General features: G+C 34.2%; 6 protein-coding genes across 12 annotated transcripts; 4 read left to right on the plus strand and 2 right to left on the minus strand.

Annotated features, from left to right (window-relative positions):
• Positions 1-2,131: 2,131 nt before the first annotated feature.
• LOC133306911 (uncharacterized mitochondrial protein AtMg00810-like) lies at positions 2,132-2,884 on the minus strand. The gene has a single exon (XM_061507307.1). It carries the CDS (start codon positions 2,882-2,884, stop codon positions 2,132-2,134), a length of 753 nt encoding a protein of 250 aa, XP_061363291.1.
• A 10,789-nt stretch (positions 2,885-13,673) lies between these two features.
• LOC133306920 (E3 ubiquitin-protein ligase RFI2-like) lies at positions 13,674-23,490 on the plus strand. The gene is made up of 6 exons (XM_061507316.1): positions 13,674-14,096; positions 17,997-18,166; positions 18,977-19,035; positions 21,671-21,696; positions 21,826-22,213; positions 22,498-23,490. The coding sequence occupies exons 1-6, from the start codon at positions 13,895-13,897 to the stop codon at positions 22,952-22,954; spliced, it is 1,302 nt and encodes a 433-aa protein (XP_061363300.1). The 5' UTR covers positions 13,674-13,894; the 3' UTR covers positions 22,955-23,490.
• A 1,801-nt stretch (positions 23,491-25,291) lies between these two features.
• LOC133306931 (serine/arginine-rich splicing factor SR30-like) lies at positions 25,292-37,064 on the minus strand. 5 transcript variants are annotated; one of them, XM_061507341.1, is made up of 16 exons: positions 36,992-37,064; positions 36,277-36,371; positions 35,579-35,644; positions 35,404-35,478; positions 35,195-35,303; positions 35,008-35,054; positions 34,814-34,871; positions 34,042-34,091; positions 33,828-33,884; positions 33,572-33,745; positions 33,492-33,520; positions 32,816-32,828; positions 26,504-26,590; positions 25,938-25,971; positions 25,654-25,722; positions 25,292-25,557 (listed from the first exon to the last, which is right to left on the minus strand). In XM_061507341.1, the coding sequence occupies exons 2-15, from the start codon at positions 36,361-36,363 to the stop codon at positions 25,694-25,696; spliced, it is 915 nt and encodes a 304-aa protein (XP_061363325.1). In that variant the 5' UTR covers positions 36,364-36,371; positions 36,992-37,064; the 3' UTR covers positions 25,292-25,557; positions 25,654-25,693. The 5 variants fall into 5 exon arrangements, 4 of the variants coding, with proteins under 4 accessions (XP_061363325.1, XP_061363324.1, XP_061363323.1 ...); XM_061507340.1 differs by lacking the exons at positions 26,504-26,590; positions 32,816-32,828 and having other exon boundaries at positions 25,294-25,557; positions 33,473-33,520; positions 33,603-33,745; XM_061507339.1 differs by lacking the exons at positions 26,504-26,590; positions 32,816-32,828 and having other exon boundaries at positions 25,295-25,544; positions 33,473-33,520; positions 33,603-33,745.
• Positions 37,065-38,939: 1,875 nt separating this feature from the next.
• LOC133306933 (uncharacterized) lies at positions 38,940-40,879 on the plus strand. The gene is made up of 3 exons (XM_061507343.1): positions 38,940-39,306; positions 39,505-39,595; positions 40,589-40,879. Exons 1-3 carry the CDS (start codon positions 39,237-39,239, stop codon positions 40,689-40,691), a joined length of 264 nt encoding a protein of 87 aa, XP_061363327.1. The 5' UTR covers positions 38,940-39,236; the 3' UTR covers positions 40,692-40,879.
• A 1,573-nt stretch (positions 40,880-42,452) lies between these two features.
• LOC133306932 (large ribosomal subunit protein eL22z) lies at positions 42,453-44,266 on the plus strand. Its single transcript, XM_061507342.1, has 3 exons — positions 42,453-42,572; positions 42,744-43,002; positions 43,966-44,266. Exons 2-3 carry the CDS (start codon positions 42,773-42,775, stop codon positions 44,108-44,110), a joined length of 375 nt encoding a protein of 124 aa, XP_061363326.1. The 5' UTR covers positions 42,453-42,572; positions 42,744-42,772; the 3' UTR covers positions 44,111-44,266.
• Positions 44,267-59,676: 15,410 nt separating this feature from the next.
• Positions 59,677-61,760, plus strand: LOC133306918 (dormancy-associated protein homolog 3-like). Of its 3 annotated transcripts, none has more exons than XM_061507314.1 (3): positions 59,677-59,918; positions 60,306-60,469; positions 61,276-61,760. In XM_061507314.1, exons 1-3 carry the CDS (start codon positions 59,804-59,806, stop codon positions 61,384-61,386), a joined length of 390 nt encoding a protein of 129 aa, XP_061363298.1. In that variant the 5' UTR covers positions 59,677-59,803; the 3' UTR covers positions 61,387-61,760. The 3 variants fall into 3 exon arrangements, with proteins under 3 accessions (XP_061363298.1, XP_061363297.1, XP_061363299.1); XM_061507313.1 differs by having other exon boundaries at positions 59,702-59,918; positions 60,300-60,469; XM_061507315.1 differs by having other exon boundaries at positions 59,712-59,918; positions 60,300-60,464.
• Positions 61,761-71,635: the final 9,875 nt, after the last annotated feature.

Raw genomic sequence — 71,635 nt, forward strand, 5'->3', positions numbered from 1 at the left:
GATAAGAGAAATAAACAAATAAATAAATAAATAACTGATAAAATGTTATTTTTAATGGGTTAAGTATTTATTAGTTTAAAGGACACAAACTTATGTTATTTTAAGTGAAACTATTGTGCTTTTGTGACTTTTCACCTTCTCTCTCATCCACAAAATTAGGAGGAGAGATAAAGTGAGATTAGAGAGAAGATAAAAAGCCACTAAAACTTAATAATTTTATTTGAAATGACACAAGTTTATCCTTTAAAATGATAAATATTTTCCCTTTTTTAATTCATAAATTATTTCATAAAAAATTATTTGTACAATGTAGCAATTTTATATCCTAAGGGCATGTTCGGTACATAGTATAGGATAAGGCCTGATAGTATAAGACATGATTGTATAAGACCTGATTAAATTTTAATATTATCTAGCGTTTGACATGATATTGTATAAGACAATATCATCCAATGTTTAGTAATACACTGTATAATACTAGATAGGTTAAAAATAAATATTTTTGTCAAAAATACCTTTTAATAATGAATTTACATAATTCTTCCAAATATATCAGATGATATTATTTTTTATAGAAATATGTTGATCAGTGTGTCCAAAAAATATATTAATTTTTATAAAAATAAAAATCTCCAATATTTTAAAAATTATACATTGAAAATTATTTTTTATTTTAATATACTAATATTAAAATAATATATTAATTCTTGAGAATTGCAATGATTAATACATCAACCCCTTATCAGGCCTAATCCTACCCTCCTAGGCCTGATTAGAGGTGTTCGCGATCTGGATTGGATCAGTTTTGAAAGCAAAAATCATCCAATCCAATCACTTCGGTTTGATTATGTAATTATTCATTCGGTTTGAATTTTTTTCCAAATCCGATCCGATCCGATCCAATCCAATTTTTTTCGGTTTGGATTGGATCGGTTTTTTAAATCCTAAAATTTGTTTCATAATTATTGTGCAAATAACATCTTTTGTATATATTGGCTTTGTAATTTTTTTTTTTTTGGAAATACAAAAACATCAATAAACGATAATATAGTTTTTTTTTGCAATGAAATATAAAGCTCTACACAAATGAAATTTTGTTGATGAGATATGACTAGATTTTTTCTTGGGTTTAGTTGATGGGTTAATGGGTCTTGGGTTTAAAAAATTTTGGGCTATGATTGAGGAAAGGTCCAAGTACGTAGAGGGAAATTAATATATTGGATCGATTTGGATTAGATCGGTTTTCATCAACCAAACCGAAAACCAATCCAATTCAATTAAAATTTGCGGGTTTTTTTTTCGGTTTTTTGGTTTTCGGTTTATTCGGTTATCGGTTTTTCGATTCGGTTACCGCGGTTTGAATCGGTTTGGATCGGTTGATGAACACCCTCAGGCCTGATTACGTTATACATCATATTGATGTATAAAAAAATTCTGCTGTACAAGCTTATACTATACGATAGTCACACTAAACAACTAAAAATATCGTAACGTATAGTATAAGCTTATATTGTCATACCTTATACATTACACCAAATATAGGCCCTAATTAGCAATAACCTATATATGCTAAGTTTATGTGGTTATTCCTGTCAGAATTCAATATAGAAGAGAATAATTTTTTCTTCATTGATTTCTTCCTCATGAATGAGGGAACTTATATACAAAGATGACCAACAAACTTCCTAACAAATTTACAGAATATTCTACCGTAAGATATGGACCAGCCAAACAGTATTATATACATAACAAACAAAATAAACATTTAAACTTGAACTAATTCTGTTTTATCAGCACTAACAGTAATTCAAACATCAGAAGCTTCCTTTCAACACTCCCCCTCAAGTTGGTGCATGAATATCAACCATGCCCAACTTGCTAATTATCTCCTCAAAGACTTTTCCGGAAACAGCTTTGGTTAACACATCCGCGAGCTGATCTTTGGATTTAACAAAAGGCAGTTGTATTATCTGTTGATCCAACTTCTCTTTAATAAAATGTCTATCTACTTCCACATGTTTGGTCCTATCATGTTGCACAGGATTATGAGCTATTTCAATAGCTGCCTTGTTATCACAAAAAAGTTTCATTGGCTCATCGCAGTGAATTCCAATATCTTGAAGGACATTTCTTATCCATAGTAGTTCACAAATTCCATGAGACATTCCTCTGAACTCTGCCTCAGCACTAGACCTTGCCATACATTTTGTTTTTTACTTCTCCAAGTAACTAGGTTGTCTCCCACAAAAGTAAAGTATCCAGAGGTTGACTGCCTTGTAGTTTTGTCTCTGGCCCAATCAGAAGCGGTGTATCCCTTGATTGATAAGTTTTGGTTTCTTGTAAATAGTAGTCCTTTCCCAGGAGCTCCCTTCAGATATCTAAGTATCCTATACACTGCATTCATATGCTCATCACTTGGAGAATGCATAAATCTATTCACAACACTCACTGCATATGAGATGTCAGGTCTAGTGTGTGCTAGATAAATTAATTTTCCAACAAGTCTTTGATACTTCCCAATATCAGCCTGTAATTGGTTAGGATAAACTGCAAGGGTATGATTCATTTCTATTGGAGTATCTACTGGTTTACAGGCTAGCATTCCAGTTTCATTCAACAAATCAAGTACATATTTTTTCTGAGATAAGCATATACCTTGATCAGATCTAGCTACTTCAATTCCTAGAAAATACTTAAGTTGACCCAAATTCTTCATTTCAAATTCAGTTGATAACTGAGCTTCTAATGCTTGCATTTCATCTGTGTCATCACCAGTCAATATCATATCATCAACATACACTATAAGCACTGTTACCTTGCTGTTTTTCTGCTTGACAAACAGAGTGTGATCAAAGTTACTCTGTTTGTATCCAAACTTCTTCATAGCAACAGAGAATCGACCAAACCAGACCCTTGGGGACTGTTTTAGTCCATACAAGGCTTTCTTCAACTTACATACTGCATTTTTTCTGAGGAACCGAGATCCACACCTGTGGGAATGTCCATATAAACTTCTTCTTCCAAATCTCCGTTTAGGAAGGCATTCTTCACGTCAAATTGCTTCAATGGCCAACTCTTTTGGGCTGCTATGGATATCAAGATTCGGATAGTATTCAGTTTGGCTACGGGTGCAAATGTTTCTTGATAATCAATCCCAAACTTCTGTGTGTACCCCTTTGCTACCAACCTTGCTTTGTACTGATCCAAGCTCCCATCCGGTTTGAGTTTTAGAGTGAATACCCATTTGCATCCTACACTTCGTTTTCCACTGCATCCTGCACATTTGTAGGAATACCAATACTGGATAATTGATTAGTGGCTACTTCATATGATTCAGATAACCTTTTTGTTGACACATAATTTCCAATTGGGTACTTAACAGAGGTATATAGGTTAGGTTCATATAATTTTTTTGGAATTCCCTTTGTAACTCTTTCTGATCTTCTTACCATAGGGATATGTTGAGTGGGAATAGAGGAGTCAATTATAGAGGAGTTAGGATCAGATAGTACCTCATTTTCCATGCGGTTTGTAGAGTTCAGGACATCCCGAGAAGATGGCTCAGTTGTGGGAGTTAAAATTGGATGATCTTGTATGTCATTTTGAGAATCATTTTCTGTTTCTTGGAGAGAGAGCCCGAGAGCAGAGGTATGAGTCTGATGATCATTTGCTGTTTCCTGGAGAGGGGACCCGAGGGCAGAGGCATGGTTTTGTAGCTTTGTTGAAATTTCAAAAGAAGCTTCTCCTCCATAATCAATCTCCCTCAGAGGAGAAGTTGCTAAAGCTCCCCCTGAGTATAATGGTTCTGATTCCCGGAAAGAGACATCTAAAGTAACATGCATTTTTTTAAGGTAAGGATCATAGCATCTATAGCCTTTTTGAACTTCGGAATAACCTACAAAGATACATTTTTTTGCACATGGATCTAGTTTATTTAGAAGGGCCTTAGGAACATGAACATAGGCTACACAACCAAAGACACGAGGTTCAAGGTTTGGGCAGTGGGAAATTGAAAAATATGAGTGGAGTTTTTGTTGTGGAGTGAGGAAATTGAGGGCACGAGAGAGGGTACGGTTAATTAAGTAAGTGGCAGAGACTACTGCTTCACCCCAATAATGTTTAGGGACATCCATCACAAATAAAGAAGCCCGAACAACCTCTAGGAGATGTCTATTTTTGCGCTCAGCAAGGCCATTTTGTTGGGGTGTGTATGGGCAGGACGTTTGGTGTTTGATGCCATGATTTGTGAGGTATTCAGTGAAATAAGAGTTGAGGTATTCAGTTTTGTTATCTGTTTGAAGAGTTCGGATAGAGGTCTGAAATTGGGTATGAACCATATTACAAAAATTTTTGAACGCAGAAAAAGAACCATTTTTATGAGATAAAAGAGCAATCCATGTCATACATGTGCATTCATCAATAAATGTAATATAATAGAATTTTTTTGAGAGATAAGGGATTTTTGCAGGTCCCAAACATATGAGTGAACCACTTCAAAAGGAATGGAATTTTTATTTAGGCTTGGAAAATATGGAACTTTATGGCTCTTAGCCAATTCACATGTATTACATTGAAATTGAGACACTTTATTTAAAGAAAACAAATGGGGAAATAACTTAAACAGGTAACTAAATGAAGGGTGTCCTAGTCTACAGTGCCACAGCCAGATTTGAGAAGAGGCCTTGGAGTCAGGAAGAGTTAAACAGGTCCGAGAAGTAGGAAAAAAAATGTTGCAGTCGAGTTCCAAATAGTACAGATCACCTATTTTAATTCCATAACCAAGCGTCTTCTGCTGGAGGAGGTCCTGAAAAATACCGTATGATGGAAAAAATGTAACACAGCAGGTGGTATCAGAAGTTAAACGACTCACAGACAGAAGATTATATTCCAGAGAAGGGACACATAAGACAAAGGATAAAGTCAATTCAGGGGTTAAGGAAATAGAACCTTGACCAGAAATAATAGAAGTACCTCCATTGGCAGTAGATATAAATGGTTTTGAGCATGATTAGAAATTAGATAACAAAGAGGGGTCTCGTACCATATGGTCAGAGGCACCAGTATCAATAATTCATATAGTATTCATAGAATGTGCAGTAAGGGCGAGATGCTTACCTAAGATGCTGCTGTGGACCACGTTTGCCTGAGGTGTTGGAGAGTCAGCATAAGTGAGAGTGATATTAGCTTTGGGTGCAATTTTCCTCCGGGGACGTTTAGCAAAGTCCCACTAATCTGGATACCCGATTATCTCATAACAGCGTTGCTTGGAGTGGCCAGAATCCTCACAATGAGAACACACAAAAGTAGAGGGTTTGGGTGGGGGAGCATTATCCCGACGGGGCCTAGGCTGAGTAGAGGAACCATGGCCGAGTGGATGAGCGAGAAAAACTGATGCATCAGAAGAAGTCTTGTGCGAATTCATAGTATGTCGTTGCTGATAATCACGCCTGACAAAAGCATACGAGGTCTCGAGGTTAGGTTTCGGGTCCTTTCGAGGAATCTCACTGCGTACCTGGTCGAACTCGTTGTCAAACCCAGCAAGGAAAATATGAACCCTCAACCGTGAGAGAGCCGAGTGGTGGTGGATGACTTCAGTCACCGAATCAGAGGAGGAGGTCCGGTGATCGATTTCTTGAAAAATCGCTTGGAGTTCGTTGTAGTAGACCGCAAGAGGACGGCCAAACTGCTTTGTGTTGAACGAACATTGGTTCAGGTCGAAGAGGCAGGATTCATCTGAACCGTCATAGAAGGTTTTTGAAGCTGCATCCCAAATTTCGCAGGCGGTCTCCAAGCGGATGAATCTTTGCATGAGGCTAGGAGACATGGAGTCAATCAACCAGCTTTTGACCCGTTTGTTGTCGGTGATCCAAGAATCAAGAATGGGATCACCAGGTTTCGGTTTAGGAGTGGCACCGGTGAGGAAACCGGACTTGCTACGAGCTCCAATTCGCATATCCATGAGTTCGCATATACCATGTCAGAATTCAATACAGAAGAGAATAATTTTTTCTTCATTGATTTCTTCCTCATTAATGAGGGAATTTATATACAAAGATGACCAACAAACTTCCTAACAAATTTACAGAATATTCTACCGTAAGATATGGACCAGCCAAACAGTATTATATACATAACAAATAAAATAAACATTTAAACTTGAACTAATTCTGTTTTATCAGCACTAACATTAATTCAAACATCATAAGCTTCCTTTCAACAATTCCTCTTATAAACAAATAACATGACATTTACTTGCAACATTTTCTCATTTTACTTTCTATCCTCTTTCATGGGATAAACTGTAAAAGGTGAAATGCTACATATTAATTAATTAATTAATTCAACCAAGATCTCAATTGGACTAATATAATTCAAAATAAATTCAATTATGCATGCAGATATACAATTAGTGTCTCTAAAAAAACAATGAGAAAACGGGAGTCAGTCACATACAAGATGTACATTAATTCAGCCTGCCTTTATTGATTTTGTTTTTGTCCCTGTATTTAAGGTACACATGTACTCCCTGCTTAAAAAGTAAAAAACAATTACATCTCATATTACCCGTATGGCTTAAAATCCTAAAATATATAACTATATTTATTAACTCTTCTTGAAAAAATAAAAAAAGAACTGCAACACGCATGGTTGACCTTCATTACATCAACATCGTTTGAAGATATTTCTTTGAATGTATTGGGAGGGATGTGGACACAACTCAATGGCCACTCTCGTGAATCTTGATGCTTATATTATAGGAACACCGATCAAAATATTATTTTTTATTAAAAAAATTATCTAAATGTCACGCGAACAATGTTATTTTTCAATCTATCATGAAGGCAAGTTTACTATCCAGTGTAACGAACTCGGTTTGCTGACATGTCACATTTCTAGTGGATAACAAGTACCAAGTTAAAAAAAATAAAAAATTGTAGTTCGCTACATTGGGTAGCGAACTTGGTTAAAATCAAGTTCGCTACCCCGTGTAGCGAACTTGATTTCCACTAGAAACGTAACACGTCAGCAAATTGAGTTCGCTACACCGGGTAGCGAACTTGCCCCGTGACAGATTAGAAAATAATACTGTTCGCGTGATATTTAGATAAAAAACTTGGTAAACAATGACATTTTGGTCATTGTTCCTATATTATACACATTTTACAGGTAACATTGTCTTTAAAAACTAATCTCATTAGTCGTTATAGTCCCAATTGGTTGCTCTTAACTCATGATATAACTCTCTATTTTTATTTTTTTTTGTAACGCATTTAATTCTTTTTTTTTAATCGGGAAATATCAATTAGAATATGACCTCATACCTAATCTTTATTTGGTCGTATACTATTCGCGTCAATAAGATTATTAAGATGCAAAATTAATTTAAAAAATATATGAATTTAATTTTAACATGCTTTGATTTAAATTTTATCAAATATGAATGTAAAAATTTAACTGAAAATTTACTAGATGATTATTATTATATAACATAGTCGAATTACACAGAAAATAGATTGAACAGATGGAGTCAGATTAATAAGAAGAATCCCAATTCTCAAAAAGTGATAACCATATTATGATATTAATTAAGAAATTCAACAACTTTATAATAGGGGTCTTTAATGCCGCCAATGCAAAACAATTAAAATTAAATGCACTTAAAAAGAGAAAAAAAGGTCTAAATATAATCGATTATAGTTCAATCCATATTAAATAATCTAAAATAAGTAAACAAATAAAATTAAATTAGCCCTAATAAGTAAAGAAAATTTTTACAAATGAAAACTTGATAACCATTTAAGCTCAAAACACATATTATATATTAGCAGGAGATAATATTGTCTCCTAAAACTCCAAAACAATGTCATCATGGGGTTTGAGAAAATAATTGCAGGGTATTTTAATAAAGGATAAAGGATTTCTCCAGTCACCGGAGATAAAGTTATCTTCAGTGAGCCCAAAACGACGTCGTTTTGCGACGAAAATCAAGATGTTTTTGTAATTATAATATATTGTAGGGTTATATTAGTCTTTGTTATTATAATTTTTTAATCTTATAACCCAAAACGACGTCGTTTTGAGCTCACTGGAGATAACTTTATCTCCGGTCACTGAAAAAATACTTTTCCCTTTAATAAAATACATTATATAATAGAGAAGTAAAAATATTAAAATATCTTGCATTTTATTTTTCTAAATCCCTAAACGATATCGTTTTGAGGTTGCTAAAAATAATTTTATCTCTTGTGATAAGATAAATATTCCCCCCTAAATCTTAACCTTCAAAATAATCTAAAATTGTTATTTTTTAATTTTTCCCACCAAATAATAATAAATTTTGTTCTTCAGTCAAATTGATTTTGTTTGAAATTTCCTAATTTCTAATATGTCATGCTTGTTGGATTATAGATTTGACAGTGAGACCAAATTTATTGAATCAGTACATTAATTGCTCCCTTTGGTTGCTTGACCTCATAATTAAAATATTTTTAACTGGAAAGAGATCCCTTAGTATAATAATACTCTTATTTGCATCTGGTCATCCCTTAGTACAATTATAAATAATTTTGAGCTATGAAGAAGTGTGAAAATAAGGGGAGAGTATTGGATAGAGATTTTACAAAAGTTTAATGGAATAATTTTCGAAAAAAAAATCTATTGGTATTCAATTATGATTTTAAAGGATTGAACAACAGTCACGTGATATTCGATTAAGGGGGTGTATTGGATTAGAATTTTAAAAGATTTTTTTGAGATAAAAATCTTATAGATTTTAAAAGACTATTCAGAATTGGAGAGACTTTAGGTGGTGTTTGGTTGGGTGGATTTTGAAATAAATCCATGCAAATGAAGTTGGCTTTCCTCAAAGCATGCGTTTGGTTGAGAGTGAATTGGGTGAATACCTAGGCAAGATCAATGCCTACCATTCTCATTTTTGTGCCATTTTCCTATGCTTCTGCACTATTCAGAATCCATTGTAGAAGGTGGTTTTTTAAAGAAACCTGGCTAAATCACGTAGAGCCACAATATATGAGACCACAATACCCTCCGATCTTATCTTGATTGTGCGGTCACAGAGTATTTGAGTACATACAAACTGATTCAGCTAAGCTTCGTTGGGTGTGTTGAAGACCACTTTTCCACTCTGTGACCGGAAGAAGTGACTTTGCATGGTGGGGGAGAACTGAGTGTTGGTTTGTGTGGTTGAAGGTGTTAGCCTAAAAAAGCTGTTTAACGCTCACAAATAACTCTGGACCTGGGCTTCTATTTATTTATGTTGACCCCTTTTTCTGCATGGTTGATGAACGGGTGATGATTTCTGGATTATTGGGAGGGGTAGTAGCCATGGCGGTGGGGAATTTAGGTGTCGAAGAATTGGGGAAAAAAAAGGAATAGAGATAAGAAAATTTGGTGAGAGAAGAAACAGGGTTATTTTCGTAAATGTTACTTTTTTTCCCATCTATATTTTATCTACATCCAAACATAGACTTTATAAAAGTTACCTAATTTTCCTATCTAAATTTTTTCCAACCAAACAACTTTTTTTACATTTTCCTACTAAACTCACTTTCCAACCATTTTCCTATCAATTACATTTCCCTAGTATTCAAAAAATTTACCCTCAACCAAACGCCCCCTTATAGACTTTTTTAAAAGACTTTTTTTACAATCAAGATTTCATAAGATTGAATTTTAAAGGATTTTAATAGAATTTATAAGATTTGAAAGGACAATATGGATTTATAAGATTTTAAAAAATCATATGAATTTTTAACAAACATTCAAAATTACAAGAATCAATAAGAAAAGTTAACAAAGAAATGCAATGATATTAATATAAAAAAAAAAATGTAATATTATTTTCTCAATTAGTAAAATTCATGATAAATTTCCGTTTGTAATTTTTTGCAATTGATCTTGTAAATCTTGGGGTTTTTGTTCTACGTAATGAGAGTTTTCTAACCATATAACATAAGTATGTTTTAATTGAGTATTCTAAGAAAATTTTGAATCTGAATTTTCTGGGTTTTATTACATGAAAATTTAGAAAATTTCTCAAATTGTTTTCAATCAATACATTGAAATCTTAAATTGTTTTGAGGGTTTTGAAAAATAAATTTTTAGAGATCTATTAACACAAAAATTGTTTGAAATCATTTCCTATAGCGAAAGAATTTCGTTCGTGAATGTATTATTATGAAACATAGTGTTCATATTATGAAAGTTTCAATCTTTCTTTAAATCGATTTTGTTTCATTGATGTAAAATGAAAATTAGTTTGAGGGTTTTTGTTCCCATGTTGTTTTCCCACTATTTATGTTGTTTTTAATATAAAAATCACACATTTCCGTATCAAGAAAAATCATGACCAATAGCTTAAAAAATCATTTTTAAACTTTAAAAAATTCTCAAAAATAGCTTCAGAATTTGCTATTTTTTAGATGAATTTGTTGGGATGTTGTTTATGGGTTATTTTGTGATAAAAATCGCTCAAAAATCTATTGTTTTTGAGCTTTGACGGAACTCGATTTCTAGCGGGTCGACCCACCAAAGGAAAAAGAAGACACAAATCTCAAGAAATCCTAACGGGTAAGATTGTGAGAGAGACATCCTATTTATATTTCTTACTAAAAAGTCTCACGAAATTCACACAAATAGAAAATCCATCAAAATCGGAAATTTTTGAATACCACAAGTCTACGAGATTATTTTTCCTTTGTTTAAAATCCTGATTGAATACCAACGGATTTGGACGGACTCTAAAATAATCTTTTAAAATCTTAATCAAATATAACATGATTTTTTTTCAATACTTTAAAATCTTAATTGAATACCAATGAATTTTTTTGTTCAAAAATAATCCATTAAAATTCTTTGAAATCTCAATCCAATACACCTAAAAGATTATTTTAAAGTCCGTCCAAATCCGATAGTATTCAAGCAGGATTGTAAACAAAGGAAAAACAATCTTCGGTTATTAAAAAATCTGATAATTTTAGTGAATTTTCTATTGGTATGGATTTTGTGAGATTTTTTAGTGAGAAGTATAAATAGAATGTCTCTCTCACAATCTCACCCTAATCCCTATAATTTTTTGATATTTCTCTATTGCAATGTCTTTTTCTTCCTTTGGTGGTTGACTCACTTGAAATCAGGTTCTGCCATAGGAGTTTCATCAAAACTAAAAAATTGTATATTTTTTAGCAATTTTCATCATATAAATAAACAGAAACAACAACTCAATAAGATTATAATATAATCCATCTCAAAAGCAACATATTTTTTAGGGATTTTTGAAAGTTTTAAAAATGATTTTTCAAGCTATGGGTCGCGTATATGTGATTTTTGTATTAAAAATAACATAAAACAATGAAAAAATAAAAGGGGAACAAAAACCCCAAAACCAATTTTCGTTTTACATCAATGAAACAAAATTGATTTAAAGAAAGATTAAAATTTCCATAATATGAACATTATGTTTCGTAACAATATATTCATGAACGAAATTCCTTCGCTATAAGAAACAATTTCAAACAATTTTCATGTCAAAATTGAAAATAATTCTAATTTTTTTCTAAACTTTCATGTAACAAAAACCAAAAATTTATATTCAAAATTTTCTTAAAATACTCAATGAAATTATGCATATGATATATGGTTAGAAATTTCTCATCACACAAAAAAAAAAACTCAAGGTTTCCAATATCAATTGCAAAAAATTCCAAATAGAATTTTATCATAAACTTTAGGTTGTATATACAAATTTTGAATTATTTTAATAAAACAAATTGTAGGTCTTATAATCATATATCATAGCTTTGATATCAAATGAAGAAGATAATTTTCAACCCATTAGTCAAACCCGAGAGCAGGAGCGAGAAGATACTAATGCGTGGAAGACTAATATAGATATGTGGAGAGTTGTTGCTTGTAGGACATAAAGTTACATGAAATTATTGATTGAGAAAATTATATTAGATTTTACTTTTTTTATTAATATCATTGCATTTCCTTGTTAATTTTTTTATTGACTTTTATAATTTTGAATGTATGTTAAAAATTTATACGATTTTTTAAAATCTTATAAATCCATATTGTCTTTCTAAATCTTATAAATTCTATTAAAATCATTTAAATTTAAATCTTATAAAATCTTTAATGTAAAAAAAGTCTTTTTTTTAAATCACTATAATTCTAGACAATATTTTAAAATCTATAAGATTTGTTATCTCAAAATAATATTTTAGAATCCTAATCCGATATACCCACTAAAATTACTATGCCTCGATCACAAATTTCACACAAGTCACGTCATATTATGATATAAGGAATTATTGTTATTATTTTATAAAAATAAGGTAAAGGTATTTTTTCTAATTTCAAAATTAAAAAAGGGATAAATTTTAACGAGAATTTATAATGACGTAATGAATTATTCATGTGTAGAAAAAATTAAATTTTAATATAAATGATGTAATTATGAGTAAAAATATTAATAATAAATCTTATATAAATTTAAAAAGAATAATTATTGAACATTTAAGTGTGAATATGATCAATGTATAAAAAAAAAGGTGTGAATATGGTCAAATCATGTAAGCTAAGAATCCACTGAATGAGAATAAGTGAAAAGAATACTCATTATCTTACCGTTTTTATTATAGTTACAAGTTCATTGATGGAACATTTAAACCTTATCTTTTGCTTTAAGCTCGCTGATAATTTAATAATAAGATTAAAGTAACATTTGTAAAAATAATTAAATATAGAAGAAGAATATTGTAACAATCAATTAGTGTTACTACCAATCAATTTCACCGTTAGATCGAGCATGTTGATACAACGATTATATTTATTTCCATTTTTGTATGGTTATGATTCCTTATATTTAATACTTTATATTTATTTTTACCTTTGTATGACTATGATTTTTCGCATTTAATGCTTTCACATTAAATATGGAGAATCATAACCATACAAAAATGAAAATAAATATAACCGTTAGATCAACATAATCGATTTAACAGTGAAATTGTAACATTGATAGTAATCCTAGTTGGTTGTTACAATATCTTACCCATTAAATATATTAATATATATATATATATTTTTTAAATTTCTCCACATTTTATTCATTAATCGATTAATTTTGTTAAGTTGAGTAGAACAATAATAGCAACAAACACTTTCCTCTCCATCAAATTTTAAATATAATTGCACACTTATTTTAATCTATTAGGTCAAACTTAATCGACCAAATTTATTATTAATTAATTAATAATTTTAATCCAATAAATTATAACCGTTGATGGACGGAAATCAACGGTTAAGATCTAAAAGGATATAAATTTATATCCTTTAAAATGATAGATATTTTTCTATCTTCTTTTTAAATACAAACATGCCATTTTTTTTATTTTTTTTTTTAAATCTGTGGTTGGATGAGCGACAAAAGAAGACCAGATCAAAACCTGATTGCAAGATATTTAAATAAATAAATTAGAGTTAATAAGGAAAGGAAAAAGAATTACTAGGTCAAACCAACCTGAAACACAGCCAATGAATCGTAGCCGTCGGTATCATGAGTCAGAAGAAGAATCCAACGATACCTAATTGATCAAACAGAAACCAAAAATCGAAACGCAAATCCTAGGCAATGTGTTTGTTGGTAACTCTTTCTCTCTCTCTCTCCTTCCTTCAAAACACTTTAGATCTCGGATTACATTTTCGTCTCCGTAGCTTTCTCTTCTCATCCGTGTCCTAACTGAGAGACACACACACACACACATACACACACACACACATAGAGAAACACGAATTGAATTAACAACCTTGTTCGTTCCTTCTTTATTTCTTTCTTTCATTTTTTTTTTTCGATTTTAGGGTTTTTGAAATGGGTCTTGGTAACGAGGAGGAGGAGGATAATATTAATAATAAGAATAATAATAATAATAATAAGGTGGTGGTGGATGACGGAGATGGTGGAGGAGGCAATTCGTGCGGTCCGGTGTCTTGCTCAATATGCCTCGATGTCGTTACCGATAATGGAGGTAGATCCTGGGCTAAGCTTCAATGTGGCCATCAATTTCATCTCGGTAAGTGAAATTTCTCATCTTTGAATGCATTTAAATAATGGAATAAATGTCATGGAATCTCAACGCCCGAATCAATTTCATATAGAATAATTGAGATCTGAATTTTATTTTACCGTCGATGCAGAAATAAGAATATCAACTATGCATGACTCTTATTGTCGATGATGTGTTCGTTGGCGTTGACGTTATATAACCGATGCAGAAATTAAAAAGTATTTAGGTTATAGGATTTCCTTTTTTTCTTTTTACTTTCATGGAGTGCATTGACTGATTGTGATCAAGCCAAAAGGGGCGGTTATTGTGAAAGTCTCGTCACGACAAAATTCTTTTGTAAACTATCGAATTCAAACGGATATTTGTAATTTTGATTCGTTTACATGTGTCGTTTGATAAAGGGGGTGAACCAGAGCAGTGATAAAATTGTTCTTTTATGACCGAAAGGTCATGGGTTCGAATTCAGGAAGCAGCCTCTTTGCAATTATGCAAAAGTAAAGTTGCCTACAAGGATTACCTCCACCCCACACTCGCTAGTCGTGTTTAATGGGGAGTGGTTTAAATGGGGCGAACCGAAACAGTGGTAAAGCTGTTCTTTCATTACCGAAAGATCATGGGTTCAAATCAAGGAAACAGCCTCTTTGCAATTATGCAAAGGCAAGGTTGCATACAAAGATTACCTCCACCCCACACTCGCTAGTCAGGTTTTACTAGGAGTGTTTTTTTTTTTTTTACATGTGTCGTTTGATGCTATGTGGGCTTCCATGTTAAGGTGAAGTTAGCTTTTACGATGGAATTGTGGACATCTATATCACTTTTTCAAGATTTGCAGCAGGTGTGAAATCATCTTTATGTACGCAGAAGTTGGAAGCTGTCTGGCTCTATTTGAATTGCTCAAAGACTCAAATTTTGACCTTTTGACTAACTTGTAGAAAAATTGGTCGAATTTCTGATTAGCATATGTAGTTGCCTCATGTTTAGCTGTATGTACTGACTTCTGTTATTTGGTATTGTTAACAACAAGGAATTCCTGAGTATTCTGTGAGGAACTCAGGAAGTACGTTAGGAAGGTCAAGAATGTCATGGATAAAAGATAAGATGGTATAACTATGAGAAGTATAATAAATTTTAAGTTGAACAGCCGATAGAGTGATGTACATGACATGAACTTCCCCCCACAAGAAGTTAGAACTAAGATTCTTGATTCTGTAACTTCTGTTTTGCAAATATAAAATCAAACATATATAGAGAGCCAGTGGATGGATTTTTCTGGTTTTATAATGTGTACTTATAAACTTTGGAAGACAGCTTTCAGACGCTATGTGAAAAAGCAGTTTGAGTATTATATGACCGTCAAACTTGTGTAGAAGTTCAATTTAATTGGGGCATTACTAGGAAGAAACTCCCTATGTGTATATGAAACGAGTCTTTCTATGATAATATTTAAATGATATTGGGCTAGTTATGTAAACAATATTACTGAATTAAACCGTTTTATATTAGATCTAAGAATAAAATGCTTTTTGGCAGATGAGTATTTTCAGTTGGTCATTATATAGAAAAACTTATTTAGAAGAGCGTGATGTTCTAGCTGAATATTAGCAGCGGTAATTACAATGTTGAATGTACGCATTTGTTGGTGGTTGTGTTTTGTGAGTTTAATGGGTCAAGGAAGCTGTTAGATTTTAAAAGCTATATTAAAATAATTAGAAATAGAATCTATTTGTTGTGATTGTTGGTACAGTATCTGGACTGAAGGAGATGCTTACTGTTTAAATTTTTTCTTAGAAGTTAAAACAAAAATTCAAGAGATGGCATTGTCAATTTAGTTCACACTGCATAAGACAGGTAAAAGGCTCTACGTGGTTATGTTTAAAAAAACCAATCGTGTGATAATTTGAATGAAAATAATTTCATAATATGTAAAGTCAGATAAAGTGCTACTTCTTGCAATTTATTTATTATTTATTTTAAATATTTTGATAAATTAGTCCTTTAATTTTTCTTTCTCTCTTAATTTAAGTGTGGTAAGGTTCCATACTGCCATTTAGTGATGCTTGTCAAACAATTAATTGTCCAATAAGCTTTATTTATTAGGCCCAAGAATAGGTTCAATCTCCATCATCCATAAGAAGAAGGCCCTTTGGGTTTGGAGGGTGGAAAAAGCACAAGCTGATTACTACCTTGTGACTTTCACACCCTACCTGGAATAACTTCTTTTATGCATATCCTACTTATAACCAAAATGATTTATACTTATAAAAAAACTCAACATTGACTTGTTTATGTCATAGTAGTTAATTGCGCCGCAATAGCGCCGCGAGCCGCACCGTATGGGTGTTGCGGTGCCTCGCCGCAAGAAACCGCTCCGCGCTGCACCGGAACGCAATAGCGGCCATTGCGATTGCATTTGCGGCCATATTGTTGTCATAAGGCAAACTGTTAATTTTGTCCTAAATTTAAATGTGTAACAGAAAAAATTTAAGGGTTTTTTAGTCTATCCATGTCTCTCTTTGTCACTTCTGCTATCTCTGCCTTTAAAAAATGTTTCTTTTTGTCATTATTTCTATCATATAGCTATTCCGCTATTTCCGCAACCCGCTATAACGCTATAGCGTTTTTCGGGGTTGGCCGCGACATGCCGCAATCCGCATTTGATAACTATGGTTTATGTTAACTGTTTGATGTTGCGTTTTATACTTTTATGGTTACTTTGAGTTAAACTTTGGACGATTACGGAGTTGATTAAGTTATATTATCATTGTGAGCTTAGTTTTTCACATACAAGCAGTGGTTTTATTTGCATATATATTCTTGTTACTTCGAATTATATTGAATATATCAAATATATTTAATATCACATGTGCTGCACTATGCACTATTCGCTGTAGTACTAAGAGCCTTTGTTAGTATAAGTGTACTATTCGCTATTAATAACTGTGTGTATAAGTTTTTTGCATATATTTATGTGACAAGATAACTCGGCACTGTCATTTATTTCTAGGGATGTAGCAAGTAATACTCAACTCCCTGTTGAAGATCATAGGTTTCTTAAAGGAAGTAAAGAAATTTTTTTATGGGAAGTTAGGTCAATATGTATGGTATAGGATTCAATGTGGTGGAATTTCATATCCCTGTTTGGAATGTTATAAACCATAAACATGGAAGAGCTCATTTTAAAGGCCAGAGAGTGGATTTTAAACAGTAACTTTAGGTTGAGCCTTGGAAAGGTTGCTCCTTTGTGAGCGGAAGATCATGATAGGAAACAAGCTCTTTGCAAAAAATGCAAGGGAAAGGCCACGTAAAATTAACCCTCACCCCTGCCTTTGCAAAGTTGGGGAGCCTTTGTGCACTGGGGTTTGCGCTTTTGCCTTTAAGGGGCAAAGGGAGCATTACGGTGTGTCCCTTGAATCCCATGATTCTCGTTAAACTTGCAAAAGTTAACTCTTTTGGAAGACCATAATTAATGGCACTCTGAACTTGGTCGTAGACTTATTCTTTGGCTTAATTAAATGTCTTCAATATATTTATTCTCCTTTTTTTAGTATTATTAAAGGCAATCTAGAAAACATTGATAGTTCTCAACAAATGATAAAAGAAATTGATGAGCTTGACAATTAACTTTGGTACATCGAGGCTTGTCATTAAAATTGAGCCTATATGACCCTTACTCAAATCTCCTTGCCCAACCAACTATCCTGTTCCGGTGTGGACATGAGGCAACCAAAATTGGAAAATTCCGGGCCCTTTTTAGTTTTAAAATATATAACACTTATTATCGTCATGTTTTATGGCAATACTTCTAGCTTTCATGGTTTTACTAGAATCAATTTCTAACATGCTGATAGTTCCATCCTCACGGCATCATATTCTTATGCTTATTATTACTTTCCTTATGTCATTCAGATTGCATTGGTTCAGCATTCAATATAAAAGGAGTAATGCAATGCCCTAATTGTCGGAAGATTGAGAAAGGTCAGTGGCTTTATGCTAATGGTTCTCGGTCATATCCAGAATTTAACATGGATGACTGGACGCATGATGAGGACCTTTATGATCTTGGCTACTCTGAAATGGTAATAGTCCTGTTAACTATATTTATGCTTTGTTTGTATTCTATTTTATGCTTGCAGAAGAACACAGCCTTACACGAATACCTCTTTTAATGATTAGGTACTTATATGTTGATATATAAAAGAAATTGAAAACTTGATCTTTGCATGGCTAGGTTTTTTCCTGAATGTTTTTTTGGGAGGGTGGTTAGCTTCTTGCCTTTGTCCATCAGTATTTCGACATCATAAACATTAACATCAAGGTCAACATCATCTTTATCTTTAACTAGTTGGGATCAACCGTCGATGAAACCATATAAAGGCAAGAACAGATTAAGAAAATAAATAAATAAAACAGAAAAATTCTACCTTTCTACAATTCTTCCTCAATTCTATTCCTCTACACTGTAAAATTGTATGAAAATTATGCATGATGTGCAAAAGAAAAGTTACCATCTAGATTTAAGAAAGACTGGAAGTTGCATACACTTAGCTACTCAAAATAATATTTCGCACTGATGTTTGACCTGGATTGAATTTTAACCCCTCTACCTTATGCCTTCATTCCTATACCTTTTTGCCAATCTGCAAGTCAAAGTCTACCAAGTGTACCAGTAATATCTTTTAGTCCATTGTTTCTCTCCGTTGCCATTTATTATACATAAATTACAAAGCTAGATGAAACCCTTTTTTCTATATGCATAAGTAGTTGGACTTTCAAGATTGGCATTACCTCTTTTGATTGGAATTATTTCTTGTTCTCTTTCACTATGTGGATAGATAATAATTTGATTACCTTTTTGACTATTTTTTTTTCCTAAATGGATTCTGCAGTCCTTTGGAGTTCACTGGTGCCCTTTTGGCAACCTGACACGGCTTCCATCATCTTTCGAGTAAGCTTTGTTAACATAGCACAATGTGCATATAAACTGATCAATTTTTAAATTCATAGACTTATACTTGTCACTTGTCATATTCTTTTGTTGTTTGAAGTGTCTAGGCTCTTGTTTGTGTCCATTACGAGAAAACTTGCATAGGGATTTTTGGGAAGGCCGGTTTACTTTCAGTGGTATTGGTACTGCCTGTTTAACTGCATTTAACTTTTATTAAGTAAATTTGGTTTCACATTTACATATTTTATAAGCGGTTGTTGCAATGAGAAGTAATAAACTGAAATCACGTGTTTAATGTAAATATGGAACCTAATTAGGTTAATTGAAGTCAAATGTGGTTAAAGTTACTGATGGTATTAATACATCTAAGTCCAGGTTATATTTTAGAACGAGCCATTTAGTAAATAAAAGGAAAATGTTAGAAAGCCTAGTGGAAATCTTGAGAAGAGCATTAAAAATTTAAGATTTTGAAGGCAGTAGCATCAGTATAATTTTATATGTTGATTTCTTAGTTGCTCCATTAAGTATTTGTTTCAATAAGACCTCTTTATTTCTAATTATTTAAATCAGAATTTGACTTCTGGTGTAGTAGTTATACTGGACTTGGGATTCATAATGAACATAATGGGCCTGTGCAGTTTTGGTAGGAACTACTAAATTTTCAGTGAAAGCTGCTTTTGAGTTTAACTTGAACTATTTGAAGATTGAACTAAAGATAGAGTCCCATCCTACATGGCAATTCCAACAACAATGAAATTTATAATAAGAGGAAAATCCGCCAACTTTTGAAATCATGAGGGTCCAAGTCCCTCTATCCCCAAAATGCCCGTTCCACTCTCTAATTATGGAATATGAGTGGAGTTTTTCTTTTTCTTATCACAATCACAAGTCTTGGAATGTGTGAAATATGTTTGGAACTACTTTCTATATACTTCCCCCCTCCCGCCCCCCCGCCCCCACCAAAAAAAAAGGAATAAGGAAACGAGGCTGTTGTGTGTGCTTTGGGAAGTAGCTCCTCTAAAGTGAGGAAGTAAGGGTGTATCCACCCAGTGGTTTAAGATCACATTGCATTTTAAATTTAAATCAAGGATGGATATACTCTTAATTGCTCACTTTAGAGAAGCCTTGTCCTGTGCTTTGTTACCACCCTAATCTCTTGGACTGATGCACTTTGAAGCACCCTTCCCCTGGCACCTTTCTTTTTCTTCTTTGGTAATGTAATTGACTAAGTTAGTACGAGTACTCTTTGCCACCCCCAAGAGAATGCCCAGCAGAAGTATCACTTCGTTCTTTCAAGTTGGGCTTGTATGTCTTGCATCCTTGTCAATGTTTCAGTTCGTTTCTTGTTATTGCACTTGAAGGCAATATGAAGTGGGGTCACAGGTTGTTACATGATACTTCTGATTTGTTGAACCATAAAAAAACTTTTCCTAGCTTTAAGAATGTGTATAATTGGGCATGTTAAAATGGGGTGAACCCTTTAGGTTGGCTTGGCTTGCCATGCTAAATGGGAAAATAGAATAGTGCTATATATGTACAAAGAATTAATTCAACTCAAAAGCTTAAGCTGTTAGATGAGGTTATATTAATGGTTTTATATATCTCTAACAGCCCCCTCACACGAGAGCCTACTGGGTTTGAAGAGTGGATAATACACAGGCACACTTACCTATGCTAAGAAATTCCACAAGACTTAATTGATTATTAATTAAATGAGGGACGTAGAGGATCGAACCCGTAACACCGAGACTCTGATACCATGTAAAGAACCAATTCAACTCAAAAGCTTAAGTTATTAGTGAGGTTACATTAATCGTTTTTATATTTCTCTAACACGCCTCCTCACACGAAAGCTCACTGGGCTTGAAGGGTGGACAATACACAGACCCACCTACCTGTGCTAATAAACTTCATAAGACTTAATTAATTATTAATTAAATGGATGGCGGTGAGGATTGAACCTGTGACCTCGAGGCTTTGATATCATGCAAAGAACTAATTCAACCTAAAAGTTTAAGCTATTAGGTGAGGCTACATTTATGGTTTTTTACTTCTCTAACATGATACCATGTAAAGAATAATTTCAACCCAAAAGTTTAAGCTGTTGGGTGAAGGTTTTTTTAATGGTTTATACTTTTCTCTAACACCTTCCCTCACACGAGAGCCCATTGGGCTTGAAGGATGGATAATGCACAGACCCACCTATCTGATGCTAAGAAACTCCACAAGAAATAATTAATTATTAATTAAATTGGGGGAGGGGGAGGATCGAACCCGTGACACGGAGGCTCTGATACCATATAAAGAATCAATTCAACCCAAAAACTTAAGGTATTAGGTGAGGTTACATTAATGGTTTTTATATTTCTCTAGCAAGTGTTAGAGATATATAAAACCATTAATGTAACCTCATTTACCAGCTTAAGCTTTTGGGTTGTATTGGCGCTTTGCAATATTGTACTATGTATAATGCTGGCCAAATTGACCAAGCCTGCTCAACATGCAGGTTGAGGATGTTGGGATTAATTGACAGTGGAGTTTTATAAACCTATAAGTTGTTACACACACTCACACACACACTAAAAGGAAATGGCAGGATTTTTATCCAACTCATTTATGTTCCTGATTTTTCCAGGGAAGGAGAATTTTCACCAACTGCATGTAAGATCCTTTTTCCTGCTAGTCAGCCTCTCTCTCTCTCTCTCTCTCTCTCATTTTATCTATTTATTTTTTAAAGTTGACGCTTGCATTTCACTGAACATATTAATGTACTGGAATGATGAGTTGCAGATCATGACATACTGGGACAACAAGCTACTATATTTGCTGAACATACAGCCGTATCATCTGCTAGTCATCCTTGCCCATATATTGCTTACTTTGGACCAATACATCCATCCTCCTCGAATTCAGGTGGAACTGTTTCAGAACCTTCTAACTTCAATCACTGGAATGGCTCATCTGTGCCTAGTGACATGCCAACCTCCTACGCATTTCCTGCTGTGGATCTTCATTATCACGGTTGGGAACACCATTCTCCTCCTTTCTCTACAGCAAGTAGTCGTCTAGTTGCTGCTGATCAGACCTCAGTATCACCTGGTAGCCAAAGGCCAGCCAGGGGTGGTTCGGATGTACCAAGATCAGGATCTTTTATGCATCCCTTCCTTGTTGGTCACAGGTACCTCTTTATAGTCGATGTGCCTTAATAAAATGCTTAAGTGAGGTCATTACTTGCTCAAATGAAATTTGATGTGAGCCAAACCTTAATACATATACTCATATTTAGTCTTAAGGGGTGAAATACTAAATGAATCTTAGTTATATATAACTAATAGATATAAACGATGGATTACAGAATCTTCCCTTGCTCATGGAAATATGCTTCAGTCATAAATTTCATATTAAATGCATATGTATTTTTTTTTATCTGGGTACAATGTTCAATGTGTTTAATTTCTGCAGTTCTACTGCTAGAGCGGGGAGCTCAGTTGCTTCCTCAATGATCCCTCCTTATCCTGGTAGCAATGCTCGGGCCCGTGATAGAGTCCAGGCTCTTCAGGCATACTATCAACCGCAGCAACCTCCTAATTCAACTACAATGCGGACACCTATTGCTTCTGGAACCCGAAGATCCAGCAGTCACAGTGGATCAGCTCAATTAGCACCTGTGGCCACATCACCAGACCAAACTGGTGGCTTTTTTGTTATCCCATCAAGTTCATCGGGACGCAATTTTCAAGAAGAAAACCATCTATCAAGTCGATTCCATGCTTGGGAAAGAGACCATTTGAGCCATGTTGATAGAGATTCAGGTTGGAGGGCATACCACCAGGCCACCAGCAGGTCAGACCCAGGTAACAGGTCCAGCAGCTTTCGTTCAAGGCAAGGATCAGATAGGATGCCTTCACAAAATCGGTAATACACTTATGTCCCGTTCACTGTGAAGCAAACTACCATTACTATGGAAAATCAGAACTTATGTATGCTTTGAGAAATGTTACATATTCCTTTGGGGCTTTGGCCTTTGGGTCTGCCATGTTATGGCAGACTATATACTCTGGCTGGCCTAGGAATTGATTTTTCTGGCAGCCACGTGGCAGTGTGATGGACATTTTCTTCCTCTATTTTCTTTTCCTTCGAGGGCATAAAATAACATGTTATCTAGTTGGGGAAATCCGGTTTTTGGAAGAAATACTTTGGGCGTTGTCATTTCAAGTGATAAATCAAGTGGATGGGCGGCTGTGGTTGGATTTGTTAGTGGGTCAACGATTTATGTTTGATAAGGACCATGATGCAAATGCTCTGTATTGAGAGTATACGAGTAATTTTACCTCTATCCTATGGCAAGAGTGATTTTTATACTGTTGTGCAAGAATTGAACCAGGGTATGGAACTCGCATGAGAACTGCCATACCTAGGAATAAATGTGGTTCATTGATATGGTTTTAAAAATAATCGTTTGTCAAGTGTTACGTATCCAATCACTAACAGCGGTTAACGTGAAAGTTGTTTTTTTATTTTACATTTCTTATCGTTTCTATCAAAGATAGTTATGGGCAAGTAGCCCGTATTAAAAAATCGTATGATAAACTTCTGTTACTTCTACAGTTGGTTTTTTTTTTTGTTTTTTTTTTGTTTTCAGTACAAGTGGGGGGCTGAAAGCCCAGAAAAATTTTACAATTGTTTTAGTAAAGTGAGTATCATGACATAATTTTTATTTTTATTCTTTTTTAGAAAAAACTTCAAATGATTTTTTAACCTTAGATTTCTAACTTCTGACAAAAAGTTGAAATATTATTTTTTATTTGTGTTAGGCTGTCCACATAAAAAGAAGAAGAAAGAAGTAAAAGAAAAAAGGTTCAAGACAAGCCAATTTCTTCTCTTGAAATTCAATTTTGCCTCGACCATCATAACTACTGTGGCCGATCACTTCTACCGTCGTCAGACTCAACCGCCACCATTACCTCGTCACTTACTGCCATCATCAACTCGCACCAAAAATAATTGATGGAGAACTTGCTTTTGAATGATTAGGGTGGATTTACTTATGGAAAAAGTGTTTGTCATTCTAAATGACAGAAAGTTATGTCATTTTAAGAGAGATACAGACACAGAAAATTTAAATTTTAAATTAAAAAAAATCACACTCTCTCTTTCATAATTTCCGTTTTTCTGCGTCTATCTTTCTCCTAAAATAACATAATTTATGTCATTTAAAATGACAAACACCAAACCTTTTACTTATATATTTAATTTTTAGTAAATTTTTACAAAAAAAAGTATTTTTGATTTTAATATCTGAATAACATTTTTATTTAAGAATACTTTTCTGCAAGTCAATGCATTGAGAAATAATTCAGTCTGTTTGATTGCGTTCTAAATTTTTGTTCTTAAAACTGTTTTATAAAATAATTATGAAAACAAATATTTTCTATTTTTTTGTTTTGAAAATTAAATTTAAAATTTAAAATACAAAACAAAAACAACTCGAACATATTTAATAAGTTTGATTCTAAGAACAAAAATAAAATAAAATTAAAACTCTTCTTATCAAAAGCATGTTTTTGTTTTTGTTTTTTTCTTCTGAAAATCAAAAAACTATTTTTAAGAATAGTATTCAAACAGGGCCAATTATCTTCCCTTTGCTCTCCTGCTTAACTTTCCGTAACAAAAACTAAATTTGGACCATACTGCTTTGACGTAGCACACCGCAATACAATCGTAGACAGTATACAGAATTTTTTATTTGTTTTAACATAGAAGTAGGCTCTGATAGTCTGATTAGTCTCAAAATAACACAAGCGGATCCGATGTTGCCAACAAATAACTCAAAATAACATAGAAGTAGGCTCTTTAAAAGCTCTAGACTTAAAAGGGATACATATGCTTATTGGAATTAGGTTTTAGTGTTGCCAACAAATATATTCAGTGAAATGTTTTTGATGTACGAACAATTTTTACAAAACACTCGAGCAATATATATATATATATATATATATATATATATATATATATATATATATATTTTAAAAAAACAAACTTCTAACATTTTTTAAAAAAAAAGTAAACAAACACTTGATTTCTGTAAAGAACTTGCTTGAAACGCATACACTTTAGACCCACAACAAAATTCTGAGTAAAAATCGAGCATTAACACCACCAGTAGACAACAATAACTTGCCAATCCAATATCACATGATTAAAGTACTCAAAGCCCAGGCCAGGTTAGAATGCATCATAGCCCAGCAACAGAATTTGATAACACATCATTTCAGTTCTTGTTCCAATCATCCACTTTTTATTTAAATGCACAAAAGGTTTAGGTTTATTTCACGGCTTCACATATCAAATTTAAAATTCAAATACAAAACTAGTTGGAGCTACAGAGCCACACACATTGGGTCTTAGATGTCGTAATGTTCAAGTTATCAAATTAAAAATGCAGCACGGAAAATGCATGCTCAGTAATGATCTCTAGAGTCAACAATTCCGCTGCGTTCAGATCTCACCTGTCAATCAGATCTATCATCACAACATCAAGGAAACTAAAAAAAATAGAAAGAGGAAATTTATTATCAAGTACATGAATGATTAGGAGTTCAAGGACAACTAACATACCTAAGCCAGACGAGATTGAGACAGGCTCCTCGGACTCTGGCTAGGACTGCAACTCCGTCGAGGTCGAGGCTGCAAGGCACACAAAACAATGGCATAAAATCAAATTACAGAATGAGTTCATGTTGACATAATCTGTCCTTCACGCTTCTACTTGGTTATTGCTTGGAAGACATGATACCTCAAGATCATGCAAATGTTAACAAATACTTAATACAACTGCATCTTTCTCTCCAATCCTCTCCTTTCTAAATAACCCTAAGCAATGGAAGTTAGATAAGACTTACAGATGAATATGGAGATCTGGATCTTGACCGGGACCTGCAAAAAAATTTAATGAACAAAACTCAATTCAATATTCAGAATGACCAAAAAGCCTAATATTCCACATCAAAGTTACAATAACCAAGAGGAAGAAATTAATCTACCACAAATCTTGAGCAGCATCCAACTGGGAAAGCAATTGAACCCAGTATCACATGTCTATAGTCTCAACAAGTGCTAATTTTTTTTTTATTGTCAGCAGTGCATGATACCTTGAACCGATTACAGGGAAGATATAGCCAACCCAATATAGAATAAGAGAAATCCTAATGAGAAGGATAAGATTGACCCAGAACTTAGAGCACAGGTTATGTGGTAGTTTTTGAATTGTAATACTGCTGATTTGCAATTGTTAGTACCAATAACATTTTAGTTCAGGGTGATCCAGCTTTTAGATTGCAACTCATCCATATACTGTCATCCAGTCTACAATAATCACAGACCATGTCTTTAATCAATATATCATTACCGTCACCATTAGTCACAGCATTAAGGTGTCCACAGGTGCTCATCAACAAAACAGTATTACCTCAGACCACAAAGTTGCAGGCGTTTGAGCACCACATGCCATCAAGATCCTAACATGCAGTTCCCAGGTCGCCGCAAAAGGCCACATCTAAAAAACAAGAGAGTCAACCCTAATGAACATTGTATAATTAGTGGCCAAGCCGACGATCCACTTTACCAATGCCCCCCCTCCACCTTTCCTCGTATGAAGCATTATGCTGATAAGTCTATGGTACAACATTAGACTTTATGAGAAGAACAAAGTGGATGGCATAAAATAAAAAGTTCACTTTCAGACAATTAATTGGAATTATAAGGAAATGAGATGTCCCCTCCAACTTGCATAAAAAAGAGTCGTGCATTAAATTTGAGACACAACTAGGAATATCATAATATTCTAGAAAAGCAAAACAAAAAAGCACAATCCATAATGCAATTCAATAAGGATCTAGACAATCTTATTTAAATGTAGAATAAAGGGATGATATTATTTCCATATAAGAATAGAGATGTTCAGAAGAATTTTCATTCCTATCTAGAAATAACAGTCGAAAACTCAACTAGCGGAAATCAACTGAATCAGGAGAAATGTGAAAGGAATAGAGCAATTGAATTGAAATCACCTATATACAGGTGTGAGAGCGAAGAAAAACTTTCAGAAACGCAGAGACATTGTTGAAGCTCAAAGGAGAGAAAAAAAAAATCTAAAAATGAAATCAGCTAACTGTTATCAAATTTTCTAAGTTCTAGTCCAACTTTGATACCAGTTGATAGAACTGGACCAGACTTTACAAAATTTATGGAGAAAACAAAGGTAAAATTTATTTGATAAGTAAAAAAAAAAGTGAATACAGGGACTGACATCCATGTTTTCAAGAGCCTGGTCTCTCCCCAAAACTCAATTTTAGTCTCTCCGTGCCTCCCTCTCTACCCTCTCCTTCCTTTTAACCTACTGCAAACCTAGAGGACTATTCTCCCAAATCTTGAAATAACATCCCCTAACTTGAAAGAAAAGGGTATTTGAAATAGTATTGAATTGTGTAAATAATCTGTACAAAGAGATCTCTATTTATAGAGAATGAAAACCCTAATACTTGACCTAATGGGCTTGGCCCAATACAACAAATACTAATAATAATAAAATAACACATATTTACAACACTCCCCCTCAAGCTGAGGAATAGATATTTATCATTCTCAGCTTGCTAGTAAGTTCTTGAAATCTGTCTGAAGGAAGTCCCTTTGTCAATAGATCAGCTAATTGACGCCCAGTGGGAATGTATGGAGTGGTAATCAACCCGCTATCAAGTTTCTCTTTGATGAAATGGCGGTCGACCTCTATGTTTAGTCCGATCATGTTGAACCGGATTATGAGCTATACAAATAGCGGACTTATTGTCACATAGCAGCTTCATAGGTCCCTCGCATTTTATTTTGAGATCATCAAGTATAATTTTCAGCCACAGTAACTCACAAATGCCTTGAGCCATAGCTCGAAATTCAGCTTCTGCACTTGATCTGGCGACCACATCTTGTTTCTTACTTCTCCATGTCACCAAGTTACCGCAAAGAAACATGCAGTAACCAGTGGTAGAACGACGGTCAGTCATGGATCCAGCATAATCAGCATCAGTGTAAACTTCTAAAGAGAGATTGCCATCACGTCGGAATAACAATCCTTTACCAGGAGTAGCTTTAAGATACTGCAGAATTCTCTCTACTACCTGCATGTGTTTCTCCTTTGGATCGTGCATAAACTGACTGACAACACTAACAGCATAAGCTAGATCTGGTCTAGTATGAGCCAGATATATCAATTTCCCAACTAGCCGTTGATATTGTCCTTTATCAACTGGAGGACTCTCTTCTTCATAGCCTATCTTGTGATTCTGCTCAATAGGAGTATTAGAGGGTTTACACCCGAGCTTTCCTGCTTCTTTGAGAAGATCAAGAACATATTTCCTCTGGCTAATAAAAATTCCTTTCCTTGAATGAGCTACTTCTATCCCTAGGAAATATCTCAGTTTCCCAAGGTCTTTGACTTCAAACTCAGAGGCAAGCCGTGTTTGCAGAATCTGTTTTTCTACAAAATCATCACTTATGATAATAATATCATCAACATATACAAGGAGCACAGTAAGCTTCCCATTATGGGAGTGCTTGAAGAAAAGAGTGTGATCTCCTTGACTCTGTCTGTATCCTAAGGTCATCATAACCTTAGTAAACCTTCCAAACCAGGCACGAGGTGACTGCTTCAATCCATACAAGGCCTTTTTTAATCTACAAACTTTATTTTCTCCCTTCACAAAATCAAAACCAGGCGGGATTTCCATGTAGACTTCTTCTTCTAACTCACCATTGAGGAAAGCATTTTTCACATCAAATTGATTTATATCCCAATTGTAATGGGCAGCAAGGGATAACAAGACTCTCACCGTATTCATCTTTGCAACTGGAACAAATGTCTCTTCATAATCAATGCCATAGGTTTGAGTGTAACCTTTGGCAACTAATCGAGCCTTGTATCTCTCAAGAGTTCCATCAGAATTATATTTAAGGGCATAAACCCATCTGCACCCTACTGCTTTCTTTCCATTAGGTCTATCAATAACCTTCCATGTTTTATTTTTTTTCAACGCATTCATTTCCTCTTGCATGGCTTGAGCCCAATTCCCATCTTTCAAGGCTTCATGTACTGATTTTGGGATTGCAATAGAGTCTAGTGCTGAAACAAAGCTTTTGTGCTGCACAGAAAGATTAGCAGAGGAAACAAAAAGGGAGATAGGGTATTGAGTACAAGAGGGACAGGAAGGATAAGATTTCTTGGGATAAGCTCTTTTTCCTTTTCTAAGAGCAATGGGTAAATCATCAGAATCAGTAGTAATGGGTAAGTCATCAGAAGTATTAACATCATGATCAGAAATATGAGATTCAGGACTTACCAGTGGTTCAGACGATTGAGGTTGCTGCTGAGGCAATGTGGGCTGTTTCCTTCTTTGATATACCAACTCAGGTGTCATAATCTTCCGTTTCTCTGGTGTACTTGATGTATCAATCACAGGAGAATCAGTCACAGGAGGATTACTCACAGGAGGATCAGACACAGGAGGATCAGACACAGAAGGAACAGGACCAAGAGGAGGATACATTGACACAGGTAAAAGAGTAGACACTGAAGATTCAAACTCAAAGAAGGGAGGTGATGAGATTTCTGGTGAAGGATTCTCCCCCTGAAGATGAGGACCTTGGAAAAAAGACTCAGATTCCTGAAATGTAACATCCATAGAAACAAAAAATTTCCTACTACTAGGGTGATAGCACTTGTAGCCCTTCTTATCAGGAGCATAACCAAGAAAAACACATTTAATAGCCCTAGGGTCCAACTTACTGCGATGATGTTTATGAACATGAACAAAAGCAACACACCCAAACACACGTGGAGGAAGACTCATAATTGGAATAGAAGGGAAAAAAGAAGTCATAGAGTGAATAGGACTTACATGGTCAAGTACCCGAGTGGGTAAACGGTTGATCAAGAATGCTGCAGTAAGAATAGCATCTCCCCAATAGTATTTGGGTACATGTGTCTGAAACATTAATGCACGAGCCACTTCAAGAAGGTGACGATTTTTTCTTTCAGCAACCCCATTCTGTTGGGGGGTGTCAACACAAGTAAGTTCATGAATCATACCGTATTTCTTATAAATTGGGAAAAACTGTGATTAACATATTCAGTACCATTATCTGTTCTTAGTCTCTTGATTTTTTTACCAAATTGGGTCTCAACCATTTTATAAAATTGAAAGAACAGTTGTGGTACCTCAGACTTTTCATGCATTAAGTACACCCAAGTTACACGAGTGCAATCATCAATAAAAGAAACAAATCATCTATTTTCAGAAGCATGAGGGACTTTAGAGGGACCCCAAACATCAGAATGAATAAGATCAAAAGGTTCAACACTCTTAGTAATACTAGAAGGAAAAGACACACGATGATGCTTAGCAAATTCACAAACATCACAATGAAAAGACTCAACAGACTTAGACAAAAACAATGACGGAAATAAAGATTTGAGTAAACTAAATGGAGGATGACCTAAGCGCTTATGATGAAGCCAAATCAAAGAATCAGCAGTTGATTGACCATGAGACATCAAGATGTGATCTGTTACTTTATTTGCAGAAGATTGTGACACCAGATAGTACAACCCACCTTGCTCTTTAGCACTACCAATCGTCTTCCCCGTGGCGAGATCCTGAAAAACACAATGGGTAGGATAGAAGGTTACAGTACAATTCAAATCTTTTGTAATTTTATGAATCGAAAGAAGATTCGTGGAGAGTTTAGGAACATGAAGAACATCCTTAAGATGTAAGGACTGCTGTAAGTTTATGTCACCAGAACCCGCAACTGATGTATGAGAGCCATCAGCTACGGCTATTGTATGAGTTCTAATGGAAGGATGATAAGAAGTAAAGGAGTCAGCACAACAAGCCATATGATCAGTAGCACCAGAATTAACAACCCAAGAATGTTTAAAATCATTACATGAAGAAATGAAAGAATAAGTTTTGGAGCTCATACCAGTCATAGTCAAAGTACTAGTATCAGATGGCTTACTCAAAGAATCAAAGAGGGTTCGGAGCCGTTCCAACTCATCTGGACGAAATGCAGAATTTATTTTAGAGGAAGTAAAATGTTGTTGACCATGCATCCTATTCATCTTTTCTAAGACAGTTTGCTTTCCGTGGAGGCGAAAGCATAGATCCTTGATATGACCTGTTCTTTTACAATAAGAACACCATCGATCATCTCTCTTAGGTTCAGAAGTTGCACCATCAGAAAACTTTGTAAAGGAACTCCTTTGAGAAGAGGCCATACTGCACAAAACTTGTCAAAGAATAGCACCAAGAAGCCAAAAAAATCACAAACAAATACTAAACAACGTCAGATCTGACCGGAACAGTAACACAGCGGCCGAAACAGTAACACAGTGGCCGGAACAAATACCAAACAACGTCAGATCTGGTCGGAGGCAAGAAATTGGTGAAAGAACAAACTCCAAGAAGCCAAGAAATTCGGAAAAAAATACCAAACGATGTCCGATCAAAGTGGAGAGCACAGATCCAGAGCCGGCTTGGAGAGACGATCAGAACCGTGGTTGTCCGCGGCTGAGAACCACCGTCACGCGCCGGTGAAGCTGGCGGCGCGTGGGATTCACGCGCAGAGACAAGGGCAGCGCGTGGAGGCGCGTCTGACCTCCGATGGTGCTGGGTTTTTCAGGCAAAGGTCGTCCGGCGAGCGCGATGGTTTCTGTGGCTGTTCGGAGTGAAGAATCCACCGGAAAAAGGGTCCAATCACGATGAACAGGTTCTGTACGATGGTTTCTGTGAACGTTTGTTTCTTGTTGTGTAATAGACAAGAAAAAGAAAGAGGAACAGTGAAGCAATGGTCTTCTCGGTCCAAGAGGTCCCCCGAAAAAAATTTCCGGTGACGGCTGATGGCAGCGAGAGACGTAAAAAAGAATAAAAAGGTTTCGTAGGCGCGGAAGCAGAGCCCTCAGGATCGAGAGCTCTGATACCAACTTGAAAGAAAAGGGTATTTGAAATAGTATTGAATTGTGTAAATAATCTGTACAAAGAGGTCTCTATTTATAGAGAATGAAAACCCTAATACTTGACCTAATGGGCTTGGCCCAATACAACAAATACTAATAATAATAAAATAACAAATATTTACAACACCCTAAAATCAATAACTCTATTTACTATATCTAACCAAATCAATTAATGACAAGTAACCCTATCTACTATATCTAATAATATCAATTAATATCAGGTAACTAGGGGTGCTAAACAAACCAGGGGCCTTTCAGGGACTTTTGGCTCGGCTCGTGAAGGCCTGAGCTTACATGTCTAAAATTGGTTGTTGGCACTAGGGCTTCGACTTGTATAAAAGCTCATTTAATAAAAATGCATCAGACTCAAATTTAAAAGCTCGGCCTTAAAGCCTCTCAGGCTGGCCTAGTATATTATTTTTTATTTATATTTTATATTTTTTATACTATTTGTAACAGCCCTCTCTTTCTCCTCAATCCATTTCACCCCACTTTATTGGTTAAACAGACTTTTTGAATGATTTTGTTTTATACTATGTTGTTTGGATATAAATTGAATTTATGAATATTCATGAAATTACTAGTTTTGTTGATTGTATATTCTGTTTGGATAAATTTTTGTTGTCTTAATTTTTTTAAACAGGCTAAACAAGGCTTTCGTTTTTTGTAAATAAGTCAGGCCACAGGCCGATAGTTATATTAATAACAGGTAACAGGCTTGATCAAGCTGACACGTTTAAACACAGGCTTAGCCTTTTAAGACCAAAGCTCGGCTCGGCTCGGCCCGTTAACACCCTTACAGATAACACTACCTAATATAGCTAACAATATAAATTAATATCTTATAACTGTAACTAAAATATCTAACAATATCAATTAACTCTAATTACTATTACTAATAGGGCCTACCCAATTAAATCATTGACCCATCCTTATTTCTTCTAACCTACTTTCCTAAATAGGGGGTTCCTAACAATATGTGCCATGGGAATCATCATTAAGTTGAACACAAACAAAGCCAGAGGGGGAAAGGCAAAAAGTTTTGCACCAATGAATTTTATAGAAAATTATCAAGCATTGAATTTGGATCTACCAATTCACCCAAAAAATAAAAAAAATTGGATCCACCGTAGATGAAAAACATGTCTACATTTTCAATAGACTATTTGATACCACCTACTTAAAAAGTTGTTAAAAACGTATACTCCACGTAGAACACACTAGTTACATTAATGACGTTACACTCCTATTCACTAATAAGGTTAATCAAATTCAGTTTAACCTACTATGCAGAAGAGTAAAAAATAAACCTTAAAAGTCCAGATCACAATGCACAAAACTCACACATATCAAGACTAGGTAGAAACTGACCTGTAAGGAGATAATGAACGCCGAGAGAATTTTGCTTTTGGAGTCAAACTGCAAAAATGAACATTTAGTCAACTCTTCAAATTTACCAAAAATACACACCAAACCATACTTTAATGCAACCAAAGTGAACCTTCTGCTCCTGCCACTATAGCTATTACTTCGGCTCTGGCTTCGACTTCGTGACATATATGGACTGCAGCTGGGGCTTCTAGAATAGCTCCTCCTTGAATCACAACTGGGACTCCTAGAATAACTCCGATCATATTCCCTCACCTGGACCAACCAGAGAGATATGTTAAGGAAAGCAAGTACAAAAACAGAAAGCAGAATGTAGCCAAATATAACATCCACTGACCCGTATGTATGCCCGAGAAAAGGCATTTCGGAATTCTGAGTCATCGAGTTTCCTGATCTGTAAGACAATACAAAGTTATTGAAGCAAATTCACAATTCACCCACAGTACAAGTTAAAAAGAAGACAGTCATACAAAAAAACCACCTCAAGTGGGCCGGGCAAGTAAAGCACAAAACTAGATAATTATTAGATGATACACGTTTAAAACACTTACTGCATATTTCATATCATCACAATTGGTATAATCCACTATCCCAGTCACGCCTACATAATAACAAAGTTTAAGAATTATGTTGTCAACATTTAAACATATATATAAGCACAAAAATCCTATGAACACATGACATTACAGGGAGCTGCAATGAAAACACAATTGGCATTGATTCCTAGACTTATTGTTCCCAAAAATAAATCATGCACCTACATCAACATCACCATTTGAAATTACCAGAAAAGATAAAAGATAACAACCAAAATAAACACTTTACTACCATGCTTGGATTAGCTTATTTTGTTTTTAAAAAAGCTTATCATCAAAATGCTGCATAAAGAACTTTTACATGAAAACTGTTTACGTAAAAATTGATATAAACCAAATATGTGCTTAGTGTGGAATAATTGAGTATTTTTACTATTTAGCCCTTACTAGAGCCCATCCACACATCAATCTCAACAACTTCTTGACAAAGCCATCATATTAAAGCCTTCTTATGTATATCTCTCAGTAACCCAAGATCTGAATATTATTGCAGAAACTGTCTCTGTACTTTTGAAAGCAAATTACACTAACTCTTATCAATTTTGAAAGGACAACACAGGCGAGCACAAAGGAAGAAAAGTTTTCCTCATTCTGCATGCAGTATTATTTTTTTCATTCTCCTTTCTAAGGGCTGAAAACGCAAGTGCCTATGTGCTCAAGTGCCCACAGCACTAACCATTGTGCAGTCAAATAACACTGAAGACATATTAGATCTTAATCCACTTACCACCACGCTCACGGAAGACTTGAGAAAAACACACATCACCAGCTCTACGCATGTGATCCTAATCATTTAAAACTCAGAATCAGCAAATATTGCTCATTAATTTTCAACAAATACAATGACTTCAACATAAAATGTCATCGCATGAAAAAAATGTGGCGTATATTAAATTATCATAAGAAAGAAACAATCCATACTTTCAGGTCTTGCCATGAAGCAGAAGGAGGTAATCCAGTGACCAGAACTGCAAGCAGAACAAAATAGGGTCAACCAAAAACATTTTTTTGTCAGGTACAAATAGAAAGTAAAAACAAAGAAATAAGAATGAATTACTACACAAAGATATCACATTAAAAAAAACCTATATCTAGAAACAATACATACCACGATAGTCAGAACGCCTGGAAACTCCACGGTTACCACTGCTACCACTATAACTACTGTAACGGTCTACTGATGATGAATATCCCCGTCCACCATGTGCAAGTTCAACCTACAGTAACAAATAGCCATCAAAAGTTTATAAGAACATTAGATAGCGTGTTGCATAGAGACCAAAAAGACAAAAGGGAAGAAAAGGAAAGTGTACTAACTCGTAATCGAAAGCCGTCAAAATTGTAACCATCCCGATAGTGAATTGCATCTTCAGCATCACGAGCATCCTCAAACTGCAATATAGTATTCAATATATATAAGACAGAAGAAGGAACCAAAAAAACATGAGATAAATACTCCTTCACATCCTTACAAAATGAAATCTAAATATACCTCAACAAAAGCATAACCTGGAGGTCTTGGAGGGATCTTCAAATCAATGTCTATGATTGGACCATACTGCAATTAGACAGAAAAGAAAACAATTGGTGAAATAAAAATCCAGAACTATTCATCTACAACTATATTTCAAAAGAAATCCTGTGCTGGTAAGGGAATACCGTGAGAGTAAACGAAGAGGGAAAATGGTACATGACAATTGAAAAATTGATAGAGAACAATAAGGATTGTTTACCACGTTTTGTTACCATGATTATGTTGCTAAGCAAACCATAACATGTCCAAATGTTAATAAAACAATAAACATGATAATAACTGTTCAGAAGTGAACATCAATGGATGTGCTCTGGGCACAAGTATGAAGGTAGTAGCCATGGTGGCAAGTATGAATGCTAATATAAGTTATCATATCATCCCTCTACTTGTTAGCTATAGGGGGTCATATATAGATTAAATGCACTAGGAGGTTGTGCCCCTAGTGGGTAGTTTGCAAGTGACTTAATGGTACAATGCAATGTCTAGTGGGTGGTTATTTGTAGTGGATGGAAGTTAGGGGAGAGTGGTGGAGTGAGACGCTCCATGTAGTGGGGATAGAAAGTGAGAACCACTTAAGTGGTCCATAACAATAACCTATGTTTATATAGTTCAGTATAGAACTTAACAGTACATATAATGATGTTAAATACAGGTACCTTGTAGAAAAGATCCTCTACTTCTCTCAAACGAACATCACCAGGAAGATTGCCAACATAAATTGTGCGACTTGACCGACCACTCATTTTTTCCCCTAAAGCACAGTTTAAATTAGACGCTTAAGCATTTTACCATTATAAATTCCCATACACTATGCAAACTACTGAGTTAATTCAGCTAAAACAGAACAAAAATATACATAGTTTGACAAAGTAGTGCTAAGAAAAATTTACTAAAATAATCATATAATTTAATACACACAAGGTTGTGCTGTCTCAAACAGGGCAAAGGAAATGAAATGAAGTGTGATAGACAACAACTAATCTGTTTTAGGAAAATATTACATATGGCCATCAGGATTATATTTATTTAATTTCATTTGTTTAGGGAACCTAATAGCTTCTATTGAGTTGGCAATTATGTTATGCTTTGTTCTTCCTTTTAGTATCTTCAGTTTTATTTGACAGCTTCTATTGAATCGAACTAATGAAATTTAAACTAAAATTTATAGAGTAGCTCGATCTATCCATGCTCATATAAGTTATTGAAAATAATAAATGGAAAAATAGCAATAAAAGAATCAAAGCCTATCTTCCAGTCAGGAATTAACAAAAAAAAAAAATGAAAATGAAAATTTAGAGGAAAAAAACAAGCATGTGACTGAAAAAATCTTGCAACAATCAAACGTTGAGAATTATGAGAGAGAATGGATACCTGAGATGCGAAGAGACTGAGAAAGACGAACTGGAAGATCAGGTTCTTCACTCTTGAGGGAGAATATGTGCCACAGTGCACAACTCTTGTGGTGACACGCTCACGGCTAGCCCTTTAAATTAATAATAATTTTAAATTAATTTAAAATTAATTTTTTTTTTTTGATAACATTTAAAATTAATTTAGTAGTAACAAAAAAATGTAACAGTCATAATTTATTAAAAATTAATTAATAAATGTCACTTGATAAATTAAATTGTTAGATTAATGAAATCAACGATTAAAATTTGGTAGTAAAGAATGATAGTAAATATAATCTTTCTCTTTTTTTTTTTTGGAAATCTTTCTCTTTTCAAAAAAATAAAAGATAATATAGTTTAGAAATTTTTAATGAAATTTACTTAATGCAACTCTTCAGATAGGTTTCTGCAAGGGTTAAAAGCCGTTTAGACTCGGGTAATTGATTTAACAGTTTTATGCAATTTAAATTGAGAGATAAGATATTATATCAACCACATAATCTTATTATCAATATTACTATTATATCTTAATCGTTGATTTTTATTAATTAATTATTATTATTTTTAAAAATTAAATTCATAATTAATTATTAATTCACAATGAAATGACAATAATTGATTTATGAAAATCAAAGATTCAGATATAATAATAATATTATTTGGTTGTTACAAGTTACAACTTACAATATCCTGTTGCGTGAAAGTTATTGTGTGTTATCATATGCCTTATGATTACGTATATATCAATTGTCAAGAACTTAAATCACAAACTTTATACTTATAAAAGGCTAAATTAAAAAATAATGTATGCTCTTATAACAAAATTTCGAAGTATAAAGTTTTATTTGAAATTCAATCAAAATGTACTGACTTAGAAAGCAATTTATTTTAAAATTATCTATAGTTGTGAGAATGATTATATTTTTCCTAACACACTTTTTATTATTGGGTAATTTAATATAAATTTAGGGTAAGATATTGTAACAATCAATTAGGGTTACTATCAATATTACTACCAATCAATTTCACTGTTAGATTGATTATGTTGATCCAATGGTTATATTTATTTTCATCTTTGTATAGTTATAATTTCTCGTATTTAATACTTTATATTTATTTCTATCTTTGTATGGTTATGATTTCTCTCACATTAAATCTAGGGAATCATAATCATACAAAGATGAAAATAAATATAACTGTTGGATTAACATAATCGATCTAACGGTGAAATTAATTGATAATAAGATTAATAATAATCTAATTGATTGTTACAATATCCTACTCTATAGATAATGGGCTTGTATAATTAGCGAGATTCACAAACAAATGATAAAAGAATATTAGGATAGATTTTCTCACGTGTAATTTAACAATAAAATTATTACTTTTATTTTTAAATTTTCAAATAATTTTTTATATTAGTGAATAAAGCTATAACTATTTAATTTTCCACATTTTAATTAAAAGCTTTCAATTTATGATAATTACCATTCGTACAATATTATCCATAATTAAAATTAGGGTAAAAGAGTTCTCAAATCAACGGAGATAAGTTATCTTCGGTGAGCCCAAAACGAAGTTGTTTTGAGACGAAAATCAAAGTATTTTTGTAATTCTAATATATTGCAAGGTTATATTAGTCTTTATTATTATAATTTTTTAATCTTATAACTCAAAACGACGTCGTTTTAAGCTCATTGAAAATAACTTTACGACCGAAGAAATAATTTTCTCTTAATATAGGAAAAGCCTGTATATTTATTCGTTATATACATATTTTTTAAGGGGATAAAAAATTGTCATCGCCACAAAAGTTCTGAAAAAATCACACGTTTATTAAAGTTTAAAGCCTTTGAAAGCCACAAAAGTAACTTTCCTTTCTTTTTGGTTGATTCCGTTTCCAAACCAAACCAGAAAACCTGGTTTGGGAATACAGTGGGCAACAAAATACAGTGCACAAACATCTCTCAAATAAATAAATAAATCACGTGCGTCAGCGTACTCAACACGCTAATCCTTGTTTCGCCGCCTCATCTCTAATAAATAACAACACAATTACAAATTCTTATTTGCTTCCTCTTTCTCTCCGAATTTCCAATATCATATATATAAAGCAAAAACCTTTAACCTGTCCTGTCACCGTGTGTTGTTAATTGTTATTCTCTCCTTTCATTACCTTCTAAATTCTCGTTTCCCTTTACCCTCTCTATCTTTCACGCGCTACAATGGCGGATGCTAAGACCCAAATTGAATCTCTAAGGAAATGGGTCGTCGAGCATAAGCTCCGTGCTGTTGGTAAATTCCTCAATTCCCTATTTGATTTCGTTTTATTCTTTTGAACCATATTTTGTTTTTCCTTTCTTTCTTTCTTTTTTAATGATTGTGGGTCAAAGTATTGGTGTTTGATTTTATTGATTTTTTTCTTCTGAAATATATATATAATTAATTTCTGTTTTCGATCTTTGTGGTTTTTGCGATGGATATTGGGATCAGGGTGTTTGTGGCTTAGTGGTATTACGGGTTCAATTGCGTACAATTGGTCTCGACCCAACATGAAAACCAGTGTTAAGCTCATTCACGCGAGGTTAGTTACAATTCCTCATCTTTTGAAGTACTGGGTTTTATTAAATATAAAATTATATGGATTTGTTATGTGTACAAGTAGCCTTCTTTGGTCCTAAAAATTTATGCAGTCCATGTTACCTATGTTTGGCTTAACAAATTTCGTGCTATATAACTGCTGGAAGTGAATTGTTCCGTGGAATAATTAGGTTTTCCAATTATTCTGTTTTGATCCTATAAGCCATGAGGTTGTCTGGTGTTAACTGATTGATACGTTTGGGTTGATATGTTTCACATAGGCCTTTTTGTTGTATTTCGCACCTTGTTTTCACTTTTCAACCACAATATGTGTAAACTTGAGCCATCTTAAAGTTAAAGAAATTGTGTTTTGGGTCAAGTTTCACTCTTTCTTTACCATTTGAGATTAAATTTAGCTTGAAAACTTGTATATCTATGTAACACCTTGTTTCCCTGATATATTTGTGCTTGCGGTTTACATTTTTGGAAATGTGCTTTATGTATGCTATTTCCCTTGTTTTCTTTGTGATATAATGCCAATTTCACATTTCCCATCATGTAAATAATGAAAATCAGATTTGAGAATTGAAATACAGGCCTTTATTTCTGTTTCTCAGATGGTAATGGGAAATGTCAATTGTTAGTTGGTGACACGGATTGATTGTAGTTTTGTTTATCTCGAAATAATGCTGTAGTGTTTGGTGACCAAATTTTTTCTCTGAGTTTTCGTTTCTGTTTTCTTTTTTCTCACTGTCCTTCTTGCGCTATGAAGATAAGCTTTTCAATTTGCAATTAATCTACTGTCTTAAGGATATGGGTTAGTCTTCGTTCCTATTGCAAGTAATAAACATATATCTGTTTTTTTGTAAATGTGATTAACTGTGGTAGTTTTATGTGATGTGTTTTTTATTGTTGTAAACCTTACTGCCCAATGTGACACCCTGCATAATTTTAAGCTTATGCTTCTTGCTAATTTTCTTGAGCTATTTCATTTCAGGTTGCATGCACAGGCTCTTACACTGGGAGCATTAGCTGGAGCTGCAGCAGTAGAATATTTTGATCGAAAGGCAGAAGGCCGAGAAAGGAATTCTGGGCGATAAATATAATGTAACCTGAGTTCCTTGAATTCTTTGTACTGGGGATCTCCGATCTTAGTACTAGATATACACGATGGCCTGGCCTGGTGTAGTACAACTATGATGATCGCAAATTCTGCAATTGAATTTATACTGTAGTCCATTCATTCATAGAATAATATACTAAATTGAAATGTTTACTTGCATGTGGCAGAGTGAATATATTTCTTTCTTGTTGGAATGGATTAATTTTGGTGCTAGTTGCTTCATATATTTGTTCGCAATTTATGGCAGTTCATCCTTATCTGAGATACGATACAAGCCCCTTTGTTGCAGCAAGATTAGAGAAAAGGGGTGTCGCTAGGAAACGTGTGTTTGGAAAAAAGTTACCTTTAGAAACCCGGGGATGCATATGTATGATACGTAAATAAGTGTTAAAAATAATTCTTCTTCCATGATTTTTTTTTATTCAACGTAATAAAGGTTTGAATAGGAAAAAAAAGAATATAAGTTAAAAGCAATAATAACTTTTTACAGCAACAATTAAATAGAAAATAATATATTTACCAAAAAAAATAGAAAATAATATATTACTATGAAGTTTATTTCTTAATCAAATCAGATAATTGATGTCTTTTTTTTTTGTATGTACGATAATTGATGTCTTTAATATTTATGTTTGTATCCCAAGGCTTTTGATTGCATAAGGTTCTCTGACAATGATAGTTTGTTTCCTCTTCCTAAGGAATTTTAGAATCAAAGCTCTACTTGAGTCGATCATAGCTCAACCAAAACCTTGGGGTTTGTTGGAACAGTCACCATTTACCATTGTGTCACTGTTCCCACACAAATTTACTTAAATGCCACGCTCCTGAACTGATTTTCTAAACTGCCACGCAGACAAGGTCGCTTGCAGCAGTAGCGAACTATGCATGATGATGTGTCAGGACACTGGTGGTGTCAGAGTTCGCTTCTGACACAGGGGACCTCTGTTTTTAACTAAGTTCGCCAACCATGTAGGCGACCTTCATTTTTTTTTTTTTTTTTTTAAATTTGATACTTGTTATCCATTAAAAGTGTGACACGTCAGCAAACCGAGTTTGCTTGTGTCAGAAGCGAACTTGCCCCGTGGCAGATTGGAAAATAACACTGTTCGCGTGGCATTTAGGTAAAAAAGTTGATGAACAGTGACATTTTGATCAGTAATCCGGGATTTGTTTGAGTGTGATACTTTGACTACGTTAAAATTTTCAATAGCAACGACGGCGGTGGGTTTTTTTTTTAATCTTGTAGCACCTAACTCGGTGTATCTTCTTTTTATATAATGAAATTTTTATCTCATTTCAATTAAATATTTTTGCCTTTGAGTCCTCATTTTTTTTTTAGGAATGTATCAAACATCCTTAGCACATAAAAGATGAAAAAAACTATTCTTATGTCACATGACATAAGTTTTTTTTCCTACACTCCTTTCGATAACGGTGTCACTTTTTTTTTTTTTTTTTCAGGTGGTAGAGTCCACTAGTTTGTCTCTATGACATGAGATAACTATCTCTTTTAACATGAGATTAATAAAACCCTAAAAAGATCTCTAGGTCATGGTTAAAATTATTTGATGAATTGTTTTTACTTTGATAAGTTATCAGATAACCGTTGATTGGCGGAAATCAACGATTAAGATGTGGTCATAATATTGTGCGTAACATTATTTGTGTGTCACAATTTCCTATCTCATTTTTACATTAAAAACTCTCATCTTAATTTTCCGAATTTTCCGAAGTGAGGGTGGGCTTGAAAAGATGAAGAAACGCGCGTTTTAAGTTAGCATATAAAAAGAGAACCAAATCCTAAACCCTAGTTTCTGCCACCGCCGCATTCTTCTTCACATTCTGGTGTAGCCTTAAGGTAATCCTTTCTGCCTCTACTCTCTGCTGTTTTCTGTAATCCCGCTTTGACCTATTCGTTATATTTGGATGAATTTCGATTGGGTTTATTACTTTTTCTACGAACAGAGAACCACAGATTCTGAAAACGAATCTCAATTTTGTTTTGTCTTTTTTGGATGAGTGGTTTCAGAGGTTCATAATAAAAAGTGAAACAAAAAAATGAGTCGAGGAGGCGCAGTTGGTCCCAAGGGAAAGAAGAAGGGTGTGACATTCACCATTGACTGCGCGAAACCAGTGGAGGACAAGATCATGGACATTGCGTCTCTCGAGAAGTTCCTTCAAGAGAGGATTAAGGTTGGTGGCAAGGCCGGTGCTCTCGGCGATACTGTCTCTGTTACACGTGAGAAGTCCAAGATCACTGTTACTTCTGACAGCAACTTCTCCAAACGGTAATTTTCTAATTTTTTCCTTTTTTTTTTTACTTAAATTAATTTGGGATGCAATCGTTTGCTTTTCAGCAATGGTAACCTTTTATTGTCACTATGTGAGCATACTCTCATTCTTGCTTTTAATTAGACAGGTAGTTAGTTCCATTTACATCTTGATACAAGGCAAAGCCATGCATGATTTATGTTTAGTTTTGAATCATTGGTGAACTACGTTGTTCTTTCATTGAGTAGTCTCCTGGTCTTTGGTTAGGATAGTGATTTGGCATACAAAATTAGACACTATTATCGATCCATTATATTATGATTATTTTTTCGGAAGGGAGTTTTTTTTTGTTTAATATATGAATATTGCTAAGGGTTTATCTCTATCAACCATAAAACTAAATTGTTTTGGAGGTTTGGGGAATTAATGAATGATATTTTAGAAATTTCGATGTGTTTCTCGTTGTACGAATTTTACCAAAACACCTGTTATTAATTCCCCCAATCCCTAAAACGACAGAGTTCTAGGGTTGATGAAGATAACTTTATCTCATGTTGATGGAGAAATGATAACCCTATTGCTAAACATGAAATAACTACAAATCTACTCATGTATGCTGACATGTATAGAATTTTGGGATGTTATTGGTATTTTTGTTGGGTTTTTATTGTCTGAGTTGTAATATTGCATGCTCTCGAAAAAGGAAGATGTCTCTATTTGCCTTGCTTTTAATCCCCTGCTTGTAAATGCTTTGGTTGATTTATTATTGTTCATTATTTTAGTCTTTACTGCTTTTTTTGGTATTTAGATGTACTATCAATAAAAAGTGATTGAAATTTTGCACCATCCTATCTATCTTCAACTTTAGGCTCGGTGTTTTCTACATGATTTATTTTTGTGGTTTGGTTTTTTATATTACTTTCATTCATGTTTATTTCCATAAACTAACGTATGTTTTTTAACATCTAATCTGGTTCCAGGTACCTCAAGTACTTGACAAAGAAGTATTTGAAGAAACACAACGTCCGGGACTGGCTGAGGGTGATTGCTTCTAACAAAGAAAGAAATGTTTATGAACTGAGGTACTTTAACATTGCTGAGAATGAAGGAGAGGAAGAAGATTAATCATTTAATCAGCTTATTCATCTGAGAACCTTGTTTACTCTGTCTCAGTGTTAGCTTCTTTTTTTGGCAAGTGTTGCTTGAGATATGTTGCTTCTTTTACATTTGTTGCAATTTAACAGTTTTGTTTATTTAAGAGCCGCGGTGCCATTTATGTTGGAGTGGGGGTAATTGAGTTCATCTACGCCTTTGATGCAATCCATTGGGTTATCTTACTTTCCCCGGACCCAATATAATTAACATGTATTTCATATCATCTCAAATCCCTCTCCATCTATTTTCCATCAGTTTCCCTATTAATTGTTCCCACATTGTTTGGCGCTTGAATTAGGTTGATCAAGTGATCAGTTGAGTACCCACCCCTTAACACTCCCAGTCACGAATACTCCAAGAAGTAATGAGCATGGTGTTTTCGGGGTATAAGGCGCCTACAACGATTGAACAAAAACAAGTACTGCGAGTTTTAGTCACAATACTGACTAATGTTACACCCTCCTAGTTTTGGGGTAAAAAATGAAGGGGTTTATAAATTTTAGACTAAAGCTCCTTTTGGGTCACTAATAAAAAATATGATTTTCACTTTTGTTCCTTACAAATAATAATATTCATATTAGTTCTTTTTTAAGAATTAAATTGGTTCTTCATTAAATTTCTGAGAAATTATATTTTTAAAGAATTAGAATTGTAGAGAGATCAAAAGTTGATTTTTTGTTTTGTGAAAGGCGAAAGTGAGGATCATATTTTTTGTTAGGAACTTAAAGTAGGCTTTACTTTAAATTTTATAGTGCTGAACCAATTTTTTTATTTTTTATTTTTTTTGGCAGAGACAATAAATAAGAGTAAGTGAGATGAGAAAAGAAAAAAAAAAATGTGGTTCCCACATTTTTACAATCTCATCTGCAAAAAGGTTTTTGGTGCAGGAACGTAAGATTTATAAATCCCATAAATGATTATCACATAAAATATAAGTTTTTGTCTTCTAATAATACGTACATCTAATTGATACTCTGATATCAATTTTTCACCACAAATTGATCGTCTTGATCCTTATATTAAACAAAAATTTGATGTAAACAAAGTGATATTAAATAACCATTTGATTATTTTATTTTTTTTGTCATTTTGGTCTTCTAATATTGAAGGATAACCTTATCAAAAACTTGCATTTTTTAAAATAAAATAAAATGAGTGTTTACTTTTTTATACTATAATATTAAAATGATTCATATTAATTTATTATCAACGCTTAATATTTTTACAATATTATTAAATGTGTATTATTTCATCATAATTAAAAAAAAAAAACCCACCAATAACGTGGTCATGTGGTAGACATTGGCCACAAAGCTCTTATCCATGACACGACAGGAGAGAATGAATTTTTTTATGTGAATTTTTTATATATTAAAGTTATTAAAAAATAAACATAAAATTTTAAAAATTTTAATAAATTGTGAAGATTCTCATCTGTTTAATATTTTGTAGCCATTTCTAACTATATAAAGGGAGAATAGCTTCTCTTTATTCTTCTATTGCATGCATTTAGAGTGTGCATGACAACCATTACATTTTTTAACACTATTTCTAAAAAGAAACAATTTTTTTTTTATTTATGTGCCTTGAAACAGTTTCTGAGAAAAAAATGTGTTTAATAACAAATTCTATTTTTATTCCGAGAATAAGAATTGTGTTTGATAACACAACAAATAATATAATACAAAATAATTTCTATTAAATATAAAAAAAATTCGGATCATCACTTTCCTTTCCATATGGTATGGTTGTGGTGGTGGTGGCAACGGAGGGTGGCACGGTGGTGGTGGTGGCAGTGACATGGTGATAATGGCAGTGGCTGCAGCGATGGCAGTGGTAATGGTGGCGGTGGTAGTGGTGGAGATGGTGGTGGTGAAGGTGATGGCAGCGGCTGCGACAATGGTAATAGGGATGGTGGTTGGTGGAAGCGACGATGGTAGCGTTGGCATGGTGGTGGTGGTGGCAGTGGTTGCGGCGATAGCGGTGGCGGTAGGTGACAATGGTGATGGTGGTGGCGGTGGTGATGGTGGCAGTGGTAGTAGTGGTGGCGAAGGTGTGGTGATGGTAGTGGCGGGGGTGGTGTAATGGTGGCGATGGTGGTGGTGGTGACGGTAGTGGTTGTCGCAATGACAGTGGTGGTGATAGTAGAGTTGGCATTGTGGTGGTGGTGGCAGTGGCGTGGTGATGACGGCAGTGGTTGCGATGGTGGTGGTGGTGGTTGATGGCGGTAGTGGTGGTGGTTGATGGCGGTAGTGGTGATGGTGGCGGTGACGGTGACGGTGATAATGATGGTGGCGGTGGCATGGTGGTAGTGATGGGTGGAGGTGGTGGTGATGGTGGCGGTGGCATCACGGTAATTGGGGTGGTGATAACGATAGCGGCGATGATGGTAGCGCCGGTCGTGTCGAGATGATGGTGGTGGTGGATATGATGGTAGAGGTGGAGAGCAATTGAGAGAAATAAATATTTCTCATTTTGTGTCCAGGAATAAAAAAACAGAATTTTTCTGATTTTTTTTTCTATTCCCCAGCACAAAAATTAAATCGGTTTATCACGAGAACAAAAAAAATAAACCGGTTTTACCAAACAAGTTTTCTATCCATTTCTGTTCTCGGGAACAAAAAATAAAAATAAAAAGATTGATTTTGGGAAGGTTGTCATGCACACCCTTAGATTCCTCACGCTATCTTTTTCTTTTTTTACCAAAGTGGGCTCCACCATTTTTTTCTACGGGAATATCATCACTTCTACTGCAATAGAAGAAGTGTAAAGCCCTTATAAAAAGGGGTTTTATACTTCTCATAGAAGAAGAAGAAAAATTTTATACACACTTCGATTTTCGTGCTAATGTGAGTTACACATATAATTTTTTGAAATATATGAATTCCACATATCTTTTTTTTTATGGCATAAGAAGACTCATTTTATGTAACATAAAAAGTATAAAATCCTATAAAAAATCTCACTTGACATTATTTAATTTTGGTAATGGCCTACAAGTGCTTTAGGAGACTAGGAGTGTAAGAATATATGTTTTTTTTTTCATACCCACATTATTTATTTTTTGAGGCGAGTTGGTCTCTGAATATATGCTTTAAAGTTTAAATTGTTCAATTATGAATAATAATAACTTTTTAAAAAAAATTAAAATATTAAAATTTTTTGCCTGAAATAAATTAATATAGATGCTAATTAATTTTTTAAATTGATATAATATTTTTACATAATTTAAATAACATATTTGTATTATTATTATTATCATTAGAGTTTAATATTTCTCATGTTGTATGAGTGATAAGTGTTAAAGACACTATGTTTTTTATGTCTAATATAATTCAAATAACAATTAATATGATTAAAAATATAGTGTTAGTTAATAAAATCTTAAAGGGTATAAAAAATGCCAACAATTAGAAAAGATTCTAATCTTTTTTATCGTTTCAGGTTGTTTCATACTAAAAAGAACAAACCTCTAATTTGATTAGGAAAAGGCAGTTGGCATCGGCTAAATATAAAAGAAAAATAGGAAAATAAAGATTTAAAAAAGATTTGGTCTTTCTCGCTCTGCAGCTCGCTTCAGCGAGCAAAGTGAGCTAGACGTTCAATTAAGTTCGCTCTGTAGCTCGCTGAAAAATGCTCGCTGAGCAACTCGTTTCAGCGAGCTGGCCCAAAATTAAAGGCCCAGTTTTAAGTCTTAAAATAGAATGAGACGAAACCTTTGAAAAGACATTTGGAAGACGGAAGAAAGCGAAAACTTAGAGGCGAAGGCAGAAACGAAGAAATTCTGGAGCGTAATTGCAGAGGAGAAGAAGGAGATCAAAGCTTCGTCATTGAACATTATTAATCAAGTTTTATCATGAACTCTCTTTATTTTTCATCATCTTTTTATTTTGATTTTGTGAACATGTTAGGCTAAATACATTTAAGTAGTTAGGGCGAGATGGAACCAATGGGTTCTTAAACGTTGTCTGTCTTTTCTTATAATTTATATTCATGATTTAAAGTTATAGAATCAATGTGTTTCTTTATGCCTAGCTTTGTTTATGAATTAATCACTCATAGATAAACATATGAATCATGCATGACAACAGGGAGGTTGGTGTATTGATTCTGAATGATTGATTGCTAGAGTTTGTATGATCTAGGGATAGACTTACGAATTCTATAACTGTGTGGTTCTTGCGTTAATGCTTGCTTTAGGAAAAAGTACTAAGGGATTAGGCTTTTGAATGAAGTAAAGGATTAAATTATCAAGGGATTGAGGTGTAATCAAATTTAGAAAGAATTGTTAAGGACTTGATCTTGAATGTTAATTATAAGAATGGGTAAACTTGTTAGGAAAATATTGGGGAAATCGAGTCTTAGCTACGTCTTTTAATAAAAGTTAAAACTAATTTTCTCGCATAATTAATTCTTGAATTAATTTCTAAAATATTGAAAATCAAAAATAAGTTGTTTAAAAATTCTGTTTTGTTTTTACAATTAATTCTCTCAACTAAATCAATTAGGATAGATCCAACTTTAATTGCGTAAATAAATTAGTGATTGGTAATCAGTCCTTGTGGGATCGACAATCTTACTTTACCACTTTATTACTTATACGACCGGTGCTAGGGGTGTTAAACGAACCAGGAGCCTTTCAAGGGCCTTTGCCTCGGCTCGTGAAGGCCTGAACTTACATGTCTAAAATTGGTTGTTGGCACGAGGCTTGAACTTGTGTAAAAGCTCGTTTAATAAAAATGACTCAAGCTCCAATTCAAAAGCTTGGCCTTAGAGTCTCTCAGGCAGACTGACCTAGTGTATATATATATATATATATATATATATATATATATATATATATATATATATATATATATATATATATATATTATACTATTTGTATAGCCCTCTCTTTCGCCTCAATTTATTTCACTCCATTTTATCGTTTAAACAGAGTTTTTGAATGATTTTGTTCTATATTATATTGTCCGTGTATACATTGAATTTATGAAATTATGGAATTACTAGTGTTGTTGATTGTATATTCTTTTTGGATAAATTTTTGTTGTCTTATTTTTTTTAAACAGACTTTAATTTTTGTAAATAAGTCAGGCCTCAAGCCGATAATTATATTTATAACATGTAACAGGTTTGGTCATGTTGACACATTTAAACACAGACTTAACCTTTTAAGATCAAAGCTCGGCTCGGATTAACCCATCAACACCCCAAACCGATGCACTTGCCGAAATCGTAATAATGAGATACTTTTATCGTCTATTATACACGCATAAAAGTGTGTGGAATCCACATTTTTTTTTCTATCCTTTCTCCTCACATGGCTCCCACGATCTTTTGTACGTGTATAAGAAATAAAATTATCTGTTATAATATAAGCAACATTAATCATACAATAATAATAGAGAAAAATATTTCTCCGGCAACTTGAAATAAGTTTATTTCTGGCCATCTCAAAACTACGTCGTTTTGTTTATTAATTTTCTTATATTAATTGATTAACCTTTGAATGGTTATGATTTTTTTTTTTTTCTCTTCATTTATCATCATTGATCCATCTTTATATGGTTATTCTTTTGTAGTCAGAGATAAAATTATCTAAATTATCTCAAACTGCTTGAGAAACGATAACCCATAATAATATTGAAATTTAAATTTATAATCTCATGCCCGTATATCACTCCGAGTGACTTTCGTCGTCATTAACTTGTGTTTTTCTCTTGCTCTTTATTCCCTATTCATTATGTTAGTTACGTCATTTTCCTACAAATTTCTCCAACATTTGCCTTTCTTTCTCCAACCATATGTGACATAATCACGATCCAGAATTACTTACAATAACTTGGATATTTGTGCATTGCGTGTTCAAATGGCCCTATATTCCATCTCATAATTAACTTTCTTTATTTCTTTTCTGTCTCTTTCTCATACCATTGCTTGCATTTTAAGGTTCTTCTGCATTGGCAGAACACTGCCTTCCTTCGTTGTCTTCATCTCAGACTTCAATTTCCAACACTAAGATAAATGAACTTGAATGCTTTACCTTGCATGCAGATCTAAAATGAGCCAGCAACAACAGAACAGAGTCCCCCACTTCCTAAGGCAAAAACTTCCAGTTCCAGTGGTGCTTCCATTATTATCCTCACGCCATCTCTTACCATTAACACAACACCACTGTCATCCCATTCCTTTCAGGTTCAAGCTGTCTCTTTGCCTAACAAGTAAAAACTGACTTTGCAAGAGAAAAAGTAAGGGTAACTACCACTTCATTACATCATCTTCCACGTCAGATTTATTGGTCAAACACTTCAATGTGTTTCTGTCAGAACTCAAATAAGACTTCCATCATCGTCCTCTTTTCATATTATTACTAGCGCTGGTAACAGAAAGTCTTAAAAAAAAAAGAAAAATTCTACTGACTGAAAAGTTGGAAGGAGACGTTGACTTAACTGACACCCTTTTTAATAAAACTCTATTAGATTGCTACGTCAAGAAAATTTTTTGTACACGTTACAATTTCACTGATCTAACAAGTGAGAATGAACTGGACACGTGATAGTGTTTGAATGGTCAACCATTCTAGCTGAGCAGCCCAGCGAGAATGACAGAATGTTGACACGTAACAAAAGTACAGCTTCATGTACTTTTGCATAGAATGCATGTATTTTTGCCACATTTCAACATTCTGTCGTTCTCGTTGGGCTGTTCAGCTAGAATGATTGATCATTCAGACGTTGCCACGTGTTTAATCTATTCTCGCTTCTCATATCAACGAGATTGTGGCGTGATATTTTAACAAATTTTTTACCTGTGATGTGATAATCCGATAAATTTTTGCCAAAAAAGATGTCAATGTCGTCATTGTCCCCGTTGGAAGATTGAAACGCAAGATGGTAGAGACCAGTGAGAGAGAGATAGCTATTATTAACATAGGGATTTGCAAGAAAACACTCGAGACCTTTGGATTATTAATATATGTTAATATTTAAGACGTTTGTTTTGATTGACATTGTTTTTTTAAACAAAACTTTAATACTGCTCTTCATCCCATCCCTTTAACTTGGATCTGTTAGTGCTGATAATAGAAACTCCAAATGATTATAATTGTTTCTAAAAAAGGATAATTTCGCTAGATCAAGACATGGCAATTTGACTAGTGTGGACGGCTAATTTGAAGTTTGCAGTGATGTGTTTGGTGTTGTATGCTGAAGGAATACAAGAATAAGAATTCCACGCAGTTGATACTGATCAGAAAAACTAGTCTCGTTATGTTCAAGATATAATTAATTTCTCCATATATTGTGTATGGGATTGTATTTTGTCCTTTAACATGACACCATCAAATTTCCTACACACACAATATTTTGTGAGACCCACACTTTTTAAAACAAAAAAAAATTAAAAAAGTTAAGGCACGCAAAACGAATCTCTATAACATTACACAATCACTTTTCCTACAAAGTAACTCTTATAAAACCCATCGTGTATTATGCATTCATTTTATTAAGGATCAGTGAGCATCAGGAAACCAGACAACTACAAACTGATTTCGTTTTAACCTTGGTGAACATTTTGTCATCTGGGGAACAAGACAAAATAGCTTAATAGTTTATGAGAAGTTCAAACTTATCTATAAGTATGTAATGAGCTAACTGAACTTCATTAAAAAAAACAAAAGTACAAAGAACATTGTCCAAATTGACTTTTTCCTCGTGTAATGGTCAAACAGAGATGAAGGTGAAGCCTGAGTTAATATGGAAATAAACTACTCAGTGACAAAACTGCACTGGCCAATGCAGAGCAACACATGTCACCCTCAGCTGCAGTGGAAGAGTGTTAAATAGGTCCTCTTTGTTTGATCAAGTGCAGATGTTGCTCCGTATGTGAACCCTCTTTCTTCTGCTTCTAACCTGAAGTTGGCCTGCATATATATTCCATTTGACACTACAAAAAACGAATCACATTCACACAAAAAGCTCTGTTTTTAAAAGTGACACGCATCTAACTTACAATCAAGTGAATCACATACATGCAAACCTTCACTTACTGTTCTCAACATAAAGACATGCACACCCGTGGGGCAAGAGAGATCAATAATCTAACCTTAGTTCAACAATAATAACCTAGTATCATCATTCCACCAAAATTCAAACAAATTCAAACAAGAAGAAGGTAGGAAAGTCACGTTGGAGAAGTGGAGCACGTGCAAAATCAGACTAACTAGCTTGAGCTAGATTAGAATTGGAGATAGATGGTGCACGTGCCCTGCTTCTCCAACAGGACATACCCACCAATCAAACGTATAGTGAACCAAGTTGACAATGTTACAATTGAGAGTGCGAGAGAAGCTGGAGGAGAAGCTCATGCATTTATACACACTGTTGTCAAGAGAGAGAGAGACACACACAAAGGAAGTGACTGTGTGAGTGAGTGAATGAGGATTTAAGAGATTGAGTCTTGAAGTGGGTATTCTTTAATGACGCATGTGAGCTAAAGAAGCAATCATCTCCCATTTCAAACCCAATTGAGAAGAACTGAGAGTGAGTCTGAGATTATGGCTCTTCTATCAAGGATTTGCAAGTCCGTGAACTACGTACGCCAATATTAATAATCTGTTTTTGGACAGTGTGATGCACGTTCTGTGTGGAAGGTGGAGAGTGCAAAGTGAAACTTACAACTGATAGCATTGTATTCTAGATTTGACCGTGAATTTGACATGCATGGCCCAGTGAATCTTATTCTTACTTACGGGTTGATATTGAATAAAAGATGCACATATATCATTACATACTTGTCGGATACTTTCTGCCGCCAAAAAAGGAAAATTACCCCCCACTTATTTTATTTTTTTGTTTTAAAATTATTGGATAGGAAATTCTTATCTTAATTTTAAGTTAATATTTTTAAACCACAGCTTTATATATGTAAAATGTAAAATGTTAAATGTAATAAAGCGACAATAGCTAGTATGATTAGGGATAAATAATGAAGTGTAACTCCTTTGTATATGTTAACGAACGGAAACTGTTAATTTTACATGGCATGACATAAGTTGAAGAAAGGCATGACTCAGAAATATTGACGGCAACGAGGGATTGGTCTGTGGGGGAGGCATTGGCAGGAGTAGTGGTAAAGGTGCAACCTTGACACGGTGGGGATTATAGACTGATGGCTGGCTGTAAATTAAGACGGAGGCGCAGATAAGCAGAAACAGTAACGAATTGCCACTTGGGGTTGCGTGTTGGATACTAGATTTTGATTTATGCTATCGAGGAAAGAGAGGAAATCATTTGGAAGGAAACACCTGGAGAAGTTTGTGTAGGTTTTTGACCAGCAAAAGAGAGTGTCCCAATGCTGATCTGATTTTCTCCATATGCCTATAGTCTACGGTGGTTTCCAAAAATTTTATGGTAATTTTCTACAGAAGAGCCGTCTCTGTCGAATTGGGTTGTATCCTTTTGAACGCACTTTTTTGGTCAAGATCGCTTACTATCCTATTGCAAGTTACCAAAGTATGGTAGCTTATCTGTCGCATGATAGTTGAATAACTACATTCTCTCTTTATAGTTATTTATAACTTGAAGTTAAAAAAAAAAAGAATTTAAAAAAATTAAAAGTTATTTAGTGATTATATAAAAAATTTAATTTAAAAATTATTTAAATACATATATTTTAAGAAAACTCTCTCTCTCTCTCAATCATTATAGCTCTTTATTAAAAAAAAAAACACATAGTTTAAGAAAAGTTGATAAAAGTTTAGAAAAAAAGCTACTCCTAAGAGCTTTTGGCTTTTAACTTTTTTCTTTAATATAAAAAAAGAACTTTTTATTACAAGAGTTTTTCTTAAAATCTGTTTGGCCCCAACTTCTTAAAGCAATGAATAGACACCTGAAACGACGCTGCTAATAAATGTGCACGAAACACGAAAATGGCATAAAACGGTTGCAGCACGCTAAAGCACGCGGCTAGTAGCACGTGTCAGAATGGAATGAGTACCACTCATAAACCAGCAAATAAGACAGAATACATGCATATGCGACTCTCAACCGGGTTAAACGCCTGATGCTTGGGGGCAACTTGCCAGTTGGATTCCAACTGCTCAAGCACATCCATTACCCAGTTTCCTATGCAAGGTATCTCGCCGGGTTCATGCAAAACCTGTCGTCCATGTAACCAAAAAGAAATTCAAGAAGTGTGTATAAGGTATGATGCTTGGGGGCAACTCGCCAGTTGGATCCCAACTACTCAAGCACATCCCAAACTCGGCATAGGGATACATGAAACATTTTCCCGGGTTCATGCTCAACCCACTGAGATAAGGGGCAATGAAGACCCCGGACGGAAAGCACTCAGATCAAAGAATGCGCAAGCAAGTTTACAAAAACTCAACACAGCCTAGCAAAAAAACTCGAAGAGGTGCACAATCAAATTCACCCCGGTAACCCGGATGCCCAGGTAGCCTGGTTGAGGGACAACTGTTATAGACCCGTATAAAGGGCCCATTAAGTGACAAGCCCAATAAGGGGCTATCTAAGATGTAAATCTAATGTAATCACGGATAGATATCCATCAAGGATACTAATCCTAATACGACAGCATAACAAGCAAGCCTGGGCCCTTATTAGAGGCACCAAATACTCATCCACTCTATCCACATGTAACCTCTATAGATACAAGGTAAACTCTAAAGGTACGTTACGCTCTCTCTCTTACTGTTATGCTGTCACTGTGCGCACACACACACCTCATTGGCTAACGCCGTTAATAGTATTTTGTGCACAGTGATCTGCTTGACTCAATGGTATCTCCTCCATAGATATCTTAGAGAGGGGACTAGATCCAATAGTAACATACCAGCCTATTGGGCTGGACATCTCTATCCTAAGGACATAACATATATATATATATAGGGCTTATTGTAAGAATCCGCACTGTTAATTAAGGAAGTTAATTAATTAATTATGTGAAATTAGGAAATGATTCCATAATTGACCCTAATAATTATGATAAGGCTTAAATAATTATAGGAAGTGATTAATAATGCTGAAAGTCGCTTTTCTGACGAAAAGTGCAGATACCGGTTCTGCTACTTGGTATAAATGCGTACCGATGAAGTATCCCAGAAAATTATAAAAAGTGTGTATATGTCACTAGAATAATATATAAGACTTGTAAAACAAGTTTCAAGTTAAAATAATGAGAACTGGTGCCAGAACTGATAATGGCTGTGTAAAAGCGCGTACCGAAAAGGTGCTGCGAAAAATAAAATAAAAATGTGATAAATCTTGGAAAAATGAGTAGGTTCTGATTCCAAAGTTTGAGATTAAAATGCTAAGCGTAGCTATGTTTGTTAACACAGTGTGCTTAACTTAAGATGCCTATAAATACTACTCTTCACAAAACCCTAGGCTGATTTGGTACATGCAACGTGTCTTTTCTGAGTGAGCTCCATAAACCTTGAGTTTTCCCTTGCCATTCTTCCCTTGTTCTTGATAAAACTCACTAAAGAAGCCATTTTTATTCTTTGTTCTCTATCATATCACCTTGTGTGAGTAAGGGCTGACCTTGGGTGCTAGTAGGGGACCTTTTTCTGAGTTTAGTTTCTGAATTTGTGAGGATTAAGGAGTTGTGCTTCTGAGTTGTGTGAGTTTTATCCTTTGTCTTGGCATTTTGAGCTCCAAATTGTGAGCTTAGTGGAGAAAGGCACCATCTTGAGGTGTCAAATTCGTGAACCTTAGAAGTCAGTGCTGTGAGTCTGAGTTGGAAGCTCCTTTTGTGTCTCATTTTTGGAGTTTTGGAGATTGAAGGTATACCATGATCACCTCTTTGTCATTTTGATGATTTAAGCTTGTTTAATCGGTTAAAAAGTAAAACTTGGATCATTTAAGTAAAGGAATATGTTTCTGAGTTCTTAACATGCTTATGAACATCTGTTTAGGGAGTCATTGGACTCCCAATCGCGTTTGGACCCTTAAAATTGGGATTATGCAGAAGTCTGTTCGAATTTCTGCATTCTGTTGGAGAAGTATTCGAATACTTTTCGTGTAATATTCGAATACTTGTCCACTGGTAATCGAATACTCCTTGCTGGAGAAAGGAGTATTGGGATACTTTTCTGGGAAGAAAAGTATTCGGATACCTTTGAAGAAGTATTCGAATACTGAGAGTATTCGAATACAATGAGTTTTGGTATTCGGATACTTGGGGTGTTGGTATTCGAATACTTAAGTGAAAGTAATCGAATACTTTCTGGAGAGCTGGAGTATTCGAATACTAATCGTATAGTATTCGAATACCTCCTGCAGAAACAGCATGAAATAAGTTAAAATGAGTAAGAAAGCCTTAATCACTTAATGTAACCTTGAACAATGATTATTGATGATTAATTATTGTATAAACAGATTGTGATTGTGCTGTTTGTGGGCCTTGAACTTGTGTGGACTCTTGGCTTGGATTGTTAGCTTGCAAGGTAAGTTTTCGTGTCCTCGGTTTAGCCATTGTGTGGTTCCACCATACCCCATGGGGGAATGATTTATATGCATGATGTGTTTACATGCTTTGATAATTGAAAATGTTGTTTAGCTGTATGTGTAAGGGCTTTTAATATGTATGTGTTATTTCACTTAGATGGTTAGCCTGAGTATGTGGCGTCATACAAGACGGTGACACTGTAGATGGGTGCAAGCGGCGTCTTGCATTAATGTTGGTAATAGACGTATTCCTGCATTTCTCTTTCCAGTAGATTAGTTATAACACACATGACATGATTATTTGTTGCATTGCACTATTTTGAAACTTATATTGTTGAACTTTTTTTGGAACTTATATTGCACATATAAGTGAGCTTGGGGTGGAAGATCCTTGAGGACCCCTTGTCTTACTGAGATTTCTGTTTAAAGATCTCACCCCACGTTTGGGTCGCTTATTTCAGGTTCAGGTAACTTGGGGATGATGTCTCTGACGGCAGGAGGCCGGAGCTTAGTTGATTTATATATGTTGTATGCGGACATGACTGGACATTGGATGCTGTTTATGTTTTCTGTCATTATATTATTATTGAGCTTAGACTCTTTGTTGGCTTTGTTGCCTTATTTGATGAGCACAGGGTTTCTCCATGCTAGATTGATGATTAGTATGTTATTGTTGAGTTGTATAAACTATCAAGGTTTGTCCGGTCTACGTGTTGTAGTTCCGTGACTAGAGACACATTTATGTCATATATATTTATGAAGTATTTCAGTTAACTGTCTATTTGCATTTTACATACATGCAATGTTTTGAAATGAATTAAGTAATTCAACTTGGTAATGATAATGACGTCATAATTGAAAGTAAAAAGTTATTTCGTATTTTTAAATTAAGCGTTGCTTAATACGATGACATGTTAACAAACCGGGTATACACAGGGTGTTAAATTTATCATTTCTCAAGCTGCCGGAGATAACTTTATCTCTAGTACTAAATCATAACCATACAAAGATGGATCAATGATAATAAAGGAAGAGAGAGAAAAAGAGAATCATAACAATTCAAAGGTGAATCAATTAATATAAGGAAATGAATAAATAAAACGACATCGTTTTGGAGTAGCCGGAGATAAACTTATCTCAAGTTGCCAGAATTTTTTATTTATTTATTTATTTATTTTTGTAATAAAGAGGGGCAAAAGCCCAAAAGAAAAATATTTTTCTCATATATATATATATATATATATATATATATATATATATATAGTGGTAGTTTGAATATATATCCTGCATGGTCGCATAGATCACAAAGTTTCCTAAACCATATGCCTTAATATGCAATTTCCAAACAAGTATGCGAGTGTTCAGGTGATCCACTCAGTAAATGTTACCGTAGCATCTTCGGCAACCTCATAGGAAGGGAATAATATTCAATTAGGCAGTGACGGAACTATGAAATAAACTCAGTTAATGATAACAGGGTAATACCCAATATATGTCAAAAGGGAAATATTATTCTCTTTCAACATGATATCATCTCTCATTTTCTCTCTCTTCGATTTTCGTGCCCCACCTTTTTTTTTTTGTAATGGTGGGACTCACCTATTTTCTCTCTACAACATAAGATTTCTATCTTATGTTGAATGAGAGTAATAAAACTCATGTTAAAATTGTATTATTTTTGAACATCCAATCAGTGTCAAAGCTATATCATAATTTTTTTAAAAACTATGTATAATTTTTTAAAACCAGCTGGTACTTAATGGCTTCGCCACTGCAACCGGGTAAATCTCACCTCGGTTAAACCTAGATATAAGCAAAAATCATATAAATGCAAAAAGACTTGTAATCCTATAATTTTAAATTTTTAAAATACCAAATAAGGATTATATAAATGTGACAAAACTCAAAATTCTACTGCCTTAAAATTTGATTTTGAAACTTAATGTGTAATAAAAATAAAAGATATTACTAGCTACTCTTGCTAGGATTGGGAAGATATTGGATGAGCAATGAGCACCTGCCACTGGACACATCTGCTGTAATCAAGTGAAAGAAGCAAATGATTATGGTTATCAAAGTGTAGTTCTGAAGTCTTAAAAAGTCTATAAATCTTACCAAATAAGCTCATTTCTTGTGGGGTCTTTTGATAAGTATAACTGAAATAGGTTGACACCGGGTCCGGATAAGGTTTCCTTGTCAATTAAGGTGGTCTTGAGATTGAAATGTTAGCTGAAAATTGTGGTTCCTGTGTGGTTAACTTAACTAGCTAACCTCTATTTTTAATTTAGGCTGCATCATATCTGCCCCAATATCAATGATTGGATTGCGGTGAGACTGGTTCCAATGGAGTGCCCTGTTGTGTGTTTGTTTTTCTTTTCTTAATTTCAAAGGCCGTTTGCTTATCCACTGAGCATGATTCATGAATGACGTGGATGTTACATCTTTTGTTTGTTCCGTAAAAAGAATAAAAAATGAGAACCCCCGTGTCCTGCGTTGAAAAGTAAACAGAAGTTTGCCAAGTGTCTTTAAACTTTTTCGTAGCTAGTGGTCAAGTTTTTAACGTATTGAGTTTTAACAAAGTGTGTAAACAGCGATTTACAAGAATGTCATTTTCCGTAATTCTCGTAAAAGGAAGGCCCTTATCTTTCCGACTTGGATAACAGTGATGGGCATTTTGGAACTAATCCGTTCATGAAAATGACATGTCACGTGATGTTTCCTTCCTCTCACACACAAGCAATGTATTCGTCCAATAAATTTTTAGCGCAACTTATGCATTGAATATTTCAATGAATTTGACATTTATTTTATGATATATTATAAAGTATAAACAAAAAATATCATCATATTTTTTGTAATAATGTAATATTTTTTATTTACATGTTATAAAATAAATGTCCGCCGGATGCACTGAAGTGCATATTCGTACGCGTCACCCCTTCATCCAAAAGCTCCCCATATAGCCCATATTCTCGGGGCCCACGTGTACGCCTAACCTTATCTCTAGGACAATCCAGATCCACTCGCCACGTAATCAGCTCCAACTTCGATTCCAATTACCAATCAATGGTGCAGATCTGTTTTGAAAGCCTTCGCTTGTCGTTAAATATTCATCTCATGCTGCATCCCAATTCCAGAAACTGCTCACTTCACTGGGATCTAATCTGCTAAAACAACCCACACTCTGCTTCCCATGGGCCTTCTCGATCACTTGTGGGATGACACCGTCGCCGGCCCTCAGCCGGAGAACGGCCTCGGCAAGCTCCGAAAGCGCCACACTTTCGCTTTTGGATCTAGCTCCGGCAAGGGTACGCATAAAATTTTGGCCATTCATCTTGAGCTGGTGCTGGCCTTTTCCAAATTACAATATAATAACAATTTTAAAAAATCTATCATATTTTTGCTATTCGAATAACGATAACCGCGATAAGAATCACACGTATTAACCATCAGCTGAATTGTTATAATCTCACGCGCTCATACATGTTTTCGCGATTATCAAAAGCCCTTAGCGTACTTTAATGTTACGATCTATGCAACGGTTGATGTAGTTTTTTTTTTTTTGTTTTTTTATAATTGCTTCTTGCTGATGAAACGTTACTAGATTTATCTTTTTTTGAAAATTAAAAATGAAAAATATGCTAAGGGTTAAAGCATTGCCGTTGTGTGATTTGGTTTTGGTTGACCAGAACCAGATGCGGGAAGCGTGAGATCCAACGGTCAGGATTTGCCGGAGGATGCGGTGAAAGTGACACGAAGTATCATGATAGTGAAGCCACCTGGGTACCAGAGTCAGAGTGGATCGGCTCCGGCTTCCCCCGCCGGTTCAACACCTCCGGTGTCTCCGTTTTCCGGTGAGGTCGTTATTATTATTTTATTTTCCTACTCCGTATCAATAGAATGTGTAATTAATTAGACATTGGATTGGGTTTCTGAGACTGAGAGCTGCCAGTGGTGTGGAGTGAGAGTGCGATTGTGTATTGGGGGTATTTTTGTCCTTTCGGGACGGCGGCTATCTTTCTAATTTTTAATTAATGAATAATGGATGATGATAAAAAGTGATGAGGTGGGTTAGTTATGTTGTTTTGTTTCGTTTCAGATATATGCAGATCGGATATTGAAAAGGATGTGCATAACGTGCATATCCATGTACAGTTATATATAAATGTTATTCATTCCCATTTAGGTTACAACTTGGTTAACTCTGAGCTTTTGTGGAGTTTGTTTTATATAATTCGATGGAGGCCTTTAAGGCTTTAACAATTAATATAAGTCATCCCCTGAAGTGTTTTGAAAGTTTCATGTCTTAGTTTGTGTAAAATATGCGTTGTCGATGTTGTGATTTACGTACTAATTATATATATCGTAGATGGAGTAATTCGAAAGCGGGTTTCAAATTTCAATTTAATCATATGCTTCTTTATATGTGGAAACAAATTAAGTCTAAAAATATACTCGTGTATATATATATCGTCTCGTTGCCCATAACCAAAAGAGAAGGGTATCGATCTGGTTTTCAACTCCTTATATGGTAGCAAAGTGAAGCAGATTAAAATGACTTGCAATCTTCTTTTTTCCCACTCGGTTTTATTTATTTATGAGTCTGTTTTATGCACTAAGTATAAAATATGCTAATGTGTCGTTTGTGTGTATATATTTTTATAGGACCTAGATCAGAGTCCTTCCGGTTTCGAAGAAGGTCGACATCAGATGCGTACGAGAAGACAGGCCAGAAGAGATCAAGCCCTTCTTCTCCTTTCGATGTGTGAGAAATGAGCCTAATCACTTTCACCTCCATGGATGACTGAAAATGATTGTTTCCCTTTGGCCTTTTATGTATCCAGTTTTGTTTAGTTTCTGTGCATATATATATATATATATATATATATACATGAATGTGGTTATGAGTTGATCAGTCGAGGTCGTGTGTGAGGTAGGTGTGTGGTTTAGCATCTCGGTCTCAATTAGTTGAGCTGCGAAATGGTTTGTAAGTTGTGAATAAGAAAATGTATGGGTAGTAGTAGGTGTATCTTATGTTTGTGTATATAAAGCCTTTCCAAATGTTTGTCAGTGTTTTGCTTTCTCGCTGTAACAGCCCGCCTCGACATTCTATTTCTGGGTGATTTCTTCGAATTTTGAGTTTCAAGTTATCTGTTATCTGTTTTGAGTTCATTATGAGGATTGAGGGGGAGAGAGAGGTAGAGGAACTGAGCATCACAGATTCACAGTAGTCCAGCATGAAAATTGAAAAATAATTTTGTCGTCAAGGATGGCTTCTGAGAAAACGACACTTCATAATGGGGCAGTTGGCCCACGGAAATTATTGAATATATACGTACATTGTCGCCATGTCAAAACATTCAATAATTTTTTATTTAAAAATAAAGCAACTACATAATGGCAACTAAATATATTTTTGTCTTATTTTTGTTATAAATAAAGTAAGGGTTATATTTATTACTGGAAAAATTTACACCATTACTGCTAATTTAATCACCATTAGATTAATTTTAAGTTTAATGGCTTATAATCACTTCGCATAATCCTAATTTGTTCCTATTTGATCCTCTCTTATCTTCTCTATAATGATTTCAACTGATAAATCTTAGTTAGAGATTTAATTTAAGAATTTAAATGTTATAATTAGATTCAGAATGTGATTTCGAGTATTTTGACTGGAATCATGACTAGGTCATGAACAGTGCCTTCTGCCGGGTGTTCTGCATTGTTGTGTAGCAACCGGTAGAGCTTAGAATAAACATAATGAGTTTAGAGATCTAATTTGACAATTTTGATGTCAAATATGAGTTTAGAACGATAAATTGTATAGTCTGACACTTTTCGTGAAAATCTCAAGAATGTATTTCTGCCCGGTATTTTATACTAGTGTTTAAGCAACTGGTAGAGTCCAGAACTGAATAATTGATGAAATAAGAATAAGAAAGTCCAATATATGCAAAGCAAGTCATGTTTAGACCAAAAGTGTTAAGTTTATAAGTTTTACAGTTTCGTGTGTAAACAGTGACAATTAGTAATTTACAGTGCATTTCATAAAAAAAATGCAGAAATCATACTGTGAATGGAAAATACTATTCCTTAGGGAATAAAATTTAATGTAAATGAGTTCAGAAAAATAAAAATATGTCTGTAGCTTTAAGTTAGTGCCGGGTCAATTTAAGTGAAAGTAAGAAAGAAAAACAACCGGTAAAAGATTACATATCATTATAACTTCATTAGCACCTTCATCTTCCCCCCCCCCCCCTCCCCCCTCTCTCTCTCTCTCTCTCTTTCCTGGCCGAGTTTCTCCATGGAAGGGGGCTTAGGTCCAAGCTTCTCTTTCCTTTGATTTCTCATTCATCTAACCACCAAAACACAAAATGTCATACATGAAATTTTAAGTATAGATCACTGTGAATCCATCCCACCACTTTGTTTGGGCTGAAATGGCTTATGTGAAGAGTTCTCTTCTTCTCAAGTTTCAGATTACTATTCATTCTAGAGAGAGATTTAGTTTTTGTGTGGAGCCAAGCTTGGATTTTGTTCTCCAAGCCTTGTATAAGTGATTTGAGGTAAGAAATCTCCATTCTAATGGTTTGAATGTCATGATTTAAGTTTTGAATATTATGAGCACTTTTACTGGAAAATTATTGAGTTTGAAATTGATGATTGTTGTTAATAAAATTAGAATGTGAAATAAGCATGAACATGTGTTTTAATTTTGAAAAAAAATCCCTTGGACCACTATGTAGGGTTCGACCATGTTGGGCTTTTTGGGGTTTGGAGTGCAAAAAATTAAATTGCATAATTTGTGAAGGTTATATGTATGTGGAAGTGTGAATTGAGTGGTTTAATTGAGAGTACAAAGAAAAGAATTCAATGAAAAACTCCCCTTTGAATTCGGCCTTGTGAAGGAAAATAGGCAAAGGTTGGGCTTAAATTGTTATATGAATATATAAGAAACCTAAGGGCCAAGTATGAGTTCTAGGAATCATTGGTTGTGTAAATTGAATTGATGCAAATTTCTAGCCTTCCTTTGGTCTTGGATTCGGCCTTGTGGAAGTTTGTAAGGCTAGGAATTGTGAAAAAATTTGTAAAGAGTATTTTAGAAGTTTGGTTGAGTCATTCTAAGATCCTATGTAAGTATAAAATAATGTGGTTGCTTGTGGTGCAAGTAATCATCCTGGTTTAATATATATACCATTTCGGTTGAATGGATAATTTTGATGTAAGCTACATTTATAAAAATTTATATTTTATATATGTAAAAGTGTTTTATTATAATATTTAGCCAATTAAAAAATAAAAAATAAATACAATTTGATAAATTAAAAGATAATTGGTTAAATATTATAATAAAACATTGTATAATCACTTAAAAGCAAGGGTGTTCCTTCCTAATTTTTGATTATTTTATTATTATAAGTACAAAATAATATTTTTCTAAAACTAATAAATTATTAAAGCTAATAATTAGCGCATCCCTAAAAAGTACTTATAATAATTATTTCATCTTATTATTCTTAATAATACTTGTAACTTTGATATTTTATTTTCGTTCTCCATAAGAAAAAGTCCTGGATTTGCCACTGATTAAAGGGACAACGACTAAAATGCCACACTATTTACAAAAAATTACTTGAATGCACGGACCGAAATTTTATTTCCAAAATATCACGTCACCTAACTCGCCACCACAACACCTGGCGAGTTAGGTGAACACGTGGCAGCATGTTAATGGTCATATAAGCCGCTGCACAGTGCATCGATATTACGTGGCAAAGAGCTTCTGCCCCAACTTGCCACGTGCCCTAAAGCGCTAGCAGCTTTGCGTGTTACGTGTCATCTTTTCTCTGACACGTGTCAAACAGGCTATGCTGCATAGCATATTACGCGACTCGCTGTGCCGCATAGCATATTACGTGTCAGCTTTTCTGACATGTGACCATACTCGCTGTGCCGCATAGCATATTATATGTAAGTAGCCCAACAATTCAACGTTTTTGGTTTAATAAATTCAGCACTTCCCTTCACATTTCATACATCAGTGTGGTTACATTTCATTTCTATTCAGTTAATTTCTGTTGTCTTCTTTTTTACATCTCGTTTCTCACATTGTTCAATTAATAGTCATCTGAAGTTGCATTTTTGTTCTTTTTTTCACTCAAATTTTTTCAAAATGAGTGATGACAATGATTCATTAATTGTCTTAGTCTATTACAATGGGAGAAAATATTTTGGTCCTAATGGGCAAGTTTTTGAAGGAGATACAAAAGTATTTCGCATGAGCCCACGATGTAGCTTTACTGAACTAAAGAAGACAATATATAAAAAATTGAGATTACAACGTGGTCAATCTCTATCTCGCTTGACTTCTCGATGCACCTCGGATAAAGAAAGTTAGGTTCCGGTGGAGATTATTGAGGATTAAGATATCGCCTTAGTAGTAGATGCATTTTGAATTAATGTAGACTACACACTTATTGAGCTGTAAGCGGAAGTAGACTCCGGTGGACATACCAAAAGTCAACGTTCTGACCCTTCCATTCAGTCGATCGACATGAATAAAGAGCCGTTGGTGAATCATGAAGATTGATATATGTCACCCCACCACCGGTACCAATGTCACTTGAATTGCATCCTACCCAAGATGAGTATACTGATGTGCCTCTGGCATGTGATATTTTTCAAATAAAAAATAATAAGAATTTAGTCATAGGAGAGTATTTTTTGTATATTAATTGCAGTTATTATTTATTTTTTCATTTCATTTTATTTCTCACATTTTTATTATATTTTTATAGGTAAAAACAAAGAAGAAAAAAAGGAATTTGTGCGACTCGCGCAGATGTTGGCGCGACTCAACCCGCGCGAATAGCGAGGAAAGAGGAAAGAGAAGGGGAGAAGAGAGAATATCATTTCCTCGCGTAGAGTTGCATTTGCCATACACATTCCAGAGAGTTGGCGCGGTTGCAGTGCCAACCTCGCGCAACCCGCGCGAATTTTGCGAAAGTAATGTTCTGAAGAATTTAAGTGACGTAGCGAGGAAAGAAAGGGGAGAAGAGGATTACGACAGAAAGGCACAGGAGTTCCAGTAGGAGGAGAATATCATTGGAGCAGATCATCGTTCTTTGTTCTTCACAGTAATTTTCTTTTCTTTTCTCTTTTATAATTGTATGTCAGCCATGTCTATGGTTGGCTAGTCTTTTTTTATTGTAGTTAGGGTCACGAACCCTATGTGAACCCTTTTTACGATAGATTGATTTATTTGTGCTCGTTTATTTTAATATATTTTATCTTTACCCTGTGCATATTGTATATTTTCTCTATAAGACTTGATCAACCGGAAATTAGGGCTCGCAATAGGAAAATTGGGGTTTTGACTCTGAAAGGGGGTAAAGTAACAATTTATACATGCTCTAGGGATAGACTTGTGTGAATTGCAGTCGTCTAATTTATCGTGGTTATTGCTTAATTTCAAGCGGGATCAATTGGATTAAAGGGTTAGATTACCAAGGAATTGGGATTTAACTAATTATTTTTAGATGATAAATTGTCTGGGTTATTTTTATAAATGAGCATTTTTAATCAATCCGGAGTTTGAAGTGGGGATCATATGGTGTGTGTACCTTAGCTGCAATGTTTATTCATTATTCTCCCAAAAATCCAAACTTTATCGTTGCTTATTAAATTAAGAATTACATTTTAATTTTCTGTCTTTATTTTACTATCAATTCACAATTTCCAAAAACAAACGGATTTTCCAACTTAAGGGGACAGGCTATTGTAGTACTTGGTTTACAATCCCTGTAGAGACGATACTCTACTTACTTACTATATTACTTGTGCGATCGGTACACTTGCTGATGAGCGTCATATACTCCGATGTGATGTACAAACATCTTAGAAGAGCGAACAAATGAAGGGGTTATTCCCGAAAGCGACTAATCGAACACCGATGTGGAGGGAAATTTCGATTCATAACCGTCTACAGCCATATGTCATCTAATTCCTTCACCGAGTATTGTTGGAGGGCACGACCCGCCAGTGGCAAGTTAGTAACCGAAATTCATGAAAATTAATTGAATATTATATTTGACTAGCAATGTTGAATGATTTTTGCGGATATATGTTGATACATGAGACGAGAGTGTTCCGTTTAGGTCTCAAATAAGTCACTATACGGTTATCAATTGAGCACACCCAGATCAGGAGTTGGTAGCAATTGATAGAACACAAGTACCTAACTGGAAAATGGGTTAAGAGTTGTATAAGGATCAGGTATTTGATAACAAGGATGATGTGCACATGACTATAAAATAATTTTGTATGGCAGAGTATCACACAACCGTTGTAGCTAAAAGAATTATTTTAATATTTTGGAACAAAGTTAATAACAAAGAATTTTTTTATGACATACAGAGATTATAAGGGAGGAGCCCAATGTTAAAATATCACTAATCAAAGAACAGGTAGCAACAAATCATGGATTTCATATTTCAGATACGAAGGCATGTAAAGCATAGCAAAAGGCAATTGTCAAAATTTATGGGAATTGGGATGAAACACACGTCTTTATGCCAAGATGGTGGGATTATATGTTACGATTTTCGTCTAGGGCTGTCCATAAGTTGGATTTAAACGATCATTTTGTTGACAAACCGGCTGGGTCAATCTCGAAAGGTATTCAACAGGGTTTTCTGAACTTTCAAACAATGTCCCAATGCCTTCAATTATTGTAAGCCCGTTCCAGATAGATGGTACCCACTTGTAAGGGAAATATTAAAGAACTCTATTAATTGCAACAATTGTGTATGGAAATAATTACGTGTTGCCTATCGCTTTCGCGGTTATAAAGGGGGAGAATCTTAATGATTGGTCGTGGTTTTAGCATTAATACGGATGCACGACACAAAAAGAAGGTATCTGTATTATACCTGGTCGACATACAACCATACTGTCCGCAGTCAACAATACGACACTGAGCTGGCAACCACACAAAAAGATGGGCATGATCAACGCGTGTGTGTACCTAATGCGTTGTGCCTCAGCCCCAGCATGCGAACCATAATGACCAAAGCGCTGGCGCAACCACCGAAGGCTCACCTTACCACCCGTCGAGTTACGATCTCTTTCTAGCTGAATTTCGAGGTTTTTGGCTATTAACTATCACCAATCATACTATATAGCACGACCGAAGATAACGTCACCATTTGTGGGCAAACCTAATAGATGGTGTATATCCTCTAGAGTGATCGTTATCTCACTATGTGGCATATGAAATGTCTGCATGTCATGCCGCCAACGCTCGACAAGCGCGAAAATAAAGGCATGGCCAATCTGAAACAATAAAAATGAGTGATGTTTTCAAATTAATACAATAATCCATTACAATAAAAAAAGCAATAAATGAATACTTACATCGTGGTTGCGCAGTCGCGCAATATAAAGGAATCAAGCCTGCCTCAAGTACGGATGTCCTCAAGTATGTTCAACAAGTCATGTGTGGCGGCGTGTCTGATATTGAGTTGCCAATCACCTTGGCCATTCCATACGTATGTGGAAATGTGTTTCTCCTGTCATGCTAGGAGAGAGGTATCAATGGGGCCCGGTGTAATGACGTTACGAGAAGAACCTGGGGAGCCAGCAGGTGCATGCTCAGGATCCTCACAGGGCGATGAACCAATCGGTGAATCATGCGGGGAATCCATGAATCTACTTCAAAATATTATACAAATAATCAATTAATAATTCTAAAATAATTTAAATGAACAAAAAGCTAAATTAAAATAAATTAATTAAGAGACGTAAATTACATGAAATCAAATAACAATCCTAAAAATAATTAATTAACGGTTCTAAAATAATTTAAATTAATACAAACAAAATCAAATTAAATTAATTAACTGGAAGAAATTAAATTTAATTCATTAACACTCCTAAACTAAATTAATTAACAGACATAAATTTAATTTAATTTATTAACACTCCTAAATTAAATTAAATTACTTAACAGTTCAAAAATAATTTAACTTAACATAAAACAAAATAAAATAAAATAAAATAAATTAATTAACTATACTATATCAAATAAATTAATTAACAGACATAAATTAAATATAATTATTTAAAACTCCTAAATTAAATTAAATTAAATTACTTAACAATTCAAAACTAATTTGAGTTAACATAAACTAAACTAAATTAAATTAATTAATACTCTTAGATTAAATTAAATTACTTAACATACATAAATTAAATCAAATTAACAATCCTAAATTAAATTAATTAACATGCATGAATTAAATTAAATTAACAGTCCTAAATTAAATTAATTTAACATAATTTATTTAAAACAAAAATATTCAAACTTTCTACCAAAAAAATATTCAAACTAATGTTAATTTTTCTTAAATCTTTTTATTTCATAATAAAAAGTTTAATACTGAAAATTATCCTATAATTTTTTTTATACTAACTCAATCAACAAATCATCTATCCCAGAGTTTAATTTATACACTAACAAATTAATTAATATCTAAATATGTCATCTATACTAGGATTGAATTCCTATACTAATAAAAAATATCATCTAATCTATAATATAAATAACAACATTTAGTCCACCAAAAAAAAAAACAGCATTTAAATCTAAACCATTAAAGTAAATTGTAGTAAAAAAAAATTAAAACTAACCTCAGAGGGGAGGGAGGACCAGTGAGAGGGTGGGAAAAAGGGGGAGAAGAACTATTTTTATAGTGGTGGGGACAGTTAAAAATGTTGCACATGCCAACGAGTTTGTCCCTGTTGTGACACATGTCACACATGCATTGTGTGGCGTTGCAGTGGCCACGTATGATGCTACGCTGCCCAGCGAGTTTGTCATGTGTCAGACACGTAACACGCAAAGCTGCCTAACGTTTTAGGCTACATGGCATACTAGGGCAGAAGTTGTCTGCCACGTAATCACGCTGCACTGTGCAGCGGCTTACGTGGCCATGAACCTGCTGCCATTTATGCACACCTAACTCGCCAATTGTTGTAACGAATTAAGTGATGTGGCATTTTGAATTTTTTTTCTTATTCGTGGCACTCACGTAATTTTTTGTGAATAGTGTGACATTTTGGTCGTTGTTCCCGGATTAGAAGGACACAATATTATCCCTTTTAAAAAGATAAATGTTTTCATCTTTATTTATACACTTTAATGCAAAATAAATTTTTGAAATTATGTAATTATGAGTTATTTAATTATTTTTTAAATTTTTTATAATATATACAAAATATTAGCATAATGAATAAGTAATCGTTTTTTATTAATTTATATAAAGTTATCAAATGATATATATCTTGCGTCTTAAGTAGTTTGTAATTTAATTATCATTAATATAATCTTTTGATATATATATACTTTTGTACAAAGCAAAAGTATATATAAAGCGATGAACTGTGGCTTTTTGACTATTGTAGCCTTTTACTAATAAAAAATTATCATCTTGTCCTCGCTTATAAACTATTTCAAAAATTTAACCTTCTCAACAAACATAACACCAATCTACCCATGTTTGACCGTTGACCACCCATTTACCCGGGTAGACACCAAGTTACCCGGGTAGAAAATTATTTACCCGGGTACACACCCAGTTACCCTGATACGTATCCTTATTTACCCTGATACACACCCGGTTACCCTGATACGTATCCTTATTTATCCTGGTACACACCCGGTTACCTTGTTAGTATCTTTATTTACCCTGTACACACCCGGTTACCTTGGTACATGTCTTTATTTACTTGGTACACACCCAGTTACTTTGATACATATCCATGTTTTCAAAGCCCAACCGTGAATCCAACTTAAATCCATCAATGAAGAAAACGTGGCTAAATATTTTTGTAATTTGTATGAAAAATTTGTTAAGAAAACATCCCATTTAGCTATAGTGAGTGTTAGTAAGGTATGCACATTGAGTCCCTCGTCTACAAAGCTTTTATAAAAATTTCGTCTTACATCACATTAATTTTAAAATATACATAATTTCACTCTTATTCACAAAAAATTATGGATATGCAATGATGTCTTTATGCCTTATAGACGAGGGACTCAATGTGCATACCTCACTAATACTCGCTCTAGCTAAAGGAGAAGTTTTTCTGACAAATTTTTCATACAAATTACAAACACATTTAACCACGTTTTCTTCCTTGATGGATTTGAGTTGGATTCACGGTTGAGCTTTGAAAATAAGGATATGTACGAGGGTAACCGGGTGTGTACCAGGATAAATAATGACATGTACCATGGTAACCGGGTGTGTACCAGGGTAAATAAGGATATGTACCAGTAACCAGGGGGTGTGTACCCGGGTAAATAATTTTCTGCCTGGGTAACTGGGTGGTCTACCCAGGTAAATGGGTGGTCAATGGTCAAACAGAGGTAGATTGATGTTATGTTCGTTGAGAAGGTTAAATTTTTGAAATAGTTTATAAACGAGGGCAAGATGATAATTTTTTATTAGTGAAAGGCTACAATGGTCAAAAAACCGATGAACTGTAGTTATAAACCGTGTAAGTAAAATGATAAAATTTAAGTAGAAATAGGTACTCCATGTGTTATTCTTCAAATAAAATGTAACGTTGCATTATTTTTTAAGCTACGCTATCATTTTTTTTTTATTTTTTCTTAATTTAAATTTAAAAGCAATAAACTTTATGTTATGTTTGTAGTTGAGAATAATGGCACAAGTACATAAATTTTTGGGAAAACTTCAAAAAATCCCCTATAACTTTTTTTATAATCATTTACTCTCTCTCCAAAATTTTGAATCATTTATTCCTGATTTAAAGTTAATTTATCAGTTATACCTCTAAGTGAGGGTGGTAAGTGATAAGTGATAAAAAAAATCTAAATAAGGGTGTAAATGATTCAAAAAAATTGTGAGGGGGTAAGTGATAATTAAGAAAATTCATAGGATTTTTTTTGAAATTTTCCTAAATTTTTTTATCTATATTTTGTCTTAAGTAAAAC

The sequence above is a fragment of the Gastrolobium bilobum genome, unplaced genomic scaffold (genome assembly GCF_033153095.1).
Source record: "Gastrolobium bilobum isolate Gb01-03AN ecotype WA unplaced genomic scaffold, APGP_CSIRO_Gbil_v1 utg10034, whole genome shotgun sequence".
Lineage (NCBI taxonomy): Eukaryota > Viridiplantae > Streptophyta > Magnoliopsida > Fabales > Fabaceae > Gastrolobium > Gastrolobium bilobum.

What these genes read in the sequence shown, in the direction of transcription:
- LOC133306911 (XM_061507307.1), bottom strand. Translation starts at nt 2,884, where the DNA reads ATGAAGAAGTTTGGATACAAACAGAGTAACTTTGATCACACTCTGTTT.
- LOC133306920 (XM_061507316.1), top strand. Translation starts at nt 13,895, where the DNA reads ATGGGTCTTGGTAACGAGGAGGAGGAGGATAATATTAATAATAAGAAT. An exon ending in TGGCCATCAATTTCATCTCG is followed by an intron (nt 14,097 to 17,996) that starts GTAAGTGAAATT and finishes TATGTCATTCAG; the next exon opens with ATTGCATTGGTTCAGCATTC. An exon ending in AGAATTTTCACCAACTGCAT is followed by an intron (nt 21,697 to 21,825) that starts GTAAGATCCTTT and finishes GATGAGTTGCAG; the next exon opens with ATCATGACATACTGGGACAA.
- LOC133306931 (XM_061507341.1), bottom strand. Translation starts at nt 36,363, where the DNA reads ATGAGTGGTCGGTCAAGTCGCACAATTTATGTTGGCAATCTTCCTGGT. An exon ending in CAGGTTATGCTTTTGTTGAG is followed by an intron (nt 35,479 to 35,578) that starts GTATATTTAGAT and finishes ACTATATTGCAG; the next exon opens with TTTGAGGATGCTCGTGATGC. An exon ending in CAGGCGTTCTGACTATCGTG is followed by an intron (nt 35,055 to 35,194) that starts GTATGTATTGTT and finishes TTCTGCTTGCAG; the next exon opens with TTCTGGTCACTGGATTACCT.
- LOC133306933 (XM_061507343.1), top strand. Translation starts at nt 39,237, where the DNA reads ATGGCGGATGCTAAGACCCAAATTGAATCTCTAAGGAAATGGGTCGTC. An exon ending in GCATAAGCTCCGTGCTGTTG is followed by an intron (nt 39,307 to 39,504) that starts GTAAATTCCTCA and finishes TATTGGGATCAG; the next exon opens with GGTGTTTGTGGCTTAGTGGT. An exon ending in GTTAAGCTCATTCACGCGAG is followed by an intron (nt 39,596 to 40,588) that starts GTTAGTTACAAT and finishes ATTTCATTTCAG; the next exon opens with GTTGCATGCACAGGCTCTTA.
- LOC133306932 (XM_061507342.1), top strand. Translation starts at nt 42,773, where the DNA reads ATGAGTCGAGGAGGCGCAGTTGGTCCCAAGGGAAAGAAGAAGGGTGTG. An exon ending in GACAGCAACTTCTCCAAACG is followed by an intron (nt 43,003 to 43,965) that starts GTAATTTTCTAA and finishes ATCTGGTTCCAG; the next exon opens with GTACCTCAAGTACTTGACAA.
- LOC133306918 (XM_061507313.1), top strand. Translation starts at nt 59,804, where the DNA reads ATGGGCCTTCTCGATCACTTGTGGGATGACACCGTCGCCGGCCCTCAG. An exon ending in TGGATCTAGCTCCGGCAAGG is followed by an intron (nt 59,919 to 60,299) that starts GTACGCATAAAA and finishes TTGGTTGACCAG; the next exon opens with AACCAGATGCGGGAAGCGTG. An exon ending in TGTCTCCGTTTTCCGGTGAG is followed by an intron (nt 60,470 to 61,275) that starts GTCGTTATTATT and finishes ATATTTTTATAG; the next exon opens with GACCTAGATCAGAGTCCTTC.